General features: G+C 39.1%; 2 protein-coding genes across 7 annotated transcripts in view; both read right to left on the bottom strand.

Annotated features, from left to right (window-relative positions):
- stoml3.L (stomatin like 3 L homeolog) overlaps positions 1 to 8,397 on the bottom strand; it is a 22,054-nt gene extending 13,657 nt beyond the window's left edge. The window contains 1 exon segment of one of the 2 annotated variants that reach the window (NM_001096223.1): positions 8,296 to 8,397. The gene's annotated coding sequence lies outside the window, so the exon portion shown is untranslated. 2 annotated transcript variants of the gene reach the window in all.
- A 13,904-nt stretch (positions 8,398 to 22,301) lies between these two features.
- On the bottom strand, positions 22,302 to 53,986 carry proser1.L (proline and serine rich 1 L homeolog). 5 transcript variants are annotated; one of them, XM_018247627.2, is made up of 15 exons: positions 53,857 to 53,986; positions 51,231 to 51,412; positions 49,465 to 49,817; positions 48,214 to 48,279; positions 48,009 to 48,077; positions 46,335 to 46,429; positions 42,845 to 42,938; positions 41,611 to 41,721; positions 41,292 to 41,375; positions 40,955 to 41,033; positions 31,909 to 32,007; positions 31,777 to 31,821; positions 27,333 to 28,968; positions 24,466 to 24,595; positions 22,302 to 23,064 (listed from the first exon to the last, which is right to left on the bottom strand). In XM_018247627.2, the coding sequence occupies exons 3-15, from the start codon at positions 49,507 to 49,509 to the stop codon at positions 22,948 to 22,950; spliced, it is 2,670 nt and encodes an 889-aa protein (XP_018103116.1). In that variant the 5' UTR covers positions 49,510 to 49,817; positions 51,231 to 51,412; positions 53,857 to 53,986; the 3' UTR covers positions 22,302 to 22,947. The 5 variants fall into 5 exon arrangements, with proteins under 5 accessions (XP_018103116.1, XP_018103115.1, XP_018103120.1 ...); XM_018247626.2 differs by having other exon boundaries at positions 53,783 to 53,969; XM_018247631.2 differs by lacking the exon at positions 31,909 to 32,007 and having other exon boundaries at positions 53,783 to 53,969.
- Between the last annotated feature and the right edge of the window lie 8,068 nt (positions 53,987 to 62,054).

The following is a 62,054-nucleotide window of genomic DNA, read 5'->3' as shown; positions in this document are numbered from 1 at the left end:
CGTAGAATTAGCCAGTCTATAACATATTAAAAGTTCAAAAAATAACAAAAAAAAATATTTTTTGTGATTAAAACAATAGGCAAAATTTTGTTCAGCACAAGCCCGATTTGGTTTACTGACCCTTTAATATAAAATGAAATTGATTTTATACTTGAATTGGTCAGTACCACCATTTTGTTAGCTATATGGATCAGGAGGCTTTTGGGCAGTTCTAGGGGCTGGACCACACTGAGATTTTGGTGCTCAGTAGTCGCACCTCTGTTAGGCGGATATGTATTTCACAACTGTAGACAGAGTCCATGAAGAAAAGGAAAAACTCCATTGTGTTTCTTTCTGGGAAACCCTTTACTGTGGGATACAGCGTCAGGCTGGGGTTCCGAAGCCCAGTGGGGCTCAGACCTCACCCCCTTGTAACATGAAGGGCCATCTGCCGACATACAGCCCCTCTCTGTCCCTCTGTGCTGACAATCACCTTTTACCTGATCTTACGAGTGGATGAGAGGGAGTGGGTGCGTCCCTGGTGCCATAGGAAGTGGACCTTTGAAAACTGAGGCCCGACGGGTTTTTTTTCTGGTGACCCGCTGGCGCAGTCTGACCCTGGTGGGACAGCATCAGTGGTGGAACTAGAAGATACCAGCGCCCACAGCAAAATAATTCTTAGGGCACCACATAAACAGATATTGAAACTGATTAACTGTTGCAGGTTCTGCTTCCTCTATAGTTACGTCAATGGGCAGTGTAGTTATATCAGAATTGCCCCGTTGTTAAAGGGATACTGTCATGGGAAAAAATGTTGATAGTGCTGCTCCAGCAGAATTCTGAACTGCAATCCATTTCTCAAAAGAGCAAACAGATTTTTTAATATTTAATTTAGAAATCTGACATGGGGCTAGACATATTGTCAGTTTCCCGGCTGCCCCCAGTCATGTGACTTGTGCTCTGATAAACTTCAGTCACTCTTTACTGTTGTATTGCAAGTTGGAGTGATATCACCCCCCCCTCAGCAGCCTAACAACAGAACCATGGGTAGATAACCAGCTAGCAGCTCCCTAACACAAGATAACAGCTTCCTGGTAGATCAGAACAGCACTCAATAGTAAAATCCAGGTCCTACTGCGAAACATGCAGCTACATTGAGTAGGAGAAACAACAGCCTGCCAGAAAGCAGTTCCATCCTTCAATCATGTGCTGGCTCTTTCTGAAAGCACATGACACCAATATTACAACTAAAAAATACACTTGCTGGTTCAGGAATGACATTTTATTTTGTAGAGTGAATTATTTGCAGTGCAAACAGCGTAATTTAGAAATAAAAACTACATGCCAGAATCCCTTTAAAAACGACTGTACATCTGAGCCCTCCCTGACAGTTGCAAAGGTGTTAATAATTGAGCCTGCCACCCTAAGAAAATAATGAAAAAAGAAGCACTGAATTTATCCACTGAAACCCAGCATTGTAATAAAGTGAGGAAAGCAAAGGCAGTATGTCATTAGTAAGGTTAGTGCTCATCTAACTGCCATGTGCTGTGTGCCAGTTAGCCACTCTCACTCACCTGCCACTGAGTCTCCTGCCAACGAGTCTCTGGTGCTGTGCTGTGAGGGACTGGGAAACCTCTTTTAAATCCGACACTCCCCACACACAGGTTGTCACGAGAAGAAAGAATAACATACAACACACCTCTCAGTTCAGGCAGTTCATTTCTACAGAAACCGGTCAGCCCAGAGTCACAAACAGCAGTCTCTCTCTACCTGAGCGAGTGCAACACAGAACTTGCATGGAAAAAGTGATGCCGCTAATGATTAGAGTAAATAAAACTCTGCCAAACACGTTTGCGCACAACCTTATTTCCGAGTATGAGGAATTCCTACACATAACCTGTATAACAGTCCATTCCTGCAGCCCAAGAATAGGGTTTTTAGAAAGCAATCCATTCTGTAGGGTGGAAATATTAAAAAAATATGAGTGGGATTCACACTTTTGGCTTTATGTTTATTACATTTGGCTATACTTCAACTGCTTTATTAAAGGGTTAGTTCACCTTTAAATCAACTTTTAGTATGATGTACACATTGATATTCTAAGTCAATATGACAATTTGGGTCTTCGTTTTTTATTTTGTATGGATTTTTCAGTTATATAGCTTTTATTTTGTTTAATAGTTTCCAGTCTAGTATTTCAGCAGCTATCTGGTTGCTAGGGTGCAATTTATCCTAGCAACCAAGCAGTAGTTAGAACAAGAAATGGGAATATGAATAGGATAGGACCTGCATAGAAAGATAAGCAATATAAAGCATCAGTATTAATAAAATTTTAGCCTCGCAGAGCAATAGTTTTTAGCTGCTGGACAGTGGCGGAACTACTGGGGGAGCCAGGGCCCGCTCCACTTAAAATGCGGCTGTACGGAGGGGGGCAGGGCCCGGCTGCACGTCAGGCACCAGGGCCCGCCCCCCTCTAGTTACGCCCCATTTGAAAGCTAAAAAGAGATTAAAGAAGAATAAGGCTAATAATTTGAAAACTGTAAAAAAATAAATAATAAAAACCAAGTGCAAAGTTTAAAGGAATAGAGCATTCTATAGCAAAAGTTAACTGAAAGGTGAGCCATCCATTTAACAGTAAACAGGCAGGGGATGCACTTTGTCTATCATTATGGGATCAGAAATCAACTAAAGAAACAAAAGTATGTGATAACTAGGGATGCACCGTCCTGGATTCGGTTCGGGATTCGGCCTCTTTCAGCAGGATTTGGATTCGGCCAAATCCTTCTGCCCGGCCGAACTCTGCGTGACTTTTTGTCTAGGAAGTAAAAAATGTTTCCCCCCTCCCATCCCTAATTTACATATGCAAATGAGGATTCAGATTCGGTTCGGCCAAATCCAAAATAGTGGATTCGGTGCATCCCTAATTATAACATCCCAGTCCCATGGACTGGAGAAGGTCAAAGGGTCCTTGGCCCTGGTTTAGGCACTTCCATGATATTTAAGGGGGATAAACTAACGGTGGCCATACAGGTGCAGCTCTGCTTTTTTGAAGAGGTTGCCAAACAAGGGGATCTTGCCCCAATATTCCTTCAGTGGACGATATTGGGCTGATCTGATCTTGGGTCCTAGGGCTGAATGATTGGATCACAAGGCCAGGAATGCAGGTGGTGGGAGCAAAGAGAGTATCAACAAACTGATGCAATCCTCTCCATTGCCCAATCAACATCTGGCTAATTTTTGGACAGATATCTTTGGGGAAGCCCATTAGAGGGCCCGATACACTGGCCAATAAGCTGTCAACTCTGTCTGTCAGGCAGCTTTTATCAGCCCATGTACGGCCACCTTTACTTTATTGCCTTATCTGCGTATAAAAGAACATAAATGTGCTGCCTAGAGGATAGAACCTGCTGCTAATATCTGTTTATTCATTGGATGAGTAGGAGCACTCATAGTAGCTGTGTATAAAAGTATCAGGTGACTTGCTCTGTTGTCTGTAAGATTTGCAGTGAGAGAGGTCTGTCTCTTTAGTGGTCACGTGGCAGTGGAGGGAATTATGGGTAAGGGAATCCATTGATAGAGAGTGGCCAGGGCTGGGGCTAATGACGTTGCACTAGGTATATACGGAAGCTCTAGACAGCCATGAGACTTGCATCCAGCAGGAAGAGTGAGAGACATTTGCACTGGCCTTGATTTACCCGTATGATACCACACTTGGCGAGATCAAGTAGCTGAGTAACAAGAACTAAGGGCTTCTAGTAAACTGTGTTTAATAAGTGGGTAGAAAATATTTTACTTTAAAGGGATAACAAACACTATTCCTATCATTCCCACAACATTATTAAAAAAAAAAATTTTTTTTTAACATTACACTCGCCCCAACTTTCCCATCCTTTATATTTATATGACTCACCCCAACTACCAATGGCCATCCTAGTTTAGCCAGGGTGAACAGTAGGTTGCAGAATGGGGGAAGCAACAAAAAGAGAGTCAGGGCTGCACATCTAAGTGGCAGAAGAATCAATAATCCTGAGTTTTTGAATTAAAGGGGCAGAACACCTTCACATTGACTTATAGTACATTATAGAATATCATATTCTTTGCAACGTTTCAATTGGTCTTCTTTAATTGTAGTTTTTTCAATTACTTGTCTTTCTCTTCTGCCTCTTTCCAGCTTTCAAATGGGGGTCACTGACCCTGGCAGTCAAAAAAAACGATTGTTCTGTGAGGCTAAAATTGTTGTTACTTTTTATCACTTATCTTCATATTCCAGTCTGTCGTTCAATCCACTGCCTGACTGTCAGTGTAAATTAGACCCTAGCTACTCAAATTCCAAACAGAAGAGCTAATCAAAATAAATCAAAATAAATAAATAAATAAATATGAAGCCTAACTGCATATTGTCTAGGAATATTGATGTCTATATTATAAAAAAGAATTTAAAGACACCCCATCACATTATACACACACACAAATACAATATTTTAACTCAACTATATAATCTGCGCACATATTGATCCCTGGAAACAAAATCAGTTTAGCCATTGGGTCTTTCTGTAATTTTAATCTTCATACCTTAAGTGCACGAAAAAATCATGTAAATATTACATTAAACCCAATAGGCTGGTTTTGCTTCCAGTAAGGATGAATTGTATCTTAGTTTCAAGTACAAGCTACTGTTTTATTATTACTGTTTTATTATTACAAAGAAAAAGGGAATCATTTTTTAAAATGTGGATTATTTGGATATGGGAGACAACCATTCCGTAATTCTGAGCTTTCTGGATAATGGGTTTCCGGATAATGGATCCCCTGTATAAAGTGTGCCTGTGTGCCAGGTTCAGTGACTCTCACTTAAGGCATGGCCTTAATAGAACTCAATAAATATTCAGAATAGTAACTGACCAAGTATTTAGAATACTGATTTACAGTGCAGTAACTCTCACTAACTACAGCAGGACCCTAACTGGTTCAGCAAATACTGAAGAAGGGATTGAAGCAAATCAATGGAGGAAAAGCTTACAATGGAGAAGAGGAAAAAAGAAGAATGGAAAAAAAAAAGGGGTAAGCAGATCTGTGTGAGTGTTATTGTCGCGATCTGACGCGCTGCAACAAAACGCATGCAACTTGCCGCATGCGACAAAAATAAGGTAAGTAATAGAATTGTTGCATGGTGTCGCAGCGTTGATCCAACGCAACACGATTGTCGGATGCAGACGCTGCACGCTGCTTCTGCATCCGACAGTCATGTCGGATCAATGCTGTGACATCATGCGACAATTCTAATACTTACCTTATTTTTGTCGCATGCGCGTCGGATCGCGACAAAAACGCTCGTGGAGTCCTACCCTAAAGGAGAAGGGGACAGAAAAGGGCTGAATAGGAAGGATTGTAAAGACTGGGAAGGATAAGAGAAAAATGTTTAAGGGGTTGTTCACCTTTGAGTTAAATTTCATCACATTCTGAGACAATCTGCATTTGGCTTTAATTTTTTTGAGTTATTTAGCCTTTTATTGAGCAGCTCTCCGGTTTGCGGTTTCAGCGACCTGGTTGCTAAATTCCAAATTCCCCTAGCAACCATGCATGCATTTGAATAAAATACTGGAATATAAATAGAAGAGGGTCTGAATAGAAAGAAGTAGCAATAACAATAAATGGGTAGCCTTATAGCATTGGTTTTTTTAAGATGCGGTCTCTCCATTTGAAAGCTGGAAGAAGAAGGCAAATAACGAGAAAAAAAACTATAAAAAATAAATAATGAAGACTAATTGAAAGGTTTTTAAGAATTGGCCATTCTATAACATACTAAAAGTTAACGAAAAGATGATCCACCCCTTTAAAGTGCATAAAAGAAGAGACAGGAAAAGATAAGATTCTTTATTCGTCACATGTATAGTTATACAAGAACAACGTGCAGTGAAATATACAGCAAAAGGAAAAAGCTGTCTGTATATTATGGGCTTGGGGTTTCCAGATTGCACAGACATTATGCAAGCCTCTGTATTACAGACGGTATCATGCTAGTTAACTGCCAAGACCTGATGAACAAGTATCTGCATTTTTCACCAGTCAGGAACCAGACAGACTTCATTCTTCCTCAGGAATTCCCTCTTCTATTCACACAAGTAGCACTAAATACAGCTACAAGGAAATGATCCTGCCAGTGCTTAGAATTATAGCCCGCAACGTCCTTATTGCCAAAGTAAATGTAGAATCGGCATTCTGATTCAGGCGCAGAATTTTCATCTTTCCTCTAACTGTGTTTCTTGTCACTATGCAGGGGTTCCCATGGCCTTTTAGGAACAGAAATTCATTTGGCAGCCAAAAAAACAGACTTTACTAGGGATACAGTAGCAGGGACTTAGGGCAAGGCCAGACATGGCGTTTTTGCAGCGTTTTTACGTTGCGTTTCTAAAAAAGAACAGCCAGGCGTAAATACGCATAAACTGCACTACCACTAAAATTAATGGAAAACGCACTATGGCAATTCACACAGGGCGCTTGCAAGCTGAAATCCTCCACAGGACGCCAGTGTTGGCGTTTTTTAGCAGAAACGCCAATATGTCAAGAAACTACCAAATCAATAGACTGTATGGGATCTGCACATTTGAAACCACACTTTACGTAAATATGCAGCGTATTTTAAATATGGCGTCCAAATTCTCAGTGAGAACAATGAGAAGTTCATGTTGGGAAAAGAATCCTACGTGCTGAAAAACGCAGTTTCAGTGACGTATTTACGCCTGGCTGTTCTTTTTTAAAAATGCAACGTAAAAACGCTGCATCTGGCGTTGCCCTAAGAATTGATATGTAAGGCAGTAGCAGTTCCGCCCTAGCGCCCAAAATTTTGGGTTCAGGGTTATAGCAAAAAAAAAAAAAAAACGATTTCTCTGTGAGGCTACAATTGTGTTACTTTAAGGGCAAGTCAACCCCAAAATAAAAATTTGCCTCATAAAAGAAAACCGTTCTAAGCAGCTTTCCAATATACATTTTAAAGTTTAAATTTAAAAACAATTGCTATTGAAAGCAGCATTTGCTTAACTCCTGGTTGTTTCTTTTTCAACAGTGTTGCAAAAGTCTTAGTTCCCCAGCAGCAAAGACAGGTCTGTTAATCAGCTGCCTTGTCTTACATTGTATCAACAGTCTGAGCCACCAGGGCAGAGAATAGAAAGGGACAGACACTGCTTTCAATAGCAATACATATACAAATACTAAAAAAACATTGGAAAATTGTAATAAATGTATATTGCAAAGTTGCTTCGAATTATATTTTCGTTTATTAGGCAAAATGTATTTTTATTTATTTTTGGGTTGACATTCCCTTTAACGTCTTTTATTCAGCCCCTCTCTTATTCATATTCCAGTCTCTCCTTTAAACAGCCTCCTGGTTGTTAGGTTAAATCAGAACCTAACTATATTCGATATTTATTTAATTCATTTTTAAAGACATAGACAGAATGGTGCATTTGATTACAATCTACAACTATTTACAAACCCATTAAAACTCAGTTAATAAAACGGGTTACAGAAATAGGAATCAGACGCAGAATCAGTTGAAACTTGGCAAGCTGTAAATGTCCCACACGTCCGGCTATTTTACACTGATATGTGAGGGCAGAACAAGCGCATGAACTGTTCTGGCACACAACAGCGCGTCACTTCCGTAATACATTACACACACACTATTCAGATACCGGAAGTGACCCGAACAAGCTAACCCAGAACTATGCGGCAATCATCACTTTTGCCCCTGAGGAAGCTGAGCAGTCAGCGAAACGCGTAGGGCGGCATAGGTGGACAGTGGCAAAAGTAGCTCCCACTGGTTCCCCACGTAGATAGGCAGGTTTGGCGCATGTGGGAACATTGGTTTAATACATTAATATATTTTACTATTTAATAGAGCTTCCACCGATCCACCATATGCGTTTTTTAATTATTTGTATCTTTAAGGACAAGGTCCTGCACTGCTCTGAATTTAAAGAGCAGTGAGTCTCTGTTAGGGTTGCCACCTAAAAAATTTTTACCGGCCAATGGGGGGCGGGCTACGTGGTGTGCCGCAAAAGGGGCGGAACAATATCGCACAGCGCTGGAAAAAAGGTAAGTTCTTTGCGAATTGGGGGCAGGCCAGGGGCTTTTTTTTAAAGGGTATTACAAATTTGTAATATCGGCCCCGGCCTTGGCAGGTGTTTTACCGGCTAGGCCGGTAAAATACTGGCCGGGGCGGCAACTCTAGTCTCTGTGTTTATGGGCCGGGCCCGCCATCAAGGGGGGACAGGGGGGAGAGTTGTAGGGGGCCCGAGGGTAAGGGGGCACACTTACTTGATTAGCCGGGCCCCCCTGCTTTCTGAAAGCTGCCGACTTCGGGAAGGCAGGGCAGGAGCACAGGGGGAGGTATCTTCTGTCCATTACTTTCCCTTATTGGTCACAGAGTTTAAGTCCCGGCTGAGCTGCTCAGGGATTGGATAGCTGAGGTTTGAACTTCCCCTCCAGCTCATCCAATCACCATGCAGCTTTACCAGGACTTGAAATTCTGTGACCAATAAGGGAAGAAAATGCTGTCACTGGAAGAAGATGCAGCCACCTGTGCTCCCTTCCTCCCTTCTGAAGTTGGCAGCTCACTGACAGCAGGTGGGCCACACTAATGAAGTAAGTGTAACATGGCAGGTAACCCTTTGTGGTCCCTGTTGTGTGGTGGGGCCCTGGGCACAAATGTTTTATTATGGGGGGCCCTGACCATCAATATTTTTTATTAACGTGGGAACCCTAACCACCAATGTTTTTTTTTACTGTGGTGGACCTGTGGGGTGGGGAGGGCGGACTTGTAGGTGGGGCTTGTAGTGGGCGCATCCCAGGGGGCCCAGGAAATCTTGTTGTATGGGGCCCTGCGATTTCTGATGGCAGCCCTGTTATGGGCAACATGTTTTATTGCAACTTTAATTAAAGGTTACGTTTTAGCAACATTGTAACAATCATTAGCTGAACTGGTTTGCTGGTAACGACATGGGGAAGTGTGTTTGGATACATTTCACCTGAGTTTGTTGAAAGTGTGGGATTAGCAGGTTAAATCAGAACCTAGCAACCAGATATTTGCTGAAATTCTAAACTGGAAAGTTGCTAAACATGATAGGAAAGCCTGATGTTTGTCAATATAATAATTACTGCCCTAAACTGCTGAACATATGCACTGCCCATGTAGAAGTTCATATTCACATTCATTTTTCCACTCAGTGTTTACATAGAAAACAAAGCCTCTGCCTTCCCCGTCCACGTGACAATGACTGCACAATGCTCACCTTACATCCAATAAAGCATGACATACATTTTTCCATAGATTCACTCTTTAAACTGGGCTCTGCCTGTGGTTCTATGAGTTTCTCGGAAATAATAATAACACTACACCTAGTATATTTTATACCAATAAAGTTAGTAAAATAATCAAGAATGTATCAATCAGCAATAAATCAGCAAAATAATCAAGAATGCATCACCATTTGAGTCAGCATCATCTACACCAAGCGACTGGGAGATACCATTTCAGTTGGCAGAGAAGTCTCAAGCGGGCATCAAGGGCCCAGGGCAGTAGACGCGTTTACTCAGTCAACAAAACGGGGAGTCCCAGTTTTATAGGCTCTAATAAACAATGAGCTCATACAATAAACCTCTTGGTCAACAGATCTTGCTTCAATAGATCTTGCTTCCCATGCACTTATCAGTAGCCGATCAGGCTTCCAACAAGCACATTTGAAGCAGAGATCTTATCTTACTTTATTTGAATACATATTCTGAATAAAGCAAGTAAAGCAAGAACTTCCAGAAGTCACAAACTAACTAATAGTAGTCAGACATATTAGGAACTAATAGGAGTAGTAAATATATTAGGTATTTGAGTAATTAAGTTCAATAGTTCCTCTCCTACAAAGCAGTATTATACAAGATATTGGGTTTAGGAGTTCTTTCCTACAAAGCCGCCTTATACAAGATATTTCTATCAGAGTATTACCCTGAGCCGCCACTGTATATATATATATATATATATATAGATATATATATATATCTATATATCTATATATCTATATATATCTATATATATATCTATATATAGAAAGCTCAAAAAAAACCTCTCTGGTTACACTGGGCCAATAGCACTGCCAGTTCATTTACTGTAGAGAAGAACATAAGACTGTTTCTAAAACGAAGTCAGCAGCTTAACCAAACGGGTGGAACGTATGGGACAGAATTCCACCAGTGATTTGCTCCTGAAACTCTTATACCCATAGCTAGTGTAAAAAACGCCCGTGTGTAAGAGTCCTTACCAATGTGCAGTCATATCAGCACAAGGGAACATTGTAGCATGAATGCCACTAATTACCTTATCATCTTTCTTTTTCAACTATAGCATGTCCGAGAATTAAGGAACTTATGCTGCAGGTGGATATCTATCTATCTCTCTATCTCTCTATCTATCAACAGAAATGATCTAAAATTCTGCTAGATTTCCCCCACTTTAAATTTCCTGATCTGCTCCTAATTGCTCCTAATTGCACATGCTCATTGTGCTCTATGGTGATGTACCCTACATTAAAGGGGTACTTCACCTTTAAGTTAACTTTTACTAAGTTTATTCTAAGCAACGTTTCAATTGGTCTTCAATATATATATTTTTATTTAATTTGCCGCTTTCTTTTGACTTTTTCCAGTTTTCAAATGGGGATCACTGACTCCATTTGTAAGACTACGAATTTGTTTTTGCTACTATTTCTTACTCACCTTTTTATGTGGGCCCTCTCCTATTCGTATTGGAGCCTAGCAACCAGATTGCTATAGCTGCAAACTGGAGAGCTGCTGAATAAAAAGCTAAATAACTCAGAAAACCTCAAATAATAAAAAATAAAAGCCAAATTATCTCAGAATATCACTCTGCATCATAAGTTAAAGATGAACAACCCTGTTAAGGCAGTCCACTAGGCCAAAATATGTATATTCTGAAAAATAGCAGAGGGGCTGCTGTACAATGCCATATAGTCCCTATTTATTGGGCCTATGGAGGGCTATTTGGGCCTCAGTGTATCAGTACAGAGCTGATAGAAGCATCTAGTCCAGCAATAGTTCTCCCCAAAAACTCACCCTAAAGTGGCTTCATAGTTCTCTGCTTTGGGCCCTCTGGGAAACCAGCTCCACAGAATAACAGAAATGCCAGAACTTCTGATCTTCTTTGTAGATACTGATGCTGAATTTAATATGTATTTTTCTTGCATGGGAAGAGGTGGTGATACGAATAAAAAGCAATTTGAAGAATGTGGGTGGGAGAAGTGGGGAAAGGAAAGAAAGACAATGGTATGGGTAAAGAAAAGCATGATGAAATGGAGAAAAATACAGAAAAAAAAAGGGGTTTAGAGAAAAGAAAGCCTTAAAAATGTGTAGGAAAGCAAAATCAAAACAAAGCAGAAAATGAGCGCAGAAAAGAAAGATGGGCAATGAGGTTGCTACTCACCAACCCCTTGGATGTTGCTCCCAGTGGTCTCAAAGCAGGAGCTGATTTTTGAATTTCAGGCTTGGAGGCAAGTTTTGGTTGTATAAAAACCAGTTGTACTCCCAAACAGAGCCTCCTGTAGTTTGCAAGTCCATATAGGGGCTACCAAATAGCGAATTGTTGCCCTTATTTGGCATCCATGGGGACTTTCTTGCTGCTTGTGTTGTGCGCCCAAATCTTTTTACATTTTATTTATGACTCATAAGGTAAAAAAGGTTGGCGACCTCAAAAGAGAGTTTCACTGCTAACTAATTCCAAAATATTGGAATCCAAGGACTCCTTCTAACACTTCTCCTGGACTGAGTGAACTCGTCTTTCTAACTAACTTCTCCTGTCCTGAGTGTGAACTCATCTCTCTAACTCACTACTCCTGAGTGTGAACTCATCATTCTCTCTCTCACACTTTGTGGACTGTGTGTGGAACCCATCACACTTACTTCTCCGTGCCCGAGTGTGAACACACCTTCCTAATGCACTTTTCCTGGGCTGAGTGTGAACCCATCACTTTATAACTCACTACTCCTTGACAGAATATGATCCCATCGTTCCCAGTGCCATCTATCTATGTTTGCAGGGCCAAGCAGGCAGCTATCCTGGCAATATCACTTGAAATGGTCTTTTTAGTTGATGGACAAATCGTACATTTAAACGATTGTTTTGAGATAATCGTGGTTTCACGATAACAAAAAGATCTTTTAACCCTTTAAGTGCCACAGAACGTAGAATCTACGTTCTGTGGATCAAAGGACCAAAGTGCCACAGATCGTAGATTCTACGTTCTGCAGCACTTCCGGGTTTGCGAGCGGAGGAGCGGCTGTTAGAGCCGCTCGCTCCGCTCCTTCACGATCCCCTGCCCCTAGACAACGAGCAGAGCAGGGGATCGTGTGGCCCCTGGGGCGCGATCGCCCAGGGGCCCCAAAGCAGCAGCAGGGACGCGTTTCCTATGCGTCCTGCTGCTGCCTGCGCCGCACTTCCGCCCAGCTCCGCCCCCACATGGCTGATGATCGTTGGAGCTGGAGATCTGCTGCGTGGGACCCTTTCTGATCGATCTGCAGCATCTACCCCAGGTAAGTGTAACATTTACACACACAAAAACACACAAACACACCAACACACACTTATTACAGTAATATACACTTACATTCACACTTACACACACTCACACATAGATTTTTGGGGATTGGGGGGGTCACACACACTCACAGCACCCATGTACACTTGCACACGCGCACATGCGCAAATAACATGCAATTTACCCGTTGTGCACACGCATATGTACATATATGGCTTTGTGGCTTTTTTTTTTTTTTTTCTTATCGCATCGTCTCTTTTTGGGCTAAAAAAAATGTTTTATTGCCGTTCCGAATAGCGTATTCGCTAACCGTACTGTGCAATAGCTTTTGTATGTTATTTTGGTGGTTATATTGCAATTTTGGGTATTTTGGTGCATTTTTAGCCATTTTATTGAATTTTTAGCCATTTTATTGCATTTTCAGCTCTGCATTTGTGTTGTTCACTTGTTTCTGCCCGTATAATCGATTTGGCCCAGCTAAAATATTCAAACGGTAATTCTGGTGGCCGATTACACTAGTGTGAAAAAAAAAAGCATTGATTTTTGTGGTTTTATTAGTTTTTGGTGATTTATTTGCATTTCACACTGTTCTGTGTTATTTTGTTTTGCCTATGTAAATTTTATCTACTATATATCCATTTGGGGGTCTCTGTGCGCCACATAGTTTGGTATATCTATGCATATTGGGCATCAAAGTGTTCAGTAGACCCCTGTCATTCATATTTAGGATGTTTTATGCTGATACGTTACGAAATGTGGGGCACATAATGGGGTAAAATTCAAGCTTTGTGACGATTTTCAGAAATTTGATAAAAACCGTTATGTTCAGCATTGCTTTGCAGTTTGGCAGTTTGCTGTAGAAACACTTATTTACCCATTTTGGATTCGTCAGAATGTGTACTTTCTGAAAATATATGGTTTTCTGGGGTCTCTGTACTGTTAGGGGGGTCTAATGTCGCATAATACACACACCAGGTGCTTATATTGCAGCAGCCAGCGCGTCAGCTGTGAAAATGTCTATACATATTGTCATTTGGGGGTCTCTGTGCGCAACATAGTTTGGTATATCTATGCATATTGGGCATCAAAGTGTTCAGTAGACCCCTGGCGCTCATATTTAGGATGTTTTATGCTGATAAGCTACGAAATGTGGGGCATATAATGGGGTAGAATTCAAGCTTTGTGACGATTTTCAGAAATTTGATAAAAACCGTTATGTTCAGCATTGCTTTGCAGTTTGGCAGTTTGCAGTAGAAACACTTATTTACCCATATTGGATTCGTCAAAATGTGTACTTTCTGAAAATATATGGTTTTCTGGGGTCTCTGTGCTGTTAGGTGGTCTAATGTCGCATAATACACACACTGGGTGGTTATATTGCAGCAGCCAGCGCGTCAGCCGTGAAAATGTCTATACATATTGTCATTTGGGGGTCTCTGTGCGCCACATAGTTTGGTATATCTATGCATATTGGGCATCAAAGTGTTCAGTAGACCCCATGCGCTCATATTTAGGATGTTTTATGCTGATAAGTTACGAAATGTGGGGCATATAATGGGGTAAAATTCAAGCTTTGTGACGATGTTCAGAAATTTGATAAAAACCGTTACGTTCAGCATTGCTTTGCAGTTTGACAGTTTGCAGTAGGAACACATATTTACCCATATTGGATTCGTCAAAATGTGTACTTTCTGAAAATATATGGTTTTCTGGGGTCTCTGTACTGTTAGGGGGGTCTAATGTCGCATATTACACACACCAGGTGCTTGTATTGCAGCAGCCAGCGCGCATCAGCCGTGAAAATGTATACACTATTGTCATTTGGGGGTCTCTGTGCGCCACATAGTTTGGTATATCTATGCATATTGGGCATCAAAGTGTTTAGTAGACCCCTGGCGTTCATATTCAGGATGTTTTATGCTGATAAGTTACGAAATGTGGGGCATATAATGGGGTAAAATTCAAGCTTTGTGACGATTTTCAGAAATTTGATAAAAACCGTTACGTTCAGCATTGCTTTGCAGTTTGACAGTATGCAGTAGGAACACATATTTACCCATATTGGATTCGTCAGAATGTGTACTTTCCGAAAATATATGGTTTTCTGGGGTCTCTGTACTGTTAGGGGGGTCTAATGTCGCATATTAGACACACCGGGTGCTTATATTGCAGCAGCCAGCGCGCGTCAGCCGTGAAAATGTATACACTATTGTCATTTGGGGGTCTCTGTGCGCCACATAGTTTGGTATATCTATGCATATTGGGCATCAAAGTGTTCAGTAGACCCCTGGCGTTCATATTCAGGATGTTTTATGCTGATAAGTTACGAAATGTGGGGCATATAATGGGGTAAAATTCAAGCTTTGTGACGATTTTCAGAAATTTGATAAAAACCGTTATGTTCAGCATTGCTTTGCAGTTTGGCAGTTTGCAGTAGAAACACTTATTTACCCATATTGGATTCGTCAGAATGTGTACTTTCTGAAAATATATGGTTTTCTGGGGTCTCTGTACTGTTAGGTGGTCTAATGTCGCATAATACACACACACCGGGTGGTTATATTGCTGCAGCCAGCGTGTCAGCCGTGAAAATGTCTATACATATTGTCATTTGTGGGTCTCTGTGCGCCACATAGTTTGGTATATCTATGCATTTTGGGCATCAAAGTGTTCAGTAGACCCCTGGCGCTCATATTTAGGATGTTTTATGCTGATAAGTTACGAAATGTGGGGCATATAATGGGATAAATTTCAAGCTTTGTGACGATTTTCAGAAATTTGATAAAAACTGTTACGTTCAGCATTGCTTTGCAGTTTGACAGTTTGCAGTAGGAACACATATTTACCCATTTTGGATTCGTCAGAATGTGTACTTTCTGAAAATATATGGTTTTCTGGGGTCTCTGTACTGTTAGGGGGGTCTAATGTCGCATATTACACACACCGGGTGCTTATATTGCAGCAGCCAGCGTGCGTCAGCCGTGAAAATGTATATACACTATTGTCATTTGGGGGTCTCTGTGCGCCACATAGTTTGGTATATCTATGCATATTGGGCATCAAAGTGTTCAGTAGACCCCTGGCGTTCATATTCAGGATGTTTTATGCTGATAAGTTACGAAATGTGGGGCATATAATGGGGTAAAATTCAAGCTTTGTGACGATTTTCAGAAATTTGATAAAAACCGTTACGTTCAGCATTGCTTTGCAGTTTGACAGTTTGCAGTAGGAACACATATTTACCCATATTGGATTCGTCAGAATGTGTACTTTCTGAAAATATATGGTTTTCTGGGGTCTCTGTACTGTTAGGTGGTCTAATGTCGCATAATACACACACCGGGTGGTTATATTGCAGCAGCCAGCGCGTCAGCCGTGAAAATGTCTATACATATTGTCATTTGGGGGTCTCTGTGCCCCACATAGTTTGGTATATCTATGCACATTGGGCATCAAACTGTTTAGTAGACCCCTATGTTTATATTTAGGATGCTTTATGCTGGTAATGATACATGGACAATACGATGCTGGAAAGTTGAAGCTTTGAGGCAATTTTCAGAATATTTTACCAAAACCGCCAAATTTGGCAAAGCCTTGCGACTCAGTAGTTTGGGGCAGAAAGGCATGGGTACCCATTTTAGATTCTGTATAATGTGTACTTTCCAAAAATATATGGGTTTGGGGGGTAAACATATATTTCTGTGTTTTTACCCCACAAAAATGCAGTCAATGTGTTGATTTTTCATTAGCTGAAGTTACCCACAGGACTATTTGTATGCGCTAACTTCATTTTGGGGCCTCTAACTGCCATATACTTTGGTAAACCTATGCACAGTGGGCACCAAACTGTTTGGAAGACCCCTGGCAATCATATTTAGGGTGTTTTTTTTTGGTGCGTAACGATACGTGGGTGATATGGTGCTGAGAAGTTGAAGCTTTGAGGCAATTTTCAGATATTTCACCAAAACCGACAATTGTGGGAAAGCCTTGCGACTCAGTAGTTTGGAGCAGAAAGGCATGGGTACCCATTTTAGATTCGGTAGAATGTGTACTTTCCAAAAATATATGGGTTTGGGGGGTAAACATATATTTCTGTGTTTTTACCCCACAAAAATGCAGTCAATGTGTTGATTTTTCATTAGCTGAAGTTACCCACAGGACTATTTGTATGCGCTAACTTCATTTTGGGGCCTCTAACTGCCATATACTTTGGTAAACCTATGCACAGTGGGCACCAAACTGTTTGGAGGACCCCTGGCAATCATATTTAGGGTGTTTTTTTTTGGTGCGTAACGATACATGGGTGATATGGTGCTGAGAAGTTGAAGCTTTGAGGCAATTTTCAGATATTTCACCAAAACCGACAATTGTGGGAAAGCCTTGCGACTCAGTAGTTTGGAGCAGAAAGGCATGGGTACCCATTTTAGATTCGGTAGAATGTGTACTTTCCAAAAATATATGGGTTTGGGGGGTAAACATATATTTCTGTGTTTTTACCCCACAAAAATGCAGTCAATGTGTTGATTTTTCATTAGCTGAAGTTACCCACAGGACTATTTGTATGCGCTAACTTCATTTTGGGGCCTCTAACTGCCATATACTTTGGTAAACCTATGCACAGTGGGCACCAAACTGTTTGGAGGACCCCTGGCAATCATATTTAGGGTGTTTTTTTTTTGGTGCGTAACGATACATGGGTGATATGGTGCTGAGAAGTTGAAGCTTTGAGGCAATTTTCAGATATTTCACCAAAACCGACAATTGTGGGAAAGCCTTGCGACTCAGTAGTTTGGAGCAGAAAGGCATGGGTACCCATTTTAGATTCGGTAGAATGTGTACTTTCCAAAAATATATGGGTTTGGGGGGTAAACATATATTTCTGTGTTTTTACCCCACAAAAATGCAGTCAATGTGTTGATTTTTCATTAGCTGAAGTTACCCACAGGACTATTTGTATGCGCTAACTTCATTTTGGGGCCTCTAACTGCCATATACTTTGGTAAACCTATGCACAGTGGGCACCAAACTGTTTGGAGGACCCCTGGCAATCATATTTAGGGTGTTTTTTTTTGGTGCGTAACGATACATGGGTGATATGGTGCTGAGAAGTTGAAGCTTTGAGGAAATTTTCAGATATTTCACCAAAACCGACAATTGTGGGAAAGCCTTGCGACTCAGTAGTTTGGAGCAGAAAGGCATGGGTACCCATTTTAGATTCGGTAGAATGTGTACTTTCCAAAAATATATGGGTTTGGGGGGTAAACATATATTTCTGTGTTTTTACCCCACAAAAATGCAGTCAATGTGTTGATTTTTCATTAGATGAAGTTACCCACAGGACTATTTGTATGCGCTAACTTCATTTTGAGGCCTCTAACTGCCAGATACTTTGGTAAACCTATGAACAATGGCCACCAAACTGTTTGGAGGAACCCTGGCAATCATATTTAGGGTGTTTTTTCTTGGTGCGTAACGATACATGGGTGATATGGTGCTGAGAAGTTGAAGCTTTGAGGCAATTTTCAGATATTTCACCAAAACCGACAATTGTGGGAAAGCCTTGCGACTCAGTAGTTTGGAACAGAAAGGCATGGGTACCCATTTTAGATTCTGTAGAATGTGAACTTTCCAAAAATATATGGGTTTTGGGGGGTAAACATATATTTCTGTGTTTTTACCCCACAAAAATGCAGTCAATGTGTTGATTTTTCATTAGCTGAAGTTACCCACGGGACTGTTTGTATGCGCTAACTTCATTTTGGGGCCTCTAAATGCCAGATACTTTGGTAAACTTATGAACAATGGCCACCAAAATGTTCAGAGGAACCCTGGCAATCATATTTAGGGTGCTTTTTCTTAGTACGTAATGATACATGGGTGATATGGTGCTGAGAAGTTGAAGCTTTGAGGCAATTTTCAGATATTTCACCAAAACCGACAATTGTGGGAAGGCCTTGCGACTCAGTAGTTTGGAGCAGAAAGGCATGGGTACCCATTTTAGATTCTGTAGAATGTGTACTTTCCAAAAATATATGGGTTTTGGGGGGTAAACATATATTTCTGTGTTTTTACCCCACAAAAATGCAGTCAATGTGTTGATTTCTCATTAGATGAAGTTACTCACGGGACTGTTTGTATGCGCTAACTTCATTTTGGGGCCTCTAAATGCCAGATACTTTGGTAAACTTATGAACAATGGCCACCAAAATGTTCAGAGGAACCCTGGCAATCATATTTAGGGTGCTTTTTCTTAGTACGTAATGATACATGGGTGATATGGTGCTGGGAAGTTGAAGTTTTGAGGCAATTTTCAGATATTTCACCAAAACCGACAATTTTGGGAAAGCCTTGCGACTCAGTAGTTTGGAGCAGAAAGGCATGGGTACCCATTTTAGATTCTGTAGAATGTGTTCTTTCCAAAAATATATGGGTTTGGGGGGTAAACATATATTTCTGTGTTTTTACCCCACAAAAAATGCAGTCAATGTGTTGATTTCTCAGTAGCTGAAGTAAAGTCCTGAACAATTTGGATGCGCTAACTTCATATTTGTGTCTCTAAATGCCAGATACTTTGGTAAACCTATGCATAATGGATATCAAACTGTTCAGTGGACCCCTGGCAATCATATTTCAGGTGCTTTTTCTTGGTACGTAATATAGTTTGGGATATGCGGAGCAGCAAAATAAAACCTTTGAAATGATTTTTCAAAATTTTGAATTTTATTTTGAAAAACCGCTATGTTCAGACAAGCTTTTCTGTTTGGTAGTTGGGAGTAGAGAGACATAGTTACCCATTTTGTAATCGGCAGAATGTGTACTTTTCAAAAATGTATGGTTTTCTGGGGTAAACCTATGGTTTCAGGATTTTTTGCCTTGGAATCTAAAGCATGCCGTTTTCTGCCTTAGTGCTTTCAAAATTCAGTAATATACTGCCGGGAGTTTTTGCTGTACAGAAATCCTAAATCTCCCTAAAACTATACATATCTGGTATTGGCACGTTCGAGAGACATAAGGCTTTCCAAATCAGTTGGATTTTCATCTGTAAAATGAAATATTTTTCTGGTATAAATTGATATACAATGAAAAATGGTAATTTTTCATTTTTTTTTGTTATTTAGCACTATAAATTTTTTTGCACAGGTGGAAATACATGAAAACTCAGGCAGATTTAGAAAGCTCAGTTTCTACCGAAAAAAACAATGTATAGTTTTCCTAGGTAAACTATAGGTTTCCCCTCAGAAAATGCCCCTAAAGTGAGAGAGCACAAAATGCTTAAAAACGGCTGGCATTTCGCGTAACCAAAATGTGAAATTCTGCTGGCACTTAAAGGGTTAAAAATCTTCTCCTGGACCAATTATGATCCCATCTTTCTCTATCTCACTTCTAATAGACTGAGTATGATCCTAACTCCTTATTGGGTTACTGTTTCCATGCAGAATTGCAAGACACAATAGTTGGCACTGCATTCAAAACAAGTGCTGATAACCCCCCCACTCCAGGTCATATCATCTCTGAATTGACCAAGTTAACCAGTTATTGGCCATTAAAAAACGAACACCACATTTTCCAAAATGATTTGAATTTAATAAGTCACATGTAGGTACAAGCGACACAGCAGAATGATCTTACAAAAATAAGGAATAAAGGGCAAACAAACACTAATTTCATTTTTCCCCCAGAAACCCCAAAATGCATGAAATTATATACATGAAATCCATTTAATTTATTAAAATACTCCAGTCTGGGTTTGTTGTATAAAAAAAGAAAAAATAGAAGCACCATGTGTTGCATTAAACATATGTGTTATTTTGCAGGAGGGTTAAACGCAGCAGGACCCGTGTAGTGCACATCAGACTGACTGTAGCTGAAAGTCAAAGCATGTTTATTATACATTTGTTTAAAAATAAAATGTAAGCTTTTTAATACAATAATTTAATGGGAAACATCTCAGTTTTGGCAGTAAAACAGGACACCCAATGATGCACCCAAACTGAATTAACCAAACCCACTGGAAAACGACTGCATCCTTGGCTCCATTCTGTACCCACAGCTGATGGATTTTCCAGCCTGATCGACTGATATCTGATGGAGACCCAATCAGATATCTGGTGGGGGGTGTAAAAATGTAGTTACCTTGAAGTAAAAAAATGATATGAATTTCTACATACAGTTTCCCAGGATAACCAATAAAATATAAAACCAACACACCCTTTTTAATATTTCATTAACACCTAATTGGAAACTATATAGGAAAGGGGACCTTTAAATAGGTTCTCAAATTGGTATCATGGCCCATGCTCAGAGCAGCAGCCATGGGAGGCGAGCTTAAAGGGGAACTCCACAAACACATAACTTAAGCTTTTTGAAAAGTAAACACAATTTCAAGCAATATACATCATTTAAAAAATATGCAGACGTTTCATGATTTTTAATAGTTTCTGACAGTTCCCTAAGCCAAGCCCCCTGCTCTCCTGCTGATCTCTCTGACTACTTTGCTGAGCTGGCTGACTACTGTTAATTTGTTTCAACAGCCATCTGTCCTTAGCCTGCATCCTCCAAATCCCACAATTCCCTGCACGTGATTTCAATAAGGAAAGGAACATGACAGTGCAATGCATTGTGGGTTATGTAGTTCCTGCATGCTGTCTGTAAGCTGTGGAGAAGTTGTTACAATTTGTAACATCAGTGTTTAGTCCCTCCTTCCCTGCCAGGATTTCAAATTATGCAGAAAGAGAAGAACTGTTAAACAGCTGGATTTCAGCATAGAAAATGGCATTTATTCATACTTTTTGAAGAAACAGGTAACTGTGATGGGTATATTAGGGGTTTCTGTGTTATGTGGGCCTTTTTATCAAATTTTGGTTTGGAAGCCGGAGTTCCACGTTAAAAAGTCCAGCACAAACAGCAAACGTTTTGTTTTACAGATTAAAAACATTCAGGCTATGGTTCTTAAAGTGATACAAACATGACGCTATAAATCTGTGTTTACACAGTTATATTTCATACCAAGCCCTTTTCATTTTAATGCTCTATTTCATATAATAAATTCATTCAAACCCCTAAACACTCAAATTTTTTTGAACATATTATAGAGTGACAAACGTTACAGCCCCTAAAGAATTTCCTGATTTGGTCGACTGGTTAAGAAACACTGCACCATATTCTCTAATAAGCTTGTCATAAGCCATTTCGTTTTTCTCTAAACAGAAGTAGTAAAAAAGCTCCGAATTATGGGAAGGTCATCTCCCATAGACTCCATATTCATCAAATAATTCAATTATTGTTTTTTAGAATGATTTCCTTTTTCTCTGTAATGATAAAACAGTACCTTGTACTTGATCCCAACTAATTTTTTTTGTAGACTTACGGTATGGAGATTCCAATTGACGGAATGATCCCTTATCTGGAAAATCCCAGAATGCTCAGGACCTGGTGTTTTCCAGATAAGGGGTGTGAGTATGTGTGTTGTATATAATATATATATTATATTAAGGATGCACCGAATCCAGGATTTGGTTTGGGATTCGGCTTTTTTTCAACAGGATTTGGCCGAATTCTCATGCCTGTCCAAACCAAATCCTACTTTGCATATGCAAATTAGGGACGGGAAGGGAAATCACGCAACTTTTGGTCACAAAACAAGGAAGTAAAAATGTTTTTTTCCAATTTTTCCCTAGGATTTGGATTGGTATCCAGCCACACACTCAATTTGATACAACTTTGAGTGTCTAATTTGTGAAAAGACAAAGTACTAAATAGAGCGACTCAAATAACTTCATCAGCTCAGAACTGCTGAAATTTCAGATTTCTACTAGGATTCAAGAATCCTAGAATTCGACGCCATATTGATATATATGACTGGTCATATTATTTAATGGGGGTTTTGTACCATTAATTTAGATTTCTTTAGTCCCAATATGACACCAGTGATGAATGCTGACATTTATAAAAAGGCCGCTTTCTTTTTCTCAATTTTTTTGTCTCACTTTTTGCTGCCAGTTATTATGTTGGTAATTACAGAATTCATCAGTCTAAAACCTGCGGGGCGGGAGAGATGGATTCTTTTACCTCCAGCCACCCACCCTCAGAATAAATGATACATTCTAAAAACACTATAGTTACAAATGAAATATAAAAAGATCTGTTTGTCTGTAACAGAAACGCTGCAGTGACTAGATCGCCAGCAATACTGTATGTCCATAGCAAGGCCATTCTGACATCCTGCTTGGCTTTTTGACTTTCACTTTTCCCCTAAGTTTAAAAATGTTTACAAGCCTAAGAACTAGTTAAAACTACTGACTGGCCTTTGCCGTATCAATACCATAGGTAGGAAGAACAGCTTTTGTTTGACGTCTCATATTAGGAGTATTTACTGCCACCCTCGCTGGGGAAGCCCAGGCTGAAGTGGGAAAGGTGTTCCAGCAGGAAATCCGGCAAACGCATCTGATTGTGGTGCAAAGTTCTCAAGGGCTGATGCTGAATGAGCCTGATAGAGAGGGAGACGAGATTAATTATTATGTCGGAAAATATAAATGAATTCAATAAAACAAGACAAGACATACTGTAAGTAAACATGGCAGAAGTAGAATATTAGACAGAGGCACATTTATCAAAAGTCGAATTTCGAATTCTTGCGAGTTTTTAAAAACTCCTCTAAACTTCCATGAATTCGAAATTTGACCGATCAAAATTTATTTAAAAAATTTAATTTACCGTATATACTCGCGTATAAGCCGAGTTTTTCAGCACCCAAAATGTGCTGAAAAACTCAACCTCGGCTTATACGCGGGTCATACCGTAGATACGCTCCTTCCGCGGCCCCAGCAGGACTGTCTGTGACTGACTGTCACGATCGCCGCCCGGAGCAGGTCCAGGAGCTCCGGGCGGCGCGTCCTTCCCTGCCGGCGTTCGCTCCCAAAATGGCGGCGCCCATGGACCCTTGATTGGACCCTTGATAAATGTGCCACTAAAAGTTAACTTAAAGGAACAGTTCAGTGTTCCTTTAAGTTAAAGGAACACTGAACTGTTCCTTTAAGTTAAAGGAACAGTTCAGTGTAAAAATAAAAGCTGGGTAAATAGATAGGCTGTGCAAAACGAAAAATATTTCTAATGTAGTTAGTTGTCCAAAAATGTAATGTATAAAGGCTGGAGTGACTGGATGTCTAACATAATAACAGCCAGAACACTACTTCCTGCTTTTCAGCTTTTTCCAGCTGAGTTAGTCAGTGACTTTAAGGGGGGCCACATGGGACATAACTGTTCAGTGAGTTTGCAATTGATCCTCAGCATTCAGCTCAGATTCAAAAGCAACAGATATGACCCATGTGCCCCCCCCCACCTCTCAAGTCTCTGATTGGTTTACTGCCTGGTAACCAATCAGTGGAAACCAAGAGAGCTGAAAAGCAGGAAGTAGTGTTCTGTTCTATGTTAGACATCCAGTCACTCCAGCCTTTATACATTACATTTTTGGATAACTAACTATATTAGAGACAATTTTTTATTTTGTACAGTCTATCTATCCAGATTACATTTTTTCACTGAACAATTCCTTTAAAGGTAAGTAACCCCAACACAATTAGAAAGCAGTACAAATACAGAAATCCCAAGCTCACGTGGATGGGCATATAATTGAGTCAAAGCTTCTGGCCACAGAAATGACTACAGCAGTGTATCCACGGTAGGTCATTAAAACTGCTCCTACTGGAAATCACTCATTATAGTGATGGAGCTGACTTTAGTGATGTACATAGCAAAGCAATGGACACCAAGAACACTGCCCCCATTTCATAGGTAATAGGGTGATCTCTGTTGTTACTGATGCTTTTGGGAATTAGCTCCATCTTCATCTGCATTGTCTTATGACAAAAGCTCTATAAGTTATATATACCTGCAGCAGTGCGGATTGTGCTGCTGCCGCTGCCACCGCTGCGCTCGGCTGAAGTCCCTGCAGAGACGACGAGGGACTTTGAGGGAATCCAGGAAGTCCAGAAAGGGAGAGAAGAGGAAACGGTGAAGGCCTAAAATGAGACGTAGATAAAAACAATACAGTTAGAACTGGAACTTTCTGAAAGTTAACTAAGAAATAAAATATATATACCGGTATATGTATGTGCTGCATTATACATACAAGCAGGCCCGCAGGAATTCGCTAATGGCAAACATACACCTAACAAGATGCTCCCTTCTGCTTTTATAATGTATGTGACTGTACATTTACAAGCTGTGCTATTTGGAAAATGGGATATTTACAGTAAAGGTATGGGACCTGTTATCCAGAATGCTCGGGACCTGGGGCATTCTTTCCGTAATTTGAATCTTCATACCTTACGTCTACTAGATAATTATGTAAACATTAAATAAACCCAATAAACCCAATTATATCGTAGTCAAGTACAAGCTACTGTTTTATTAATACAGAGAAAAAATAAATAATTTTTAAAAATTTAGATTATTTGGATAAAATGGCGTATATAGGAGACGGCCTTTCCGTAATTCGGAGATAACAGATCCCATATCTGTATTATATGGTTTTTATCATTTTTGCTTAACTTTTTTCAACTGAAACACTTCAATCACATCGCATCACTTTAATAGACATTAATAATTATGGATTATACATTAAATAGTTTTTTTCAGTTTTTCAGGGGACTCGGGGGGGGGGGGAATGGGGCAAAATATAGGTGGGAATACAGGTGTGGGATCTGTTATCCGGAAGCCCATTATCCAGAAGGCTCCGAATTACGGAAAGGAGTCTCCCATAGACTCCATTTTATCCAAATAATCTAAAATTTTTTAAAATAATTTCCTTTTTCGTTGTAATAAAACAGTAGCTTGTACTTGATTCCAAATAATATATAATTAATCCTTATTGGAAGCAAAACCAGCCTATTGGGTTTATTTAATCATGTTTACATGATTTTCTATTAGTCTTAAGGTATGGTAAGATCTGTTATCAGGAAACCCCAGGTCCCGATCATTCTGGATAACAGATCCCATACCTATACAAAACAAACGATGCAAAATGAGGGAAGACAAAACCAGGGGATGTAAAATTGAGGTTTCACTATATATATCATTAGACATAGGGCAGGTAGGATTAATTTTAGGGCAAAGTTGCACAAGGCAATTCAGAGCATTTTGCAACCTTAAAGGGGTGGTTCACCTTCACGGTAACTTTTACTATATTATAGAATGGCCAATTCTAAGCAACTTTTCAATTGGTTGTCATTATTTTTTATTGTTTTATAGTGATTTGCCTTTTCCTTCTGACTCTTTGCAGCTTTTAAATGGGCGTCACTGACCCCTTTTAAAAAGCAAATGCTCTGTAAGGCTACAACTGTATTGTTATTGCTACTTTTTATTACTGATCTTTCTATTCAGGCTTCTCCAATTCATATTCCAGTCTCTTATTCAAATCAATGCATGGTTGCTAGGGTAATTTGGACCCTAGTTACCAGATTGCTTAAGATGCAAATTAAAGAGCTGCTGAATAAAAAGCTAAACAACTCAAAAACCTTAAATAATAACAAATGAAAACAAATGTCTCAGAATATCACTGTCTACATCATACTAAAGGTTACCTCAAAGGTGAACAACCCCAAATCCCCGCTCTATTCATTTGAATGGGAAGCACCTGAAAGTGCCCGTGTGTATTTCCATGATCCTTTTGCAAAACATTCAAGAATTCACCTAAATATCTCAACTTGTTTACAGAGGAGTAGGTTTGAGCTCAAATTCCAGACAAAGTATTTGTAGACAAAAAGCAGCTTTTGCTGGAGTGATAAAGCCAAGATCTAGTTTCATTCTCAAAACGTGAACTAGTTCCAGTAGATGTAAACGTAGACATCCCATTCAGTTGATTCTAAAGTTAAAGGGAAAATATACTTCCCCTTTTGACATGAGCTCATTCAGCTGGGCTTAGGTAAGTAGGTAGGAGCATAAGCACTACTTTCCAATTTTCTTTAACATATCTGATTCTATAAGAAAATGATAGATTGTCTGAGCGGACCCCTTCAGCACAGTGTCAAGCAATCTCTCCCTTATCTTGTTTTGTTCTAACGTGATGGATTCTGGGACTTGAAATACCTTTGCTTTGCACCACCCAATATGGAGGTGAGGAAGGGTTTGCATGACACTGTGAGCTAAAAGGGGTGGGGAACTGGTCACAGGGAATATAGAGAAAGACTGTCATGGTTTCCTTTCAATCTGTGGCATTAAATATGTTTGTGTAAATAAATTATATTTGCTACACGTTCAGGTCAGTGCTTATGAACATTTTTTTACATAACCCCAACTAAATGTAAAAAAAAGGAGGGTACATTTTCAACTCAGCATTGTCAAAAAAGTAGCTCAAATATGAAGGGAAAATCCAAAGATTTTCTAGTATCCATCAGCATACAAATAAAGGCTTTTAATGTTTACCTAAGAAAATGAATGTAACGTGTATAGCATAGCCAACACACTGTATGCAAAGCGACAACTAAACAGTGCTTCACAGATGCACTAAATATAGTCTCCTATGTTAAGTTGGAAAGAATCCTCATGCAGAGAGCAGGATAGTGAAGATAAACTTGTTTTTTTCAGAGAGATGCAGAATATGTAATTGCTTATATTTAGAAAGTTTCTTAATTCAGTATGATGAAGCTTACCGGTATATTCAATTTTAATTTTTGCGATAGTTCCCCTTTAATTTACAAAACAATAAATTATATTTATATCTAAAAGAAGCATTAAATCTATCACCAAATTACCTACCCAGCTTGAGCCACAAGAGCAGAATTAAAGTTGGAACTGAAGGCAGAGGCAAATCCAGGTAAAACGGAGGCTGGTGATGGAGCAGCTGCAACTGAGGGAACCAGAGAAGAAGTTGCCTGAAGCCCAGGAAAAGGTGGCAGCGCAGGGTTGACAGGTGGCGTGCTAGAGACTGGGAAAGCAGGGAAAGATGGATTTGAGGAGCCTAGAGGACCTTGTGTTACAGAGAACAGTGACGGAACAGCAGCAGATAAACTGAGAGGGAAGGATGAAGCAGCAGAGGCAGAAAAACCAGGAAAGACAGCAGATGTAAGAGGTGGGGCTGCAGAATCTGCATTAGATGTAGAAGATAACATTCCTACAGTAGGATTCATGACAGGGCCACCAGCAAATGGGGACCCATTCGAAAGGGAGGTAAATGGAGGAAGTGCACTAAAAACTGGGGGCATTGGAGTAGAAGAACCATGTGGATTTAATGATATTGAAGACAAGGAAGGGCCATTCATGTTGCCATTCATCAAAGGCAGGCCTGGCAATCCAGGATTAATGGTGTTTGGTAGGTTTCCTGCTCCAGGTGGAAAAACGTGGCCAAGTACTCCAGGTAGTCCTAAAGAACCATTAGAAGGTGTTCCGGAGCGTGATGGGCCTTTGAATGCTGAAGGTGATGGGCTGATTGGTTCAGATTTAATTAAGAGTGATGTGCCAGAAGCTGCTGGAGAAGATGAAAGATGATGCTCAGATAGAGAGGAGGATGGTTTCTGACATGGTGGAACAAGTGGAGCACTAAGATGGGATGGAGTTGGAATGAGAGGTTGTGCTGGCACTGAACTAGATGTAGGAATGGGATGTGCTATTGATGGTGAAGCAGAGGTTGCAAACATGCCCAGTCCTGGAGTTGCTGTCCTCTGAGGTGTTGATGTAGAACACGGAGGAGTAAAACTTTTGTTTAAACCTGAAGAGGAATCTGAATTTTGAAGACTCTGTAATGGCAGAAGCCCAGGTGTAGACACTGAAGGTGAACTCAACAATGTTGGATCGTTTCCAGCTAAAAATCCTTTTAGGGCAGACAGCAGTGGGTTTCCAATGTTAAGTGATCCTGCTGATGCGCTTGCAATGTCAGAGAGACTTGGACTTGCTATGCCCTGCAAAGGAGAATTCAGGGGCAGTGGAAGACCAGCAAATAAGGATGGCATCATATTGGCCGTGCTAACAGAGGCTGTAAAAGTGGTAGCAGAGAATGGGAGGCCTGCAAGGGGTAGAGATGGCATGTGATCATTCAACACAGAGCTGGAACGTGGAATAGAGGAACCCTGTTGTGCTGAAACAGAAGCATGAGGAAGACCTGAAAATGCAGGACTTGGAGTAGAAGGTGCACTGTTTAGTGATGTGGGAGTACTGGAGGAGCCCGGGTTGCTCTTTATAACAGATGGGGTTGGTGTAGAGGGCTTAGGAGACAATACAGATGCTGTAGTTTGTGGAGAGAAGGCTGGCAGAGGGCTGGGCATGCATATCCCAGAAAAGGGCAGTGTTGTTGGTGTGCTGGGAGAATTGATTGTTTTTGCAGGTGAAGCAGGGGTTGTTTGAAGTGAAGGAGAAGGAGCTGGATTGGCCTCTTGAGGAGAGATGTGTTGATTTGCAGCTGCAGGAAAGAAAACTATTCTTTAGTGTCCATTTCAAACATTATTTTCAGATACAATGAATAAACCATAATACATTCAAAAAATTTATCAGTAGCTTCCGAATAGACACATGATCAGCAGATCACCATTACTCTGCCAACGGGGTCCACCTTATGTTCTATTCTTTGACAGTTCACAGGAGAAAACCTGCTTGTTTGCTTCATACCTTTAGCACAGGTATCAACTTATCACTTCGCATGGAATATGATAGGAGTGAACCGCTCTAGCCATCTTGACTAGGAGCTGAACAATAAGACTGAAAAATATATTTCACAATACATTTAATTTGTTTGTGGCTAAATTGTAGATCAAATTATTTAGCCCAATGTTTAGTCTGTGCGTTACCAGCTTAAAGGGCTGGTTCACCTATAAGTTTACTTTTAGTATGACATAGAATGGGTAATTCTTAGCAACTTTTCAACTGGCCTCCATTGTTTCTTTTTCGTTTTTGAATTGTTTGCCTTCTTCTTCTGACTCATTCCAGGTTTCAAATGAATAAAAAGCTAAATAAGTCAAAATCCATAAATAATAAAAAAATGAAAACAAAGAGCAATTTGTCTCAGAATATCACTCACTACATCAGTTAAATTAAGGGTGAACAACCCCTTTAAAGTGGCTACTATATTTTAGCTTAAAGCTTTGGTCTCACCTTAATTGCAATTGTTTCTCAGGCTGACTGGTTACAACCTACTGATAAGATGGATGGCCTAGTAGTAGCAAGAGCTAGGTCAGTCAAATGTGGACATAAATCGTACCTTCCATAGAAGGGACAGTGCTTTAGATTCTCATAGTCTGTATAAAGAGATACCATAGAATGAAGCCTTACTTTTCTCCTAACCCTGGGTAACAGGATTGCACAGCTTCCTTTCCATACACTTTCCTGGTCAAGTCACTGAGGTTTATTTTGGTGAAAGTCTGGCAGGGCACTATAGGCAGAGTACTTGCAGGCTTTTTAATTACATTTAGGGGCACATTTACTTAGCTCGAGTGAAGGAATAGAAGAAACAATACTTAGAATTTTTTGGCTACTTCGGCCATCGAATTGGCTACTTCGAATCGAACTAAAAATCGTTCGACTATTCGACCATTCGATAGTCGAAGTACTGTCTCTTTAAAAAAAAAACTTCGACCCCCTACTTCGCCAACTAAAACCTACCGAGGTACAATGTTTGCCTATGGTGAAGGTCCCCATAGGCTTTCTAGCAATTTTCTGATCAAATGAATTTCGTTCGATGGATTAAAATCCTTCGAATCGTTCGATTCGAAGGATTTAATCGTTCGATCAAACAATTTTTCCTTTGATCGATCGAAGTATTTGCGGTAAATCCTTCGACTTCGATATTCGAAGGATTTTACTTTGACGGTCGAATATCGAGGGTTAATTAACCCTCGATATGCGACCATTAGTAAATGTGTCCCTTAATGTCTCAACTTTATACATCATGTGTTTAATGTTATATCAAGTTTATATAGACAATATATGCTTTTAAAGGGTGGTTCACCTTTCAAATAACTTTGAACATGTTATAGAATGGCCAGTTCTAAGCAACGGATATTCAATATTTATTTGTTACAGTTTTTTAATTATGTGCCTTTTTAATCTGACTGTTTCCAGCTTTCAGATGGGGGTCACTGACCTCATCTAAATACAAACGTTCTGTAAGGCTCCACTTTTATTGTTATTACTACTTTTTATTACTCATCTTTCTATTCACATCCTCTCCTATTAAAATTCCAGTCTCTTATTCAAATCAATGCATGTTTGCCAGGGTAATTTGGTCCCTAGCAACGGATTTCTGAAATTGCAAACTGCTGCTGAATAAAAAGCTAAATATCTCAAAAAAACACAAGAAAAAATGAAAACCAATTGAAAATTGTCTCAGAATATCCCTCTCTGCATCACACTAAGGGGCACATTTACTTAGCTCGAGTGAACGATTAGAATAAAAAATACTTCGAATTTCGACGTTTTTTTTGGCTACTTCGACCTTCGACTAGAACGATTCGAACTAAAAATCGTTCGACTATTCGATAGTCGAAGTACTGTCTCTTTAAAAAAAACTTTGACCACCTACTTCGCCACCTAAAACCTACCAAGCACCAATGTTAGCCTATGGGGAAGGTCCCCATAGGCTTTCCAAGCTTTTTTTGATCAAAGGAAAATCGTTCGATCGATGGATTAAAATCCTTCGAATCGTTCGATTCGAAGGATTTAATCCTTCGATCGAAGGATTTAATCCTTCGATCGAAGGATTTAATCCTTCGATCGAAGGATTTAATCCTTCGATCGAAGGATTTAATCCTTCGATCGAAGGATTTAATCCTTCGATCGAAGGATTTAATCCTTCGATCGAAGGATTTAATCCTTCGATCGAAGGATTTAATCCTTCGATCGAAGGATTTAATCCTTCGATCGAAGGATTTAATCCTTCGATCGTACGATTTAATCCTTCGATCGAAGGATTTAATCCTTCGATCGAACGATTTTTCCTTCGATTGTTCGAACGAAGGAAATACGGTAAATCCTTTGACTTCAAATATCGAAGTCAAAGGATTTTACTACGATGGTCGAATATCTAGGGTTAATTAACCCTCGATATTTGACCAATGGTAAATGTGCCCCTAAAAGTTAATTTAAAGGTGAACAGCCCCTTTAATTCACACTTTGTTTTTAACATACAACAAAGTCAAGTTTTGATGAAATAATAAGATCTCATAGAAATGGCACAGGTGACATTGGCTTAAATCATACCTATTATATAACTTACATTGATCGTGTGCTGGTTTTGACTGACCAGAGTTCTCTTCAATTCCTAGGGTGGGATGGAAAAGACAACATGTTAATATAATAAATAATAATCCAATACTCCATTGCGTTGTTTCCTTGCCAGTCTCCTTACCAGTGGCCACAGCAGGAGGATTAGGAGTGTAAGGGGATGGAGGCACAGTTCCAGGAGTTACATTTGCAACAGTTATGAGACTACCATTGCTATATGCACCTATTAAATAAAAACAAAATATGGAAAGTGAACGAATGTTTGGCAGGCGTATGTGCTCACTCAGGAGTGTTGTGTCCAGAAAAATGTGAATACTTACAGATTATCTACTTTATGTTTATGATACAGCATCTATGTGAGTTTTGTAAGTATAGTTAATTTGGTGGAGATAGTTTATTTTAAGAACCATTATTATATATGCCATCTATATGTACAAATAGGTTTTTATCTCCCATTTATATCCCCAAAGGCTACCTTAGACCTAAGTGTTAATCAAAATCAGACGCCTGCATGAAATGAGAATGAAGAGAGGCAACTGCTGACAGGGGTGAAGATTAAATTTGTTATTTCACAAACACCAAATCATTTTAAATTGATTAGATTTAGAAGGTTTTCTTCAATTTCAGTACAATGCAGTGTATATTTAATTTTGATTTTTGCAATAGTTCCTCTTTATTACAAGAAGAGAGCAGATTTGATCTTAAGGAGCAACAAGGAATAAAAAATGAAGCTGAAGAATTATCTCCCAAAAGTTACTGGCATAAAAGAGTTACAAGAAATTAGGGTTGCACCAAATACACTATCTGGGATTCGGCCGAATCCTTCGTTTTTTTTTTATTACTTTATTTGTTTTGTGACAAAAAGTTACGGGATATCCCTTTCCTACCCCTAATTTGCATATGCAAATTAGGATAAGGTTTAGCCAGGCACGAGGATTCAGCTGAATCTGAACTCTGCTGAAAAAGGCTGATTCCTGGATCTGGTGCATCCCTACAAGAAATGACTCAACCCGCAGTATTTTTTGTAAGGGATATATGGAATTGTTATACATATAGTACAATGCTGCTCCACGGAATGGCTTTGGAGGTAGGAAGGCATTTTTATCCCCTTCAGAGGCAAATTGGAGACAGCTCCAGCTAGTTACTTTTGTGTAATGCCAAGTCAGAAAGAAGCTCGACGGGGAATATGCTGTGTAATTGTTATGTTACTATGTGACTTACTATATTTACACAACACGTTGTGTGCTCATGCTTCACTGTCAGTTTAGTGGAAAGAAATTGAAGACAAATTGTACTTATAACAAAGGGTTCATATTTTCTTTTGAATGGAACTTTTAATACTATGCAGGAGAGGTATATGAACCCGTTTCAAGCTTTCCTGCTAGGTTCAATATAACGCCATCTATTTGACAGTTGAGTAAGACCCTCTAGAACAATGATCCTCAACCTGTGGCTTGTGAGAAACATGTTGCTAACCAGCCCCCTGAATTTTTAACTCCTGGATTGAAGGCAAGTTTTAGTTGCATAAAAACCAGATGTCCTGCCAAACAGAGTCTCCTTCAGGCTGCCAGTCCACATTAGGGGCTACAATAGCCAATCACAGTCCATAATTTTTAATGCTGGTGTTGCTCCCCATTTGTTTTTCCATTTGAATGTGGCTCACGTGTATAAAAGTTTGGGGGCCTCGGGTACATTCAGAGTACTCTGTAGCAAGATTTCCACTGGAGTTTTATTATAAAAGGTTATAATGGTGTATAGTGACAGGACACAATTACACACACAATCACACACACAATTCATACTATGGACTGATGCCCTTGCCCTTTCAGATAAACTTTGACCTTCTCCAGAGGTATTTAAAATTGACTGTTCCTACTTTACCGACAGGGTCTTCCCATAGCAATCTAGAGTATAAAAAGAAAACATATACCTAGCACATCATTATCCTGCGCACTAAACCTATAGCGCATTGCCTACAACTAAAGGTCAAACATTGCCAATAAAGGTGGCTATAGACGTAACAATTACCATCTTCCCTGAAAAAGATCTTTCCAGGAAAGATTGTACATTTCAATACACGTGTGGAGCTGAATCGTCAGATATAAAGATAGAAACAATAGAATTCTACCCGTGTCTGACAATTCAGCACTAACAATGGCCGATGTTTGGGTGCCTTCAAATGCACCCAATCAAAATTTTCCAGCCAGCCCTTCTGATATATATCGGATGATATCTATATCTGACAATATCGGTTGGCTCATCTTCAACCAAACACGCACCGAATGCATCTATGGCCACCGTACTTTTGAAAAGAAAGCTTTAAATGCAGGCAAACCCCCAACTTTCTTTAATAAGAGAACTGTGGAAGGATATGCCTTCCCCCATCCTCTTGGACCTTTGCATCTTTGTGCTGAGACTAAGGAGCGTGCACAATGGAGTACATCATGATGCCTGAAACATACAATGTAAACATCATGGCAACAAAAATCTACACTGTAAAGAAGCAGAAGAGGGTTAAAAAAAAAAAAAAAAAAGATTACACTATTCCGGGCTTGTTTGACAAGTACAAGTATGCAGGTATTTGTCCTGAAAAAATAGGTCTGTGTTCAAATAAACTCAAATGCATATTTGTCTCTTAAAAGGCATCTAAAACACAAGGAAAGTTGCTTGAATTAATAAGGAGCAATAGAGTAAATGCATCCAGATAAAGAGAAAATTCATCCAATATCAGAAATCACACTCTTTTTTCAAATTCTTGAATGTCCTTTTGATGGTCACATTTTTGGCATGTGAAACTTTAAAGGAAAACTATACCCCCCCAAACAATGTAGGTCTCTATAAAAAGATATTGCATAACCAGCTCATATGTAAAACCCTGCTCCGTGTTAATAAACCATTTCCATAATAATATACTTTTCTAGTAGTATGTGCCATTGGGTAATCATAAATAGAAAATTGCCATTTTGAAAAATAAGGGCCGTCCCCTGGGATTGTACGATTCACGGTGCACACAAACGGTGTTAGGTCACATGAGCCAATTAACAGACAGAGTTGTGTCTTTTGCTTCCACACTTCTTCCTGTTACAGTTAGAGTTGTAGTATTTCTGGTCAGTTGATCTTTGTGACCATCACAAAATAGTGGTTCAAGACAAGAGATGTAAAAGGGCAGTTTTTACTTAAATATATATATTCCAGGTAGTAAGATTATTTAATATGCCACTTAATTTGATATAAACTATATTGCTTTAGTATTCATTTTGGGGGTATAGATTTCCTTTAAGTGGCAGATGGGCTGTCATTGATTGTCTACCAATGGGTATTGCCTTCACTGGGAATAGTGGGCAAGAAGAATGCCAATACAGGGGAAAATTAGGCAAGACTGTACAGCTGTGACTTTGTAGACTGGCATGGGCAACTTTTCAATTGCCCGTTTTTTTTAATATAGTTTTTGATTTATTTGCCTTCTTCTTCTTCTGACTGTTTCCAGCTTTCAAATGGGGTCATTGACCCTATTTTAAAAAAAACAACAAATGCTCTGTAAGGCTACACATTTATTGTTGGTGTTTTTTTTTTTTTTCGTTATTACTGATCTTTCTATTCAGGCCTCTCCTATTCATATTGCAGTCTCTTATTCAAATCATGTCTAGCATTATTCTATTTAAGACTTTAGTTTCCCTTTAAAGCAGACAGAGGCCCAAACAGCTCCCACCAGCCCAATAAGTAGTGACAGTGTATAGCTGCCCCTCTGGCATTTGTCAGAACCCATAGATTGGCAGTCTGGGCCTGCAAGTGACTAATATAATATTATACATTAATATACACATAAAAAAAGTTTAACAACATAGGAGAGAATACTAGCAGGATACCAAAGTCACTCTTTCAGGCATAGTAGTTGTTCCTATAGTCAAATGTGCAGGACAAAAAAAAAAAAGTTTCCCTCACATGACCGTTCCCCGCCAGAGGGCTTTGAGAATGGCTTGCATTCATTGTAGTGTGGCTCGTTTAGCAAACACGTTTGGCTTCTTCTGTCAGCCTGACTCATTTGCGATGGAAAAACTTCTCCATTGGTCACAGGGTTATATGTTCTGCAAACCATTCAGATGCAACAATGGTAGGAAAGGTTACAGTCTGTATATTTATATACAAACAGCTTTTGGAAACACAGGGGATCCCCTAAGCAAGTCTGAACCTGTATCATTTCTACAAACTATTCTGCATGAGGTATTTTCCATGAGATAATCTTCACCCTACTGTAATTTGTACAGGTGTGAGAAGTGGCTGAAGAGTCTCATTAAAGGAAAACTATAGCCCTCTAACAATGTAGGTGTCTATAATTTTTTTTTTGCATAAAACAACTCATATGTAAAACTCTGCTTAATGTAATTAATCCATTTTCATAATAATACACTTTTTTTAGTAGTATGTGCCATTGGGTAAACCTAAATAGAAAATTGCCATTTTAAAAAATAAGGGCCGCCTCCTGGGATCATACCAACAATCCATACTTGTTATGCCACATGAGCCAATTATCAGACAGAGTTGTGTCTTTTGCTTCCACACTTCTTCCTGTTACAGTTAGAGTTGTAGTATTTCTGGTCAGGTGATCTCTGAGGCAGCACACAGACCATCACGAAATGGTGGCTCAAGACAAGAGATGTAAAAGGGCAATATTTACTTAAATATATATATATATATTATCAGTTTGATAAGATTCTTTAATATGCCACTTAACTTGATATAAACTACCTGTTGTTCAAATATTCATTTTGGGGGTATAGTTTCCCTTTAAATGTTTCACTACCACCTTGGGTTTATGGATTTTTTATATGCTTTTGTAACAGAACATAGGAGCATAAAGGCATCAAGGTGAGCACACATGATATGTTTAAATAAATGCAATAACTGAACTACAAGTGGGGGAGGGGTTACCAGTGCACAGTAAAGGAGGGTGGCAGGTGTGTCCTGAGTATATGGGAATGTTTTGCAAATATAGTTCACTTGTAATTAATGTTCACTCACTTGTATTACCCAATTTCAGGCCGTGTAGAGGTATATAAACCAGAATAGGGATACTAAAAACAAGAGAAAGCAGTAAAACCCCACACTACCTTACTAAAATTAATGGAGATCTAATTATATAAGTGCTTAGTGCTATTATAAACATATGCTTAGTTCCCAATCAATTTAGCACCAACATACAATTAATGGTATTTCAATCGATTGTGTTAATACAAATAATTATGATTAAAGTGCTTAAGTGCTATAAATTAGGTGCTGTGACTTTCAATAAAATGTATCTACACACAATTGATGAATAATCTAAAAGTTCGTGGTTCTTATATGAATTAAATAAGGTGCTAGTGCTGTAGTTATAATTTTAAAGTGAGTTCATGGTATCAAACAATTAAAAATAAAGCGTCAGCAATTCATGAATAAAAGTTAGAAATTAGAAAATAGTATAGAGGTGGAGTTGTCCCGAAGAAACTAGCTGCGTTGTTCTAAGCCCTGGGACACCACACGTGGGAGAAAGGCAGAACACTGAGGACTGTGGTCTCGTTACTACGTTTAACTGTCTTGTAAGGAGAGCTAACTTTGCTATAAAACCAACAAATCCTCAGTGCCTTAGAGATAAAAGAGAATAAAAGGAATGAATGCTGCGCTAATAGCGCTACATTTCCATTAAATTTCTCTGGATCCTAGATTCAATTAAAGTTTAAAAAGGTAAGATTTCAATAATGAGCTTTTTTTTTTAAAAAAAAAAAAGGGTTTGAAGGCTCGCCGACGTACGTTTCGCTTACGCTTTATCAAGTCAAAAAGGTGCTGCCTTTCTCCCACGTGTGGTGTCCCAGGGCTTAGAACAACTAAATTGATTGAGAACTAAGCATATGTTTATAATAGCACTAAGCACTTATATAATTAGATCTCAATTAATTTTAGTAAGGTAGTGTGGGGTTTTACTGCTTGTCTCTTGTTTTTAGTATAGAATACAAAAGTCATGAATATCCTGTAAATTATAAATGGAGCTTAGTGATGTCATCGGTTATAATCGGAGCTTAGTGCATAATATGAAGATATTAGAAGTCAGCTCGGAGTTCCATGACCTGTATAAAATAGTCATGGTATTTCGTCATGGACCTTGTTGGTAACGTATAATATCCCTTATAATTTACAGGAGGGGTACTTTATTCACTATATTACACACACACACTCATACAAGCAGTCCCAGAAGATCAAATGTCTCTCACCAATTCCCCATTACTACAAACACAAAAGTGACATTGCACTTGTGTGCTGTTCCCTCCCTCTGATCATATGGGACTCTAAGTAAGGTACAGGCTTTGCTAGCTGTTCCCTAACTAGGGATGCACCAAATCCACTCTTTTGGATTCGTCTGAATTCCCAAATCCTTCGTGAAACGTTCGACTGAATCCTAATTTGCATATGCAAATGAGGGTCAGGAAAGGAAAAGTGGAAAAACATTTTTTACTTTCTTGTTTTGTGATGAAATCATGCGATTTCCCTTCCTGTCCCTTATTTGAATTTGCAAATAAGGATTCTGTTGGGCCAGGCACAAGGTTTCGGACCAATACAAATCCTGCCGAATCCCAAACCAAATCCTGAATTTGTTGCATCCTTATCCCGAACGTATAGGTTTCCACACCTCTGGAGAAAGTCAAACATTTTTGTGAATTTTCCTACGAAAGCTCTACATCACACGGAGCATACTACATACAAGTGCACAGGCTGCTCATATAGTTATGTCCATAGAAAAAACATAATTGTGTTTCGAAGTTTGCTGCATTATTCATGGCATTCATATGCAGCCTGATGCAGCAGAAGTGTGCAGTAGAACTCTTCATGGGGTTCGTTTATGAGCAAAGGGCTAATTACTTGAGAGGAAAATGCTCTGATGTGGCATGTCACTCAGTATGTCAGTAGGAAGCTCCATTCCCTGGCCAGATCATTCTCACATGAGCCCCATGCATATGCAATGATCAAGTGTTCATTTTTAGTATATCCCTTTAACATCACTACAGAATATATATACGCATCCCAGGATTACCCTGCCAAAATAGCTAGGAAATGCACATATTTCTACAACAGCTCAAGGATGGATAGTTGCCTGTCAATATTCCAGTATCTGTCAATATTGATACGTAGCCATTTTCACAAAAATGTTATTTAGCAATATGGCTACAGTGTTGATTTAGCTAAGGGATAAAGGGATTGAGTAAGGATGTCTTTATTAATATAGATCATAAAATAGGTAAAAAATTGATTCAGTATGAGAAAAAATGAAGATCAACCAATCTTCCAAAATGAACGCGCACTCTACGGACTTCCAGACATCGGCGAGGATTAAAAACAGCTTTATTGCATAGACATATTCCCTAACGCGTTTTGTGTGATCTCCCCTTCGGGGCGCTGCACCCGGACCACCGACTTCGAGCGGTGAGTGACCCACATGAATGAGAAAGTTAAAAGTTGCATTAATTGATTTTTTCAAGCAAGAAGTTCGGGCATGGGTAACTGTACCTTTGCAGTCATTTGGTCAGCGCAATTGATTATTAAGGGCACATGTAAACTAACCGCATGAATGTAATTTATAGCAACTGAAAATTTGATATTAGGGTTTAAGCAACCTTGTACTTGGTATGTATTAAGTGATTAAAAAATCAACAAAGGGAAAAAATAAGTAATTAAGATCACTTAAGACCTGCAAAGCATAAAAAAAGACTTGACATAAGGTTAGTACAGATTTCAATGACAAATTACACATTGCATTAAAAAGGGGAAACAAGCCGGCTGCAAGACACAGGAGAATTAAGACATGAATTAAGGACACACACAAGGAAGATCATGGTTATCAAGCACTTAAATAATTAGCTGGTATTTAGTGAAGTTAATTTTCTCACAAGAGGAAGAGAGGAAGGCACTGAACAGAATTCCTAAGCAAATGAGCTTGGAAAATTTTTTTATGGATCGTTATAGGACAGCCAATGAAATGCACAGGCATATAAGCGGTTTGCTGCTGCAAAATTTCACAGTTACATGACAAAAACATTTCTTTGCAAATATAGGCTTAAAAGGCAAACTATCTAAGGTACATGCATGCCCTTTGTGAAACAGTACTGCATCAAGCAGACAGATGTTTAGAAATTGATAAGATGAATGTAACACATGTGCTGCTTTAACTGGCTCTGCAGCAAGCAGGAAGTGCACAAAGGAACTTTGCTCCCACAAACTTTTTAAACTTTCTTTTATGGAAACACACAGGCAGTTACCACCAATGTATTTGAAAAAGTTGCAATATTAGCAGACCATTACAGTCAGTGTGTGAGCATTAAGGAGAACTAAAGATTAACTAAAGAAGGAGGGAAATATTGTACATTATGTTTTGGGCTTCTCTACCAGCCCAAGGCAACCACAGCCATTTAGCAGGGAAGATCTGTGTCTCCAAAAATGCCCCAGTAGCTCTCCATCATCTTTTTTGCTGCCGTGCTATGTGCTGCCGTCACTTACTCAGCTTAGGTATCAACACACAATATACTGAATTTATATAATATAAATGACACAATAGAAGGCTGATTACTAATTAATACAGATAATTACTACATGGCAGCACAGAAACCAGTGCAATTAGCATCAGAATTTAATAATCAGCCCTGTAGCATCAGCTTATATTACAGTCCAACTTAATTTTCTACTTGATAATTTTCAATGAACTTAGCTTCTCAACAGCTGCTCAGAGCCCACTGAGCATGCGAGTGTCACAGACACTTTCCAAGATGGTGACCCCCTGTGACAAGTTTGAAGTCCTGGATCATTGCTGCAATTGACAAGCTGAAACTTTAGGCTGGTGTAATAAGTTCAGTATATTTTTATGGTTTAGTTCTCCTTTAAACAGAGTCCCTTTGCACACCTCACTCACGTCCAAAGCATGTAATTTGCAACAACATAGCATGCTGTGCATGTGTGGTGATTGTAGGAAATAAATAGGAGCCAAAGGGAATAATTTATATTATAAACTTTGCAAAAGGGGTAAACTGCATGTATATCTCCACTACTGACTGTATTTAATAATCAGCAGAACATATATAAACCATATGCCTGTACATTCATCTACCTCACGTGTTAACAGGATAAGTGATAAACAAAAAAGCTCTTACTTGGGGCAATCGTTGCATGTGGACGACATGGTGGAATGGGGTAGGGCACAGGCTTGTGAGGATTATACGTTGAAGGTGGCTACGTGGAAAGAAAGCCAACGTAAATATGTTTTTTTTTATATTAAACTCTGCAGTCTTTTAATAATGACTCTCATGTTGCGTGCACAAACATGTGTCCATAGCGCATAAAATACACTGAACAATAACTGATAAAAACTAGACTACAGGTATGGCTAATGGTTAAGTTCTGTTTTTAAATTAAATTTGAGCTCAAGACCAAAAACCTTTTTTTAGAAACAGCTGAATGAAAAGCAGCCTTGTTTACTGTTATACTTACTGGCTTACAGGGTCCAAGAATACGGGCTGCAATGCCTTTTCCCTCATTTGTAGGGTCTTCTCCGTCTTTCTTCTTTGGGTTTCCCTTATAATAATAAAAAAAAGTAATAATTCAAGTTACATTACATATAAGCTTTGCACTATATCTCAAGCGTGGTGCACTTAAGTAAATAATTAGTTCATGCCATGGTGCTGCCGTATTTGTCATAGATTGGAATCCGAGTAACAGACATACTCCTGGACTTCATAATAAGGTGAAGAAAAGGTGAAGTCTATTGTCAACATTTTTATTTAAAAAAACAAAAAAACAAAAATCTTACAGGAAATATTCCATTGATGCGACTAGGCTTCCCTTTTGGATAAGGATTTCCAGGTATCATTCCACATGACGATATCATAGCATTTGGGGCCTTACATCCACTTTTTGCAGCCTAGAAAACAATTTACTGATGAGAACACATTAAATATGCCAGCTACTATAATGAAAATATTGCCTTGTGATTCACTACATATTTTCTACACATCGGTCAGTCTGCAACTTTAAAACTATGGGCAAATATATGAAGATTTTAGATTTTTTTTTTACTAAATATGTTTGTGTCACATATACAAGCTTTATAATGAAATATTTCCCTCCCTTTGGACAGATGGCACAGAAAGTGATTTTAATATATGAGCACATTCGCAAGGGGCTAAAGCAAAAAAAGATGTTTTGGGCCAAGTTTGGGGATATATGTCTGTATTAAAATGGCAAAAGCATTTAAAGTCTGCTAGCTTGTATTCTTTTAATTTAAAGGCCAAGTAAGTCCTTATCTCCTAAGAGATATACTTTCTGATATTTCCAGCTGATATTTTCAATCCAAAGCTGGAAATATCAGAAAGTATCTCTCTTAAAGATAAGGACTTACTTGGCCTTTAAAATAAAAGAATAAAACATGAAAGGAAACAAGATGAACATATTAATGACGAGGATAAATTTCCAATTTGGATTAGAAACTATATCACAAAGAACCACTTAGAATTTAAAAGGGTTGTTCTCCAACACTTTTTTCGGTTGCGTTGTTTTCAGATAGTTCACCAGAAGTAAATCCCTTTATTCAATTGATTTATAATTCGTATTTGCAACAGTTTTTCTAATATTGAAGTGTAAACTTTTGTCTTTCTAAAGCAGCTCTGGGGGTGGGGCGTTCACAGACTCTGTAAACTATTTATCCCTGAGCAGAATCCCTGCGTTCAGTTAAAGGCAGCTGTTACAATAGTTACTATTACTCCAGAGATGCTGCTGAAAACGTATCAACTAAATGTAGCAAATGGTAACAGTTCAGAATCTGCACTTGGATTACTGAGCTGCCAGACTGAAACACCAGAGACAGGACAGGACAACATTAAACTTTAATTCTGGAACGGGTGAAAATAAAAAATGGAAAGCAATTAAAAAAAAAAGTCTTTACTTCTGATGAAAATCTGAAATCAATATGAACAATTGAACTGGAAAAAGTGTTTGGAAGGAGAACAAAGCCTTTAAAAGTGGACAATTACCAAGGCAATAATTACCTGATCCAGAATTTTACGACAGCGTTTCTTCTCAGCGTGGCTAATTTTAAATGTGTCTTCAATTGGCCGATAATTTGAAGCATCCAGTATATTTCTGCAAGAAGCAATAAACAGATTCCTTTATTCTAAACAACATCTATTTAATAATGTATTCACTAAATAAGGGACACAGAGTTAGCTGTACAATCTTTCAAGTAGAGTAACTTTTGTGTGTTTTTCTTGTAGTCTCTAATGAAGTTTGCACTTCATATTGGCATTGTAAATATTCATAGTGATCTCTTTAGAATGTATGTGCCCCTGTGCCAGAGCTCTCTAGAGATATTAAAAGAAGAAACCATGTTGTAGAATAGTTAGAAATATTCTAACTGCCAATGTAGATCCTGTACGGGAGTGCTCATGAGTGTCCAATGTATCAAAGTAGCAAAACAGATTACCTAATTTCCCCTAGGTCTCTCCTGGTAGTAGTTGCCCGGTGCTGGCTGGAGGGGTCGGCGCCTCTCCCAGAAATATCTGCAAAGAAGATTAGCCAAACAACACAGGCTAGTGTAGCGGGGATCTCCCCTGCACGTTTATTTCGTCAAGTGATGTAACATTTCGGGGGCGTGCCCCTTCATCAGACATGATGTCTGATGAAGGGGAACGCCCCCGAAACGTTACATCACTTGACAAAATAAACGTGCAGGGGAGATCCCCGCTACACTAGCCTGTGTTGTTTGGCTAATCTTCTTTGCAATGTAGCAAAGTGTCAGGTGGATTTCAGGGATTATGGGGGTTATTTATCATAGGACGAATTTTAGAGTTTTTTTTATACCTCGAATGAACTCACAACTCGAATGGTTTCTTATTGAGAGTATTGTTTTGGCGGAAAAAACTTGAGTGGCTCGAATTGATTGAGTTTTAGGCAAAACCCTCCGAAAAAAATCTTGAACATCATGAAATATATTAACATCTTCAAATGTTTCAAGGGACCTCTGCCTAGAGTCCTGCAGCGGGTCGGGTACCCGCAAAAACCTGCGTACCCTGCGGGTTGCGTTCCAGGAAGAACTTCTGCGGGTTGTGGGTCGGGCCGCGGGTCTTCTCAATAACGATATTCACTCCTTTTTTCTGGTCATGTCTACTTCAGATGATGTCACTTCAGGTTTCCAATGACAGCACTTCCTGATTCTTGATGGTCAGTGGGTCGTGGGTCCGGGTTGCTGATAAGGTACTTGCGGGTAGGGTCGGGTAGCGGGTCCAAGCGGGTAAGAATGCGGGTTGCAGGTTGCGGGTACGGGTCCCAAAAAATGGACCTGGGCAGGACTCTGCCATTGACTCCTACATGACCTTGACAGGTTTTTCCAGGGTCAGGGTAGAATAATTCTAGAAAGTTTGAGTATTTTTTAACTCGAAAAATCAATTTTTGACCAAAAGATAACCTTGAAAACTACATTTTTGTGGAAAACACAACTTGAACCTTAATAAATCTGCCCCTATGTGTATTCCCATGAAATATTAAATTGGAGTCAAATATGAGTATACCCCTGCCCCTGAAGTGTCAGAGATAGATATAAAGTGACTAAAAGAGGTACGGTAATACTTCCTGAAGTAGATGGGTACTACCAAGAGTATCAAGAGTACAGTAAATTCTTGCATTATCAACTGCATCTGCTGATTTCCATTGTTGTGTCAATTGTCGTACTGTCCTTTATATCTTTAACAACCTCTAGGGGCCAAAAACGTAGGACTAAGAATAGTGCTACACAAGGCTGATGTCGGCAGAAAAAGGCACACTCTTGCAGCATATGCTAGCCAAAATCCACCGCGTGTGTATCTAGCCAGGCCGACACAGTACCTGAGAGTTCAGACATAAGGATTGGCTAATTCTCAGCCTATATTAATACGCAAGTCGACCATCAGTCCCATGTGATTCAACCCTTGGGTATTTGCTGTGGGCTGCAGATGAATTACTGAAACTTGACATTCCCATTATCACAGTTAACAGAGGTGAGCGTGATAAAATGCCTCAGGTGACAGAGATTTTAATGGCAAACAGAGGACATATAATCAGCAGCAAAAGCTGCTGCATTAGTTAAATACTGTGTACATTAAAGTAATCAGACACCAAGGCATGCAGAAGCTTTGCATACAAACAAAAGTCTCCCTTATTTAGACTCATCGTTATATAAAATATGCTTTAAGTCCTTTAGGGAGCAATGGGATAGTCTCTGGGGTTAGTACAACAATTACATAAATAAAGGTTTCGAAACAACAATCCAATTACTTTCCACATGGTTTGTTGCCTTATACAATACAATTTATTATAAAAGGAAAACATTACATTCAGGGGGGGGAAAAAAAAGAAGAATACACAGTATTGGAATTATTATCCAAAACACTTGGGACCTGCGATTATCCAGATAAATAGTTTATGCATAATTTGGAGCTCCATACATTAAAGGTGGCCATACACGGGCACACTTTTATCGTTCTGTGATTAATGATCGTATCGTTACACGATCGTCTGGTAATTGTTTTACCATACGTTACGCCATTCACGGAGAACAATTATATGAAAAGATATAATCATATCGTTTGCCGAAAGAAACGAAAGATATAAAGAGAAGATATAAACTTGTGGCAAAAGCAGGATGTACAGCATACAGGAAGTGATGTAAAACATTAGTCATCGGTGGATGACACAGACTGTATACCCGGCATTTTCACGCACTTTCACACTTGTAGCAGTGTTTTTCGGCTCATCAGACAGTAGGAGTGGTGCCAGCATTGCGTCACTGTCTGTAGTATATAGTCAGTTTCTCCTTCCCTGCTCAATACAGACATATGGATTTATGTCTTGCTATGGCATAGTAACCTTCTTTCACATATGAGGTGATAGGATGATATTCCTGCAGTCAGCACCGATTTATTTCTTTACATAGTTCATATGGTTACAAATGAAGCTTTCAGCAAAGAAAGTTCGGGTCCTTCCATATATATGTTGGTTGGCTTATGCTACAATCCCGAGATGCACAGAATGATCGTTCTATATCAAATATCTGTAATTCACAGCCGCTGCCCGATTTTATCCCTGAACGACAAAAATTTTAAAACTCATCCGATCAATTTTGCCGAGCCGTTCAGACACCATCAATCATCAGATAAATTACCGATATTATCGAACGTTCTGGAATCGGAACGCTTGGAAGTAAAAAAATCTGCCCGTGTATGGCCACCAAAATCAGTTAAACATGAAATAAACCCAATCTGATTATTTTGCCACCAATATGGGGTTATTCAGTTTAGTTATCATCAAGTACAAGCTACTGTTGTATTATAACAGAATTGATTTTGTTTTAATGGTATGGGAATTAGTCTTCCCATAATTTAGAGCATTCTGGATCAGGTTTAAGGTTTTCGTATAAGAGGTCCCAGACCTGTACAGTCTATGTTAATCTCTTGTCGGCAGTGTTCAGCTTGCACTGAAAAAAATAGGATATATGCAAATACTCACAAAGCTAACAGCTCCAGTGCGCTGAGTCGGTCTTTACTAAACGTGAAACAGTTTAGAACATTCACCATATTTGCTGCAGGAATGGCAACCATTTTCTACAATGAGACAGAACAACAAATATAAGGTCAGGGTGTCTTTTTGCCTGTAGTAATTCATTACTGCCGTGAAAGAGTACGTGAAAAAAAAAAGTTAGACAAACAGATAGGCAGACAGACACAATATCACAAATGCTTAACCCCTTAAAACTGAAATCGCTTTCAACAGTAATCATCTGCTTTACACAATAAAGACTTTTTTTCAACTATTTTCTATTATGTACTTTTTCTAATATTAAAGTGTAAAGTTTCATTTTTCACCTTCTAAAGCAGGTCTGGGGGGGGGTTCACCGACTTTCTAAATTGTTCTAAATTGATACATTAGTTGATACATTTTTTATCTTTGTCCCTGCTGAGCAGAATCCCTGAGTTTCATAACAGGCAGCTGTTAAGAATTGATACAATAGTTGCTAATACTCCAGAGATGCTGCTGAGAAATGTATCAACTAGTGTAGCAAATTGTAACAGTTCAGAGTCTGATCCTGGATTACTGAGCTGCCAGACTCAAACACAAGAGACACGGACATTCAACTTTAAACTTACATTTTGGAAAAATGGTAAAAACAAAAATGGAAAGCGAAAGAACAAGTTCTTATTTCTGGTGAATAATCTGAAAACAACTGAATTAAAATAAGTGTTTGGAAGGCAAACAACCACTTTAAATAGCATTTTTCTAAGAATAATCTTGGACAGTAAAAAAACACTTAAGACAGATGAGGTCCCCAACCAAGTATTTTCAGTGTATGAACACCAATTATTTCCGACAACCCCAAGCTCCTAACTGGATTTTTGGATTGTTAAAGTGGGAAAAATACTCCCTTTTTTTTTAATGGACCCATTCAGTTGGGCATATGAAAAAAATGCATAAACACTGTGAACTACCAAAAGTAAATTATATATTTATAAACAGTACTGTGAAAAAGTCTTAGACAGTCAAGTTATGTTTTCTGCATAAGTGTTTCAGTAGCAGAAAAAAATGTATTTTGCAAAAGTGAAGCAACATTTGAATGACCGTAAAGGAGTGGTAAATGTAACTTTTAGTATGTTATAGAAGTAATTGGCCTTCATTTTTTCTTTTTTATAGTTTTTGAATTATTTGCTTTCTTTTTCGGTCTCTTTCCAACTTTCAATTGTGGGTCACTGACCCCATCTAAAAAAACAAATGCTCTGTAAGGCTACAAATTTGTTACTGCTACTTTTTATTGCTTATCTTTCTATTCAAGCCCTCTCCTATTCATATTCCAATATCTTATTCAAATCAATGCATAGTTTTTAGGGTTTTTCCAAGGATATTATTTGACAATGTGGGGTGAAAAGTAGCCAGGGGTGCATATATTTATGGGAAATCTTACAAGATCACTGTTTTCTGAAGCCAGTGCAAGCAGAAAGCGGAGGGAAGAAACAGAGTATCAGAGTGGGACACCATCATTGGTTTCCTCTCAAACTTAGGAATAAAGTATTTTTTGCAGCTTACTGCTCATGTCAAAAAAGTGGATATTTCATCCCTTTAAAAAGGAAAGCAACTTAAAGTTAAAAAAAAGTGTGCAGAGATTGGGGGTAATTATTGAAGCATACTTACATGTTGCATGGCTTTCACAGCTTTGAGTTGTGGCTCTGCCCAGGAAAAGTACCTCAATAACTCAACAACCTAAAGGAGAAACTCTGATATTAGTATGATTGAAAAGGCAAAATTATTATCAATAAGCTGTGGTACTCACAGGAGACAGACACTAAATTATATGTAAGCAGCATTAGTATGCCACTTTGTAGGCTGAATATGTTACCTGTTCACATGAAAAATATCCATGTACATATTCCAAAGCTTTCACTTTGTAGTCAGTCATAACAGCCTGTAAACAGAAAAACAGTCGTCGTTACAATATCCACTCAACACTCGCTAGAGAAAAAAAACATGTAGTCATCTATCAAGTAAGGCCTGGACCATGTGTGAGAAATTGTGTGTATTCTCTAGCTTGTAGCCAGGTCACTGTATAAAAGGAGTATATACACAGCATACATATAGTTTCTCTCTAGCATGACAAAGAAACAGGAAATATTTAATTATAAATATTTTTTCTCATATAAAAAAAAAAAAGTAGAACTATACAGAATTTTTATACATGAGAGGAGTTTGTTATCCTACTTATTATGTATTTGGTAGGCGATGTATTAGGAACCATCACTACCTTGTTCCTGGGCTTGTCCAACCTAGTAGCAACTAGTTTTAAACCGGCAGCCTGTGTATCCACCACAAAGCCAAGCAATGGTTCCTGCTATTGCAGTTTATTCTAGTTAAAGGAATGCCGACAGATTACTACATACAGATTCTTAACATCAAAAAATGAGTGTATTAAAGTAATGAAAATATCACGTTCGGTTGCCCTGCACTGGTAAAACTGCTGTGTTTGCTTCAGAAACACTATTATTGTTTATATAAATAAGCTGCTGTGTAGAAATGGCGAAAATTTAAAAAAGTCTATATGGCACAGGTTAAATAGTGGATAACAGATAACACCATTATGTTCTACAGAGCTTATCTGCTCTGTAACCTGAGCCTTTTCTCCTTTGAATGGCTGCCCCCATTGCTACACAGCAGCTTATTTATATAAACAATAGTAGTGTTTCTAAAGCAAACACAGCCGTTTAACCACTGCAGGGCAACACTGCATTATATTTTTATTACTTTAAAACTTTCATTTTTTGATATTACTGTTCCTTTAAGCAAAAATATGCATTGGCATAAAGGTTAAACACTGCATAATCTGGCATGAGTACTGCAACATCATTAAAGGACTGGACATGGCTTGCTTGGTGTACAGTCACAACAAACTGAAGGAGGCTGCGAAAAATCATAAAACATAAATTGCAAATCAAATAAATAAATCAGGCAGACATTAAAATTTAATCAATTACTCCTCATGTACCTGCAATGGTTTCACCCTGCACTATGGAATCACATTTCCTTCCCGGTGCTGTCCAAAATCCTTTATCCTTCCAAATAACAACAGTAGTATAAATGAAAGGGCCATTATTACCTTTCTTACTTCATCAAGTACCATCTCAAATGACTTCTTATCCATGGCTGCTTTCTTCTCATTCAAAGCACAGTGCAAATAACGGTCTTTTTGATCCTAATTCAAAGCAACCCAAAAACAAAGCTGCTTCTTCAACTGAAGTACAATTAAAAGAACATTCCTTGAGCCATGCTTGTCCAGAAATCACATTGAGAAGTGCAGTTTCCCATGATGACAGGAAATAGCATAGCAGGAAGTAGACCCCAGAGCAACTAGATCCTCTTACATGACCAGCAAACAGGCTACACACGTTCAGATGGCTGCTTCACACTAAGTGGGGGCTGGAAAGCAGTGTTTCAAATGGCAGCATCATTCTGAAAGGAAATAAGCTACAAGGTTAGAAGAGTATGAATAGGACAAGGGACATAATAAATACATGGGCAAATTGACATTTTCCTTCATATAGCTAATTGTAAAAATAAAAATATGGAGGTAATAAAAATGCAAGTTTGCTACACTTCAAGTAGTCAAGTGCAACCTATAAGCAGGCAACACTGGCTCGTTTGAAATACATCTGAATTGCTATAGGTTACTAGACTAGAGCAAACCAAATGCACGTTTTAAAGGAGAACTAAAGCTTAACCAAAGAAGTAGGCTATAAATATTGTACATTATGTTTTGGGCTTCTGTACCAGCCCAAGGCAACCACAGCCCTTTAGCAGTAAAGATCTGTGTCTCCAAAGATGCCCCAGTAGCTCCCCATCTTCTTTTCTGCTGATTCACTGCACATGCTCTGTGCTGCTGTCACTTACTGAGCTTAGGGACCCACTCACAATATGCAGTACACATAGAATATAAATGTCCCAATATAAGGTTGATTGGTAATTAATACAGATAATTACTACATGGCAGCACAGACACCAGTGCAATTAAAACCAGAATTTAATAATCAGCCCTGCAGCATCAGCTTATATTACATTTTCTGCTTGATAATTTGTGACAACCCCTAAGCTTAGCTTCTCAACAGCTGCTCAGAGCCCACTGAGCATGTGAGTGTCACAGACACTTTCCAAGATGGTGACCCCCTGTGACAAGTTTGAAGTCCTGGATCATTGCTGCTATTGACAAGCTGAAACTTTAGGCTGGTGCAATGAACGTAGTATATAAAATATGGTATTTTTAGCCATATTAATTTTTAGGGTTTAGATCTCCTTTAACACTGATACAATAAGCAAATGATCCATTTCTTATATATGTTTTTTTTGTTTTGTTTCAGTTTATATAACTTTCCATGTAACAGGAGCTGGTATATTTTCACTTTGGCTGGGCCATATTGTGTAGGCTTAAAAAGCTATTTTGGGCAGTTGCTATTCTGTTTTTGTACAGATGTGACCATTCTACAATTTCCCATAGCCTCTTCATTCTTTATAATTTCTTAACTGATTTGCTATTTTTCTGCAGTTCTTTGCATTGGCACGCATTACAGAAAGAACCCTTGACTGGAGTATTATTTATGGAGAATGTAGAATTGCAGAGAAGTTATTTGATAGAAAACTAACTGGAAAAAATGAAGCACTGAATATATTTCTACTTATACATATTCGTGAGTGAGCAGGAAACTTTCCTAACTGCTAGTTAAAGCAGAGAATGGTAAAAAAAAAAAAAAAAGCCTTCCCCAATTTGCCTTAGAGGGTGGAAGAAATTCCTTTCTGGACCCCACGATGGTAATCAGACCCTGGATCAACTTGGTACTAAGAGCTAATTTCAGTAGCCTTGTATTTACTTACTTGCTATAAAGCGTACCAGCCCTCTTTTGAAACTATTGAATGTATCAGCCAGTACCACTGCTTTGGAGAGAGAATTCCACAACTTCACAGCTCTCACTGTAAAAAAACCCTTTCCGAATATTTAGACGGAGCCTCCTTTCTTCTAATCTCAATGGATGCACTCACATGTGCTGGATGGACCACTGGTGAATAAAGCATTAGAGAGTTTATAATATTGCTCCCTTTAATACCTATACATTTATTAACGATAATCAAATCCCCCTTAGACAAGGAAAGGCAACTTCACTGGGGGCGCCAATATTTTACTGGCAGTAAAAAAACAAAGACAAAAAGACAGCTCCAAACTCACTTTTTCAAATAGCAGCTCCCACAGCCAGGTGCTCCATCCTCATGGTCCCCACTGTGTTCATATACCAAAAATTGGGATTGGACGGCATTCTGGTAAAATAAATTTATTGCAGCAGGCTGCAGATGAGTAAAACCTGGTTGTGCCCATCTGCAGCCTGCTGCAATAAAATCCTTTTACCAGAGTGCCGTCCAATCACTTTTTTTTTTAGGGCCAATATTTTAGTTGCCCCTCAGTCCTTGCTGTGTGCAGTGGGTGTGACCATTACACCCCAGCAATGTCAGACTGGGGTGCTAGGGTCCCACCAGGAAACCTTAGACCACAAGCCAACTCTTATTAGTATTTCCTCTTCTCCTCGCTCAGCTTCCTTATTTCCCTATATCCTTCTTTCCAATTCTCTCTGTTCTCATAGGTAAATGGTTAAGATTAAATATGTAGGAGCCTATAGGGTTAATAGCCCCTGTGGATTTAAACCCCTACTAGTTTGGGTCTGTGATCTGCAGACTGCCATTAAACAGTAAGTGCTGTTGCTGCAAACAGAAGTGGGCAGAGGGGCAAAACATTTTTTTTTTTTAAATTAGAAAAAGAGTAAATTTGCAATAGATAAGGCCTGCAACCCAACTCACAGACCCGTCAACCTGCAGCTGAAAGTCCTATCTGTAACCTGCAGTTTACCTGTGGGTACCTGGCCCGCTGCAGGATTCTACACAAAGTAGCTTATGCCTATAATTAGCATATTCATGTAATTGGCTGAAACAACGTCCTGTCACACTGTAACATAGTGAAAGGAAAGGTTCTTCCTTTTTGGTCTTCCTCTGCTGACCCAGGTGGATGTGTGTGGGGAGCCTGAGATCAACAGGGCCCAGTAAAGAGTTCTGCCCTAGAGGTACAACCCTTCTAGTGAAAATAAGGGAACCGGGTCTCTGTGAATGAGGTAATGTCAGTTACAAGACTAGCTTTTGTCACAGTACTCTTTGGGAATGTAAGAGAAGCAGCTTGTGCTCCAACAAGGATTGACAGGTGGAGGAAAATCTCCTCTAGGCTCTGCTAGCTGAAAGTGATGGGACTACAGTACTGAAGAGGGATTACAGCTATATTTACTCTCTGATCCTGATCTGGACCACTTAGCTGTGAAATTCTAAATGTGAACCTTGAAACTTGCCTAGCCGTCTACTCAATGGTGTCACAAAACCTTGCTCTGCCTACAACTAGGGTTGCCACCAGGCCGGTAAAAATGATGGTTGATCCCAATGTTATTAAAGGGGTAGTTCACTTTCGAGATACAGTAAAACCCCCATTTTACATTTTTCACAGGACCAGAAAAAAAAATGATGTAAAATCCAGGAAAATGTAAAATCAGGGAAATGTATTATGCATAATATATAGGTGGGACCACAACACAACAATGTAAAATTTGGGAAAACTTAAAATCAGGGGATGTAAAATAATTAGTATGATGCAGAGAGTGATATTCTGAGACAATTTGCAATTGGTTTTCATTTTTTATCATTTGTGTTTTTTAAGTGATTTAACTTTTTTTTATCCAGCAGCTTTTCAATTTGCATTATAAGCAATCTGGTCGCTAGGGGGCATATTTCCCTAGCAACCATGAACTGATTTGAATAAGAGACTGGAATATGAATAGGAGAGGCCTGAATAGAAAGATCAGGAATACCCAGTAGCAACACATTTTTCTTTTTTTTTGGAAGGGGGACAGCGACGCCCATTTGAAAGCTGCAAAGAGTCAGAAGAAAAAGGCAAATAACTATAAAAAATAATGAAGACCAATTGAAAAGTTGCTTGGCACTGGCCATTCTATAACATACTAAAAATTGCCTTAAAGGTGAACCACCCCTTTTATAGGAATAACCCTGTTATTGCACTACTTGCATCCTCGGTCTTTATTTTTACACAACAGCGAGAGACGTGTAGTTGCACAACACCCTCACCTTCCTCTTCCTATGGGAAGAGTCTCTAAGGTGACCCTGTTCTATGGTAACTAGCTGGGGGCAGGGTAGTTTTAGCCAAGTTACAATTATTGAAGTATAAAGGCCAAATGGCTGTGTAAGAAGGAGCATTAACTAGTAGGCCAGTAGCAAGATCTGTGCAGCAGGTATGTGCAAAGTGATCCCAATAACAAACACCAGTCCGGTACTGCCCCGCCCCCATCGCTACAGATATCAGACCCCAGAAAAGCGACCCTCACCGTATGCAAATCCTTAGCCCGGTGCACATAGAAATAGCGATCCCCTCCCGTACCGGCAGCCCCCAATATCCAACCTGAGCGCAGCAGCGGGCCCAGCGAGCAAGAATGCAACAAACAAGACAATATCCTCCTTCTTTCAAAGCTACCGATTGGATGATTACGCGATGGCGCTTAGCAGTGACATCACTTCCGGTCAGGCGAACCAGAAGTAAAACACACGGGAGTGCGCGAACTGCGTTTTGATAGGCAGGGGAGGTTCAGAGACAGAACGATTGGTCCTAGCGTTGGCGCAATATGAAGCCGCAGTTGAGTTGCTGGGTGGGTGTAGTTTCCCTAGCAACCGCGTGTGGCTACTGCTCTTCCACTGGGATGACGTCCTATCACACAAAGTGAATGGGGCAAATTCACTAAGCGTCGAACGCTAGCGTTACTTCGCTAGCGTTTGGCATTTTCATTACTGCGCAAATTCACTAATGAACGCTGGCGTAGATTCGCTAGTGTTACTTCGCACCCTTACGCCTGGCGAATTTTCGCTACGGACGTAACTACGCAAATTCACTAACGCGCGCAGTGTACTGAACGCTACCTTTTACGCTAGACTTCCTTCGCCACCTCAGACCAGGCGAAGTGCAATAGAGTAGATAGGGATTGCATCAAAAAAAGTCAAAATTTTTCTAAGTCCCAAAAAACGCTGGCGTGTTTTCTACATTATGGGTGATAGGCTGAAAACGATCGAAACATTTTTTGGGGCTCCCCTCCTTCCCCCCTACATTTCCTGACTCATGGCAACTTACCTAGACAGTGGGCACATGTGTAGGGCAAAATAAAAATTTTATTTGATGTTTTGAAGGTTTCCCAGGCATTTGTAGTGATTGTACATATTCCTCCATTGAAATTTGAATTTGGCGCCTTATGCAAATTAACCATCGCTAGCATAACTTCGCTTAGCGAATCAACGCTAGCGCAACCTAACGCTACCCCTGAGCGCAACTTCGGATTTTAGTGAATTTGCGAAGTGCTGGCGAAACTACGTATGGCGAAGTGCGGCGAAGTTACGCCTGGCACAACTACGAATCTTAGTGAATTTGCCCCAATGTGTTTAAGCTGCTCCTCTCTCCAACCAATATCACATGAAACCGTATGGGCTCGTTAGCACAGGCTTTATGCATCTCCTCCGCCATCCTCTCCTCATCTGATTTATTATTGACTAAATAAAGTCGATCTGGTGCAATGTTCTACTATATGAGTCATTTACAATTCTCAAAAAAAGCAAAGTTAAGTAAGGGAGCAATTGGTCACTTTGTGGGGCATTTGTACAAATAGTTATAGGCCTCTCTGATAGGAATTATAGTCTTGGAGTCACATAAGCATCTCCCACCCTGTACCTTGCACATTATTCAGAGGAACAAAGTATATAGGGACAGGATTCACAGCCTGCATCTGGGATTCTGGGCTGAGCTGTGTGTCCTGGTGGTGCTGCCTGATCTGAGTGTAGGGTTGATTAGGAAAAAATAAATAAATACATAGGAAGGCCGGTATTTTTTTTCTGGAAAAGGTGGGAACCCTACCTGAGTGCCAGATTTCTCATCAGTGCCCAAATAAAGGTAAAAGGCCCAAGGTGACTGCTTTTATACAGGTCATGGAACTTATTTATTAGTTTCACTGAGTCATGTGACAAATGACATCACTTAACACCTATTAACATGTGACATCATTGAGCAGTAGCACCATTTATAAGAATATAATTAGCAGAATATTCATGGCTCTTGTGTATTATATATGATTATTGCCCAGCTCAGCTAATATTAATCAAGATGTTATAACAGTGGACTTAGAAGTAAGTTGCTCATCCTTTATATAACCCACAGTGTCCTCTTGTATTCCCTGCCTACTAGTACTACAGTTCACCAACTTATTCCTGTCTCCACTTACTAATCAGCATTCTTTATGGGTTATAAGGGTTGAATGCCACGATCGGGAGTGAGAAATGGAGCAGTGTCAGCAAGAAGAACTGTAGGAAAATGAGTGTCGCTCTTTTATGAAAGCCTTCTAACGTGATGCTTTAATTATTACTCATAGTACTCTTAATTTTAGTGAACATCATTCAAGCAATAGGAAATAGGTAAGAAATATTTATTATTACAGGTATAGGATGCCTTATTCGGAAACCCGATATCCATAAACTCCGAATTACGGAATGGCTGTCTCCCATAGACTCTATTTTATCCAAATAATTCAAATTTTTAGAAAAGGTTTCCTTTTTCTCTGTAATAATAAAACAGTAGCTTGCACTTGATCCCAACTAAGATATAATTAATCCTTATTGGAAGCAAAACCAGCCTATTGGGTTTATTTAATGTTTAAATTAATTTCTAGTAGACTAAAGGCATGAAGACCCAAATTACAGAAAGATCCATTATCCGGAAAACCCCAGGTCCTGAGCATTCTGGATAACAGGTCGCATACCTGTATTACAAATTTATTGGTTTATGTAGCGCAGGTAAGATTTTCATGATTGTCAGTGCTCTATAAAATTGACATTATACCTACCAATACAAAATTCTATATGGCTTTCCTTGCAGAGGATAACAAGGGTACATTCTTAAATCAGAGATGTTTATGATATGTACCCATTGGTGTCACCTGCAGTCTTAAGGATTCTGGATAATAGATCCAGTAGCTGTGCTTCTTAAAGGAGAAGGAAAGGTTAAAACTAAGTAAGCCTTATCAGAAAGGTCCATCTAAATATACCAGTAAACCCCCAAAGTAATGTTGCTCTGAGTCCCCTGTCAAAAGAAACACCACATTTCTTTCCTTCTATTGTGTACTCATGGGCTTCTGTATCACACTTCCTGTTTTCATCTTAAACCTCATTGCCCTGGGCGTGAGCATGCTCAGTTTGCTCCTCTCCCCCCCACCCCTCCCTTCTCTACTGTAATCTGAGCCCAGAGCAGGGAGAGACTCAGGCAGGAAGTGATGTCACACCACATTAATACTGCAGCTCCTATTCTAAACAAACAGCTTCTGGAGCTTTTAACTCAGGTATGGTAAAACATTCTACAGAATAAATATAGCATTCTAGCTTGCACTATTGCAGCTAATCTATTGGCAATAAAATGCCTCCGTAGCTTTCCTTCTCCTTTAAATAGAGCGGGCCTAACTCACTCACTCTTGAGGAATGGAAAATGTTAGACGTTCCAATACTGCAAGGCCACAAATATCTCAAAGAGCGCCAGGATAAATAAATTGATGTTTGATTCCTGTGGGTCTTGAGCACAGATACTAATAGCCTAAATATTTACTAAGCACTGAACTTCTGAGTAAATTATCTGATTTGACTGAAACCTAATACAGGTGTTAGATCTCCCCAATTCTTACTTACAGTATCTGCCCTATTCCAAAACAAAACACAGAAAAGAAATCGTCAGCGCTCCGTCTAACTCACGCTGTGGTGTTGACCAGCTGCCGTAGACAATATTGTCTCAGCACTCGGACTAACCCACATTCTGGAGTTGACGAGCTGCCAATATTTGTCCTATTCCTGTTTCTTTCCTGTATGGTCTACAGAGTGAAGAGACCTCTGGCTGCCCCCATGAATACAATGCTTTCTGTGTTGGGCAGCACTGTATTCATGAGTGGGGGCAGGGGGAGGCTTGTAGGAGTACAAGACATGAGGAGTAGAATGAAGCCACACACTGGATAAAGGGGAGCGTTCTTGCACTTGTTTGGTTTTTTATGTTTTATTCCATAGAAGCAGTTTTACATATTGCCATGTTAGTGATTTTTCCTGTATAGTCAGAACTATAAAAGGTTTTGTATTGTAATGGATCATTTATAGGGAAGTTTGGGCACACGGTAAAAAAGTATTCAGCTTCAAGCACTTGGCACTGCAGGGAAAGCCGCTCAGCTTTGGATCCACTCCAGTTTGATCAGCCTGCAGAAATATTTGTGGGGAACTGTATATTGTGGAAAGTACTGTAAATGTACATTTGTGCCGAACACATTGTTTTCAGGTATAATAGACACTCTTTATTCCAATGACCTTATCTATTCATTGTCATGTTCTGAAAGATATACTTTATGCTTTTTTACGCGTGTTATGATGATTGCAGGGTTATAATGATGCCTTCACACTTTAGCATACACCAGTAGTAAGGTTCCCTAGAATATCCATTGTGATTTTATGGGGCAGTTGCTGGCTGTGCAGTAGGCCAAGATGCACAGTATGGATGGAGCTTACACACTTATAAGTTTAACTTGATCTATCCATTAATCACACACACACACCCCACAGTAATATCTTGATTAGATGAGAATTAAATGAATTAGTTAATTACCTGTGTTCTATTTCAGCACCGCTTTCTATAGGATGATTTCTTGCTAACGTGATGTTTTCTAGGTTTCTGGTTGATTTGGACCTTGGGAGGCATGGCACCAAACCTGGTCAGTTCTATATCCCACACAGTGGATGAAATGGGAAGAGTAAGAATAATTTTTATTTGCTAGCTTTAACCCTTTCCCAGCCAATGCATATACGAAACAGAGTGCCAGAGAAGTAGAGTCTATGTTTCTGTATTCCTTTCTAATGAATATAAATTACATGGTGCTAGACATCAAGTAGCTCCAAAGCAGCCACTGACAAGGAAAGGGTATTGTCATATACAGGTAGGTAACATAATAAGCATTATGCTTTTTTTTCTTGCAAAAGTATTGAGCAATACTCTGTATTGTATTATAGAATATATCTCTAATTTATGGCTGCTGCACATACTAGTAGCACTCGGCACTATGGCAATAAAGTATTGACATTAATATTAATGGCTGCTATTGTTAGAGTATTGCCACTATGAATTAGCCTCGTTTACCTGGTCTTATTCATTCTGGTTCAGGTCTTCTGTGCCTTTTGATTGGTCAATGCCAGTCAAAATAATGTTTGCATGTGCAGGTGATCAGCGTTGAGAGGGCAGGGGTTGGCCATAGGTTTTTTAACACAGCTTTTTCTACTGACTATATTATGTATGTCCAGCCTCTGACCCTCCAGCTGTTGTCCAACTACAACTCTTATTTCTTACCCTCTATAGGGGTTGGTATCCCTGACTTAAATGACTGAGACTGCAGTATTCAGTATTATTGTCTCTACTGTCTATACTACTATAGGGAAAGCATTTATAATACTAATTTCCTACTTTTTTTCTGACAGCAACAAACAGAAACGATTAAAAAGCCTTTCTTTTAAAAAAGTGCTTTTCTTGGACAAGAATACGTTTCAGGCTTGCGACAGCCTTGCCTCAAGCTACTGAATACAAGCTAATAAGCACGATTTATACTTTCAGACATAGCACCATCTTATGCCAGCTACCATAGAAGACAAGTAAAATTTCCACAATATAATCAAACAACATGTTACAAATTCACATTTTGTCAAATTAGAAACAGTATAACAAGTTCTTCCTTCTATATCACTGAAGCACATCCACAAATTATACATCAGTCCAAGTGTCAAGCATCTGTAAAAGATAAAAACATTAAAAAAAACCATGAAACCTAAATTACTGGAAGATTTTGTGAAGTTCATATTCCCGATTCAAACCAAATGGTGTGAGAGTACCTAATAAACGTATCCACTTGGCCTCCTTTTTAAGTAATTCTTTTATTCTATCCCTTCAATGATGCAATTCTGGAACCCCATCAACCATGTTCCTTCAACTTTAATGTTCCTATTGTGTGTTATAACATCGCTGTTTTCTGTAACTATATATTTTCTAAGAAATCTAAATCCGGATTTTGGGTGTTGTAGGTCTGGGTCACAGACAAAGGAAATAAAAGAATCCAGGTGTTCGATAAAATCTCCGGAGAGTGGATCGGAACATGGAGCAGCTGCTTCTCAGAAGATGGACCTTATTCCGTCAGGTATAGACAAATGCTGCAAACAAGATTCATTTTCTTTTTGTTTTGCCCAAAATACCAGTGGTGACAAATGATGTTTTAAAATAGCCAGCCAGCAAACCATAGCCTATATTCTAGTCGGCAAGAGTATATAACACAGCAGTGGTATAGTTGATGTTTCTAGGGAGTTGTTTAAAGTAGGCACCCCAGAGTGATTCTAATTGCTTGCTTCCCACTGCTAGCCCCCCTTGAAATAAATTCTCCAGCACCACATATTGTTCCGGTGTGCCAGCATCTCTTGTGCTGCCCTGGGTTGCGGCTTTCGGCTGCACATGGGGTGCCTGGGATACAGTTAAGAAATAGCAGTGAGAAAAAAAAGCACCCAGGGCCGGTGGATCTCCGACCCAGGGTCAGATGTAAGCACCTAGAATTACTGGGTGGTGCTTAAAGGGGTAGTTCACCTTTATGTTAACTTTTAGTATGTTATAGAATGGCAACTTTTCAATTGGTCTTCATTATTTATTTTTTATAGTTTTTTTTAATTATTTGCCTTTCTCTTCTGACTCTTTCCAGCTTTCAAATGGGGGTCACTGACTCCATCTAAATACAAATGCTCTGTAAGACTACAAATTTGTTATTGTTACTTTTTATTACTCATCTTTCTATTCAGGACCTCTCCTATTCATATTCCGTCTCTTATGCAAATCAGTGTGTGGTTGCTAGGATAAATTGAACCCTAGCAACCAGATTGTTGAAATTGCAAACCGGAGAACTGCTGAATAAAAAGCTGAATAACTAAAAAAACACATATAATAAAAAATGAAAACCAATTACAGATTGTCTCAGAATAGCACTCTCTATATCCTACTAAAAGTTAATTTAAAGGTGATCAACCCCTTTAATTGCACATGAAAGTGAGGTGAACAGGATAAAGCGAGTTTACACTTGTCATGGCTGGAATTCCTGTACATTTCATCTAATCTGATGCATTTCATCTCCTGTTCTGTGGCGGCTGTGCTTATTGATATTACTTACTCGATTGAAACAATGTTATTTTTCTGCATATTTGTGTTTGTCTATATCAGTGGGAGGAATCACGGCTGAATGATGAAGGAGTGTTATCCAAGCCAAACCACTTTAGCAGGCCAGGACTGGCAATTTATACTGGGCCAGAGAGGGCAGGGGGCAGCCGAGCAGTTTTTACACTGCTAATATCATAAATGACCAGCGGGAGTGGCCCCTGCTTAAAATGCTGAAGAAGGAAGCATCTCCTAATACTTTCCTGCTCAGATCTATTGGTCCTGTTATTCCTGAATTCTGCTTCAGTCACCAGGGGGCACTCAAGTTCCACATTCATGATATTAGCAGTGTAAAAATGAACGATTAATTGCAAAAGTACTCAGAATAACAAACTGAGCAGTTTCAAAAGAAGTTATACGGACGTTATATGTCTCCTTTTAATAAGGAAAGCCTTTAATCACAGAATATAAGAACCCATTTCCTACTTGAGCTTGACTTTATGTTCTTATTCTGTGGTTTTGGATTATTTCAGTGTTTCTGTTAATTACATTTTGTTATATTTAAATTCCAATGCTGAGATTAAAACTTTCCCAGCAGTAACCTTGTCCAAGTGAATAGCCTTATGGAAGCAATTATAGTCTGGTTTGCCAATTATTCCATATTGGGCCAATTCATTCCATAGCATATTTCCTGATTTTATCTTCTCGGATATGACCTTGACAGGTTTTAGAAAACTCAACTCGAAAACTCAAATTTTTGTGGAAAACACAACTTGAATCTTAATAAATCTGCCCCTTACTGTTGTGCTTTTACAAGTTATAAATAATACAGATTTGGATTAGGGATGCACCTAATCCAGGATTCAGTTCGGGATTCAGCCAGGATTCGGCCTTTTTCAGCAGGATTCAGCCGAATCCTTCTGCCCAGCCTAACCAAATCCAAATCCTAATTTGCATATGCAAATTAGAGACGAGGAGGGAAATCTAGTGACTTTTTGACACAAAACAAGGAAATAAAAACATTTTCCCCTTCCCACCCCTAATATGCAAAGTATCTTGCAAAGTAAGATTTGGTTCGATATTTGGCAGAATCCAAAATAGTGGATTCGGTGCATCTCTAATATGTATATACAGATTTCAGAATTATATTGCATTCCAAAAATTCAATTGAATGAATTGCAGTCAAGCATTTATATTTTTGTATTTCAAAATTGATATTTCTTTTAATAAAAATAATATTTTAATAAATTATTTTGCTGGAAAGTGTGTGGGAATGGTCTGAAGATCAGGGTATGGCTGATTTAAAGGATAAATGAGTTTGACATGCAGGTTACTATTGAGACAGGGCCTCTAAATAGAAACCTCAG

This window comes from Xenopus laevis, chromosome 2L (assembly GCF_017654675.1).
Source record: "Xenopus laevis strain J_2021 chromosome 2L, Xenopus_laevis_v10.1, whole genome shotgun sequence".
Taxonomy (NCBI): domain Eukaryota; kingdom Metazoa; phylum Chordata; class Amphibia; order Anura; family Pipidae; genus Xenopus; species Xenopus laevis.
Note: the sequence above shows the minus strand (reverse complement) of the source record. Positions and strands in the feature narration are given on the sequence as shown.

Coding starts and splice junctions, on each gene's coding strand:
- proser1.L (XM_018247627.2), bottom strand. CDS start 49,509: ATGGATAAGAAGTCATTTGAGATGGTACTTGATGAAGTAAGAAAG. Junction 42,939..46,334: donor GCACTGGAGCTGTTAGCTTT/GTGAGTATTTGC, acceptor TGCTTCTTGCAG/AAATATACTGGATGCTTCAA. Junction 23,065..24,465: donor CACAATCCGCACTGCTGCAG/GTATATATAACT, acceptor CCTCTCTATCAG/GCTCATTCAGCATCAGCCCT.